Raw genomic sequence first — 72,089 nt, forward strand, 5'->3', positions numbered from 1 at the left:
TCTCTCTCTGCTCTCCTGCACACATGAGCTCAGTATCACAACACTCGCTTGTTGGTGGGAAACAGAAAAGAGGCTCACTGTTGGGTCGCAGTCAGTGCGATGTGACTGCAGTCTGCTTGGAGGTGAGTCAGGCTTGGGGTTCATGTGGGGCACAGCTCACCACGATATAAGCAGTCATGAAAATGCAACTCAGTGGCAACATGGTTTGACTCGTGTGGCCGAAAATTTAAGTACAAAAGCACAGTGTCATGTAAAGCAGCACAGTCAGCTTCTCCATGGTGCTGCGGCACTCAGGCTTACAAGCAAATATGAAGATAAATTCACTTTTTAATCCCCAAAATTTAAAAAACAAAGTTTGAGCTCTCATCTGGTCAGCACGTCCAGAAGTGTTGCTACAGAGGGGCTGAGAGGCAGGAGTAAAAGTAAATCCGCTTTTTCATCTCAAAAGTTTCAAAACCAAATGTGCTCGTCAGGCTCCATGATTTCTTTCTATTGTTGCTGGAGAAGGTTGAAGCAAGAGTAAAGATAAATCCTCATTTTAATCCCAGAAGTTTGAAATATACACTCTGAGCTCCTCTCCTGCCAGTAAGTGTCTGTTTCTTCCAGAAGCACCAGTCTGCTGCAGACTCTCCTCTGAAGAGCTCACCGGCTCTGAGCAGCTGTCTGTCGGCTCTGTGTCTCAGCTCCTCTCAGCACTCAGCAAAGCTCCGCGACACACCTGAATGAACACAACTAAAGGTGAACTCAAAAGTAACCCAGTGAGCTGACAAACTCCTGGGTTGAGCATGTTGCTCGTTAGACTCTTTTCTCTTTATTATAAAGCCATTTTATAGTGACTTTTCCTGCAGTAGTTTCCATCATTGATTTAGGTTCTCATTGAAGAAACATGCAAGCACAGCTGCACTAGTAGGAGGAGTCCCCCAGGTCTGAGAAGACCTGTGATTGGTTTAAGTCTACTGTCACGGGCCAGAGTCTCTAAATGCAGAAAACAGAGCCACAGAGGAGGAGCAGGAATGTAGCTCTCTCTCAGAACATCAGATTTACAATATGCTGAAAGGTTTTTAATAAATTATTTCTCAATTATACCAAAACAATGTTGCCCACCGGAGCTCTAAGTCTCATTTTACAGTAAGGTTGTTCACTTCCAGTTTGTAGCCACTAGAGGGCAGCAGCAACCTGATTACACTAAATAATGACAGTGGACGTCAGAGATTTTTCCAGGTTTTCTAAATTTAAGATAATAATCAGATAATTCATCATATAGGCCTATAGACACAGTGAATTAATATTCTAAAATATCTCATATTGAGGTTTGAATATTTTTGATGCTGTTTATATTTAAGATGTAGCTATACAGTAGTTTATTGTGTGGTGGGCGAAAAGAGTATCTGAGTCGAAGGAGTGAAATCTCATATTCATACCAACAGAAAACTCTCTCAATTTGACAGCAGGAAGAAAATTTGTAAATTAGTACAAAAAGTAAAGAAAAAGAGAGATACTAGAGAGGATCATTAAGATCAGCTTGTGTGTGTGTGTGTGTGTGTGTGTGTGTGTGTATGTGTGTGTGTGTGTGTGTGTGTGTGTGTGTGCAGTCTGACAAGCGCGAGGGACCGGAGCGCACCGGAGGCAGAGACGCACTGAGGACGAATCAAGCTAGAGCACGATCAATACACGACTTCCTTCCACATATTTCAAAATAAAACTAACAAGTTCTACTTGATGCAACTTGATTTGTTTGCGATAGCAAATGATATTTCTGTGACTTACATAATTCATATTCTCATGAGTCACTTATGTAATAAATTTATTATGTAATGAAACGTATAATGCCAATGCACCAAAATGAAATGGAATCATCAGGTAAAATTGTAAATAAATGGAGAGTTATGATCATGAAGACATGGCAAACTTCCACCTATAAAATAATATACTGTAAATAATATAATATACCCTGAAAAATATATTCACAACAAAATATATTAACACTTTTGCCCTATAACATAGAGGTTTTATACCATACCGTACACATTATAATGATAATGACTTGTATTTATATAGCACCCTTTATATATAACATGAAACTTAAAGTGCTTTATATTGTGCCAACAGCATGAAATTAAAAAAAGACACAAAAAGAAATATAAAAGCTAAATAAATTTATAAAAATAAAGCGAAAAATAAAATCTACATGGCAGCCCACCATTGCCTTATTCCAAAATATGTACCCTGCTTTTATTTTAAAAGCACAGGTGTTGCTTTCCTGCTATATCTGTGCGGGAGTGACGGATCTCAGTAAGTAGTAGCAGGGCACTGTGTTCTGTAGTATATAGACTACAGCATGGCGACGGTGCCGACCTGGTTTTAAGCAGCGACGTACAGGAATGACACACAGAGAAATAAAATATTTTATTTTGTGAAGAGAGTCTGAGGCTTGAAGAACACTCTGGAGGAATCTGACATGATACAAAGATGCAGAAGGTAACTATTTTTTTTTTTTTCTGCAAATGAGTATGAATAATTAAGTTTATAATCAGTTATGTCTGTCTGCATGGTGCTGTCATCATTAATCATAATGCCATTGATTCATTTACTGTGTAATAAAGATATAACAGAGAAGAAAGGAAAAGAGACTGGAGAAAGAAATACAAAATCTGACAGTTTTTTTTTTCTTTTTGATAATCAGATCTTGAAACAACAAAATGTGGCAGTAGCACAAAAGCAGCATAAAGTCTTTGGGAACTCAGACATATTATTCACAATCATTTCATATTTTCCAATTTGTTAAAAATATTTCCTTTCTCCAAAGGTCAGTTACATTTCAGTATCAAGCAATTTCTCTCATGAACAGTTTTCTTGGTTAACTACAGGCTGCTGAGCTTCATCATTCACTCAAATTCCAGTACCTCACCTGCACATCAGTGCCTCTGTCATTCAGTAATGGTCACTGTGCAGTCAAGCACTTTTAGGACATTTTTTTCCCAGCTTTTCTGGTGACTTTGAGTTTACACCTTTAACAAGATTTCGTCAGATGCTGGATATGTGTTCTCACTGTGTCCCCCTGAGCAAAGACTGGAGCAGAATTCAACTCAGACAGGAACTAGAGGAGCCTTTTAATCACAGTCAGGCTTTTTTTTTTTCTTTGGTAATGCCATGGAGGACTGGACTACAGACTTAGGGAGGTGCATATTAAGCAGACGTCCCCTCAAATTTTATTTATTTATTTTTTTTTGAGTATTTAAAACTTGCATTCTGGACATTTTACATGCACCAAATTGGGCCTTTTATGCAACAATTTATACTAGAAATGTCTTCAGTTATTTCAAGGAAAATACACTTTTCAAGCACCAGGTGACAGTGTAATAGAATATAATGCAGTAAGGCTCTTAGGCAAGTGGTTCGGAGAGGTCTTGTGCTGTTTGATATTCGGTGCAGTTGTGCGTGCATGTGTGCATACGCACTTTGTTGTGAGTAGTTTCACATAACTACTTTCTCTCTGCAGTAGCATCCATCAGAACTACTTTATTCTCTACTACAAAGAAGGTAGTACATGAAACTGCTAATAACAAGATCTGTGGATTATCTTGAGTAACTGGGTCATGATTTTTGGAAGGAGATACTGGTTTTGAATTTTTCAAATGTAATATTTGGTGCTTGAGTGCCATTTAGTCCCTTTATATTTAGTGTAGTAGGGTATTGTTAGGGTATTGTAGTATTCAGGTCAAGCATATAAGGAAGAGGAGAAAGATTTTGTTAAATTTATTTTAGATTTTGTTAATAAAGTCAAAATGTCAAGCTGGTATTTTAACTTTACAACATTTTGACTTTTTTTTCTCAGAATGAAAATTCCCTCTGCTGATTTTTTGCTTTATGTTAAGTTTCATCCAAAATCTGCTGACGTAACCTGTTGAATCTTTAGTTCAGAGTTAATCCAGAATGAGGTTGATTTGTTGTGTAGTCTTACACACAAACAGTGTTGGGCAGGTTACTCAGGAAATATGATTAGTTACGTTTTACTCATTAGTCCTTTAAAAATTAATAATATTACTTTATTTATTACTTGGTTTCAAAAGTAATTTCATAGCATTGTGTTACATTACTTGTTACATTACTACTGTATATTACACCCCAAAGTTAAACTGCTGATCCAGTGAACTGCTAAGCTTTTGTTGGTGGAAAACAAAAAGCAACCTCACCAAATGCAGCCTTCAGATTAGATTCCATCACCACAGATTCTCTCTTAGGGAGCTAAACAAAGCCAAAATAATGGCAATACTTCCACCTGTAGAAAGTATACCTCTCTCCCTCTCCCTCTCCCTCATCCTCCATCCTTCTTTTAGTTTCATTTTAGTTCCTTTTGGAACCCTTATGTCTAAGAGTGTAGGATTTGCGACCCACAACCTCTTTAAGAGCTCATTCCGAGATAACAAAAACACAGTTCTTATTATCAGGTGGTGATGAAAACATACGGATGAATATTACATTAAACTTCATCCATATTCTGCTAATAAATCCCAGTAAATCTTACATGCTGGTCCTTTAATGAGATAATGAATGAGGATTTTCTTATTAGTGAGCTGTTTTTATTACCTTTGATTGATATCAGTTCTCATACAGAAAGCAACTAAGCATAAATGTGAAACTATTCCTTTAAGACAAAAAGCCATCAATGTGTATGTTTTTGTGAGATCTTAAACAGATCATGTTGAAAAGGTTGTTTGCGTGTGTGAATATAAAGTGCAGTAGAAGAGGAAGTCCTCCTTCTGTGATCCTGAAGCAGCTCACTCAGCCAGGCGTGATGGATGGTCAGAAATGTGTTCTGCTGAGTTGTGGCTGTGCATGTGTGTGTGTGTGTGTGTGTGTGTGTGTGTGTGTGTGTGTGTGTAATGGAATGTGGATGCAGTCTGATTGATGGCAGAATAGTGAAACTAAATTACTTTTCATTTCATGTCCACCTCAATTTATTAGAGGCAGCCCTCAGGAGGGGAGGTCCAGCCTGTGTGTGTTTGACCGGCCAGGCTGGGAGTGTAAAGAGCAACAGATGCCTTGTAGTGCTTTCACAGTCCTGCACACTGCTTAATTAGGTCTGAGCAGAATGTGAAACCTTGAAACAAACCTCTGGAATCTTTAGATTGAAAAACTGCTTCATGCTGTCCTCTAATATCCTCAAATCTTATAACAGTTACAGTTTAAAAAATGCCTTTAATCAGAAATTCTGCTGCTGTTCAGGCTTTTAGGAGCATGATTGTAACTTAAATGCACCAGGAGGCATCACGAGTGCATTATGAGAGGTGTTAAGTCAGAATATTATGTTAAAAAATGATCTTAATGCACTCACTGTGTGTGTTTACGCCTTGAGTACAGTATTAAGGTATTAAGGTTTATTTGTTTCACTGCATGTTCACGAGCACCAGGATGGCTCATTTGTTAATGGCTCTCCTACTGAATTAATGAAGCGTCACCAGGTATGGTTTCAACTCTGGCTCTCGTTCTGAGGTCTGTGGGAAGATGAGGAGGCTTCTGGAGGTCCTCAGAAAATATTTTTTCTGTTAACATTATTTAAAGGTGAGCAGTAATTGATCTGTTGATTAATGTTCAGAGCAAGACTTCTTTCTCTATATTCTTTTACTACTGGCCACATTGCCATTTTTTCTGGAAAAATATATTTCCTTGATCTGATCTAAATAGTCTTTAAGACTTAACAGGTTTAAAAAAAAAAGGAGGGGGGAGTTGTAGGTGTTTTTTTTTTAAGAGTTTGTTGTTGTAATACTCATTTTTCGCCACAAGAGGCTGAAGCGTACCACTACTCTACGCTCTAAACAGAACTAAAAGCATTCCTATTTTCTTTCAGGTGAGTTTGAACTTCTCCATGCACACAAGGTACATATATACTCTCATGCCTATTTTTGGCACAGATTAAAAGGCATTTCCAAAAAGGAATATTATAACAGCAAATAATCAAACAAATGATCTGAACAGTTTCCCTGCCTTACCTGTTTTCAGGGTTGTAAATTAAGTTAAAAAAAATTATCTGGGCAAAACTTTGTTGCCATCCATTTCACAGATGAAGATGAATAAATGAATAAATGACTAAAGGTCCAGTGTGAAGATTTAGAAGGATTTATTGTCAGAATGTGGCAGAAATGGAAGATAGCGTAACAGACAAACCAAAATCTTTAATGTTTTTCATCATATTCCTACATGCTTTTAAGGGGAAGGTGAGACGAAAAGTTTGCAATGTGCCAGGTCACCATTAGATGCCATAAAATCCCGCACACTGGCCTTAAGGAAACTAGAAAGACTACCCTGGCAAAATCTTTTGTCACCTGCTCTTAAGTCATAAACACAAGAGAAAAAAACAGTGTAGACTCTGATCAACGACCAGAGAGTCAACGTCAAATCAATGACTAAAAATAAAGATGGAGGACACATCTCCACTTTCTCAAACTGTACTCTAAAATGTCCCTGATACAAGCTTGGCAATCTTGCACTGGTGACGTCATTTGGAGTCAGAGTCTGCGCAGCAGTGACCAGTGTTGGAGTCGTGGTGTTGAGTTCCCACACAGCAGCCTGACTCAGTACATCTGAATGATACATACGGGTACTTTGCCAAAACATCAGGCTGCACCCTCTTTTGGGGCTAGAAAACCAGGATCCCATAGACAACAATGCAATTTTTACTCTCTCATTATATGATACCGTGACTTTTCCTCCAGAAGGGGGCGTTATGTTGTCGACTCAGACTGGACAATGTGTTGCCACTGGTATGTTGCAAGCAGAGCTCATCTGTCAATCATGCCACAAAACACCATTTTTATATAATGAAATTAAAATAAAACTGATCAGAAAAACATCAGCTTGACAAGAACTACTTGAAATGACAGAAAACATCTTTGGGAAAAAAATATTTGACATGTACTTTGCTGCTTTAGTTTGGTTCATGTACTATCTATTAACATTGGAATGCAGGATTTATGACTTGTACTGCAGCCTTCCACCGGGGGGCGACCACGATGCTTGGCGTCATTTTTGGGGAGCTGTGAGGTCCATTTCCTGGGTGTCGTTGGCTCAGATATATGCGAGTCAGGGTATCGCCAAATTTAATAGTGAGATTTACATGCATATAACATAACATTTACATCACAGCATGATCAGTGAGAGAGCTACCTGCTGACCTTTCCTTCAGCACTCTATCTTGCCAAACTTTGCATTTACACATCAAGAATTTACATTTTTCAGATTACCACAAAATGTATTAACACTAGAACTCTTTGACTTAAAAACTCTATTATCTCTTGTGATAAATACCAGACTAAGAGATTAATGCATTTATTCTGTTAGGTTATATGTTTACAAATGAAATAACACCAAAATGTAAGTTTTGCCAGATTTATTTATATATTTATCAATATGGCATGTAGTAAACCATAATTGCATATATTAACAGCAGTATTTTTCTGTAGGATAATAACCATCAGTGATCTGATTCAAATTTTAGATTCATCTAGAATTACTCAGAGTGAGAAAGAGTTAAATATGTTTTATAAGATTTTGATAATAATAATAACAACTTTCCACCTTGAACGTCACAAAAATTAATGATAGCCTGTGGGAAAAGGCTGGAAATCAGTATAAAAATAAGTTGGAAACATAAGTGAGGGAACTTGTAGGTGTGTAATAATTCACTCATGCTTCTGATGCTTCGGGCTTTAACGTATATGATGCAAGTGCATTGATTCAGATGGCTTGTATTGGTAAAAAATTGAAAATGAATTTGAAAAAAAAAAAGATGCAGCACTAGCATATCGACCACCTTCAAATTTTAATAACATGCAAATGTGAAATAAGTTTGGCTTTTATAAGAAACATGAGAAAGAGAGCCTGACCCACAGAGATGTCATGTCACTGTGAGAGCAGGTGACACGGAGCATCACTGTTCCTCCACACTCCACTTCCTCTACACGGTCAGATTCAATCCAAACCACAACATTCTTCATATGAAACAGAGCAGCAGATCATCTTACTGCAAAAATCCATTCTAAACAGTTTGTTGACAGATTCTCATTTACACATTAGACTCATAATAAGATGTTAACACCACTGTAATGTTCTCTTCTCTCCTTCTCTCTGGCTCTCCCATCACTGGATTTACTAAAATTATCAGGACTTTTTCTTGCAACTAATTGTACCCTACAAATATATAATTAATAGCATCAAAATGTAAAGGCCAACACATTGTACCATATCATATTGTATCATGACAGGGTTGAATCATGTTTTACAGAATTGTAAGCTATTTCAAAATTTCTATGATGCATCGTGTCGTTAAACATGTTTCGAGATACGAATCGAACCAGTCAGTGAGATGCACATCCCTAATACTTTGTTTAAAAAATTGAGAGCTTTAACACAAAATTAAGTGAATTACAAGTGCTGAGATAAAAAGGGTTACAACCGTCCCTGGCCTCCCTATTTTATTTTTAATGGAGTAATTGATTAATTCATTGTATTTTAGCATCAGAAAGTTGGAAATTGAGACCACTTGCAAAGTTTTATCGACAGAGACAGTGATAGTTGCTAAGCAACCAAGATGCATCTCCAACTGTGCAAAAAGAAAGCAGTGGCAATTTTCTGTGTGGTCAATATGACCACCTGTGGCTGAAATAGGTCAAAATCATCTCCTTTCCTTTGCCTTTTGAGTCATTTATAAAAAAAACCATTTTAAATGAATATACTGTGTTATTGTGTTATGTCTTATTGCACATATAAATTTGAAAACAGTCAAACTGATTGCTTTGGCTGTTCTAGTGTTACCACCCTCAGGACACCGTGTCAACTTTATACCCAACATATCTAATAACCTGAAAACAAAGAGCTTACTGCTGATCTTTCACTTCAGCAATTACAGCACTACATTTGCAAGCAGCTACACCTTAGTGCCATTTGAACCACCAGCTTGCATTGTTCTTTCATCCCCCCCCACCCTCCCCACCCCCTTTGTTTTAACCACCACATGTTATCTGATTGCAGGAGCAGTTTTCTGTCTTAGCAGCATTTGTCAAGATGCCAGAACCGCAGATACCAGAGGGAGTCACTCAGAGAAATGCATGTTCAAATGAATGTGTGTTTGACACTGACATATGAGAGTATGAAAGGTTATTGTCAGTTCAATTCCCAGTTTGTCCAATTAATTGAACTCATTTTCTATTTCCAGGTGACTCAATGGGGGCCTGAGAGGTGTTTGGAAATGCTGGGATAATAATATTCAATGTGCTTTTCTTTCCATTCATTCATCAAGAAGCAGTCACAGCTGTTTCTGTGTCTGTAGTGAGAACTCAGTCAAACCTGTGAGATGTTAAAGCTTCACAACAGTCAATATCATATGCTACCTTTAACTGGACTGGCTTTAAATGAGAGTAAATGCTCTAAATGAAGAAGAAAAAACATGGCGGCCTTTCAGAGTCGTGCCCCTCATCACTTAGCTTTAATCAAATGAAAATAACTTGTGATTAACAAACACTTGGGGAATAAAAAGGCCAGCCGTTAGCAGATATGACCGACAACGTGAGCACCAGAATCGACACCCCGACCAACATCTCCCTGAGCCCCAGCATCCCCGTCTCGTGGGAGTACATGACGGTGTCTGTGTTCCTGGTCCTGCTGGTGTGCGCCGTGGGCATCGTGGGCAACATCATGGTGGTCCTCGTGGTCCTCACCACGCGCCACATGAGGACGCCCACCAACTGTTACCTGGTCAGCCTAGCCATAGCCGACCTGACGGTGCTGGTGGCGGCAGGGCTGCCCAACGTGGCGGAGAGTGTGAGAGGCATGTGGATATTTGGCCACGCCGGCTGCCTGGGCATTACCTACTTTCAGTACCTGGGCATCAACGTGTCATCCTGCTCCATCACTGCCTTCACTGTGGAGAGGTGAGGACTGACAAACATCTACAACTCGTCTGCTTTGGCTGGCCTGTGTTCTTTTTAGTTAATTTCACTTTGACTGGAGAGTGCTTTGACTTTACCTTCTGATCTATGTGTGAACAAGGAAACAATGTGAGGGAGTCAGGGATGCCATCTGATCCAAGCCAATGGTCTCAGCTTATGTTGATTTACAAGGACCACTGCCAACACATGTTAGTTGATGTTCAATGACTTTACCAGTGTTTTGAATGCTTATTTGTGCAGTGCAGTAATTTGAGACATTTAGAATTGGAACAAAAGTAACAGCAACTGTTAACTTTACATAACACAAGGCTTGAATGCAAGCAAGATGTCAGACATCGTGTTGTGTGTCTCATTCAGATGGTGGAGCCACAAGTCACTATATTAAGTATATAAATGGTCAGAGGTGTCTGAATTCATGGTGCTTTGTGCTTATTAATCAATTAATCAAAGCGCTTGGTGCACTTGGCTGATAACACATAAGACCAACAAAACACACACTACCCCACATGTGAATTAAGTGGTAAGAATGATATAGCAATTTATTTGTGGTCCTTTCAAATAAAAATTAAATTTATTAGTTTAAGGTAATTTTACAATTTGCATTGTTTTTGCAGCTGCAACTTGACTGGTTGGTGGAGGTATACAATTACATGGCAGTAACTCTACTTTTTATTATTATTTTTAACTTGCAGCTTTGTCTGGTTTTGGAAAAGATCATGGTTTATCTCTGCCATGTGGAAACAAATGCCAGTTTGCATTGATGGGTACACAAACCCGGGTGCTAATAGTGTCTGCCGAAATAAAAACTCTTGTTCAACCATAGCACTATCATTTATTATCATTACATCTACAGCTACATGTGCTGCCGTTCCCAGCTTCATTTTAACTTTAGTTTAGCCAGAAAGGAGGAGCCATCACCCATTGTCACTGCTGTAGTCCAGATAAAACAGGGAAAAATTAAAATTCAGTCATTATCGACTTACCTTCCTGCTGTTTGAAGGTCAGGTTTAGCACACAAAACACTGCTGGAGGTTCACAGGAATGTTGCAGAATCTCCCAAATAATTGAGCTGAATGGTGCCCAGTTTCTCAACTCGTCTGGTGTATTCAAGTCTCCTAAAGCCCTGATCCATGCACTGTCACACCACACACACCCATTTCAGATGGTGTACATGTGCACACGTGCATGTGGCTCCTAGCTATGGATATGCAGTGAAGAGCTCAGCTACTTGTAGCGTGTTGGGCCTTTAGGAGACCAGCACTATGGAGACATGTTTTTTATGTTGTTTTTTTATGTTTGTAACTGTCTCAGTGGGTTGTACTTACCAACACATTGCTGTCAGTTAAAATATGAACAGCCATCGTTAGTTTGACCTTCTGTTTGAACCCCTCATTTCCTCTTCCTGTGCAGGTACATAGCTATCTGCCATCCAATGAAGGCTCAGACTGTGTGCACAGTGTCCCGGGCAAAGCGGATCATTGCCGGGGTCTGGATCTTCACCTGTGTCTACTGCATGCTGTGGTTTTTCCTGGTTGACATTCAGGTAAGAGAACCGTATTCTGCATGACATTTTGTGTGTGACTGATTTAACTGGCTGGGGGCCTGTGCACAGTAACCTGCAATTACTGAGTCAAAAAGAAGGCATAGATAAGTGTTTGTGTACTGTAGTCATAATCGTCTTCTCTGAAAGAGTGAAAACACATAGAAGGAAAGTGACGGCTACAAATAATAATAATAATAATAATGCATTTTATTTATAGGCGCCTTTCTTGACACTCAAGGTCACCTTACATCATCAACATAAAAGCAGACACAATATTAAAAAGACAATAAAATACAAAATACAGTTTAAAATTAGACAATGCAAATGTGATCAGAGGGAGTAAGCCAGTTTAAACAGATGGGTTTTGAGTTTGGATTTGAAATGTGGTAGTGAGTCTGTGTTATGGAGGTCAGGTGGGAGTGAGTTCCAGAGCTGGGGAGCAGAGCGGCTGAATGCTCTGCTCCCCATGGTAACAAGACGGGCGGGGGGGACGATGAGATGGATGGAAGAAGATGATCTGAGGGTGCGGGCAGGTGTAGCAATGTGGAGGAGGTCAGAGAGATATGGAGGGGCAAGGTTGTGGACAGCTTTGAAGGTAAGGAGGAGTATTTTATAGTTGATGCGATGTGTGATGGGGAGCCAATGTAGCTGTTGTAGAATAGGTGTGATGTGATGGATTAAAGGGGTGCGTGCAATGATACGGGCGGCTGAGTTTTGGACCAGTTGTAGTTTATGGAGGGTTTTATGCGGAAGGCCAAAGAGAAGAGAGTTACAATAATCTAAACGGGAGGTGACCAAACTGTGAACAAGAACAGCAGTTTAGTGAGGGGTAAGAGAAGGACGAAGCCGGTTGATGTTACGAAGATGGAAGTAGGCAGACCGAGTGATGTTATTGACATGGGAGGCGAAGGAGAGGGTGCTGTCGAGGATGACACCCAGACTCTTAACCTGAGGGGAGGGAGAGATGGAGGAGTTATAGAGGGGAATAGAAAAATTATGGAGTTTATTTAGCATAGTTTTTGTGCCTATTAAGAGAAGTTCTGTTTTATTGCAATTTAATTTAAGGAAGTTTGAGGTGAACCAGGATTGTATTTCAAGAAGGCAATTGGTGAGGGACGAGGGTGGGAATGTGGAGTTAGGTTTGGCTGAAAGGTAGAGCTGGGTGTCATCCGCGTAGCAATGAAAGTGAATATGATGTTTGCGGAAAATGTGACCAAGGGGGAGAAGGTAAATAATGAACAGCAGGGGCCCCAGGACAGAGCCCTGGGGGACACCTGAGGTGACGGGGACTGAATGGGAGGTGAATGATTTTAACTGGATGAACTGAGTGCGGCCTGAAAGATATGAATGAAACCAGTTAAGAGGTGTGTTTGTGATGCCAAGAGAGGAAAGTCTGTTCAGGAGGATGGTGTGTGAAACTGTGTCGAAGGCTGCGGTCAGATCAAGCAGAAGGAGAATGGATAGTGAACCGGAGTCAGCAGCAAGGAGGAGGTCATTAGTGACTTTAAGGAGTGCTGTTTCAGTGCTATGGAAGGGACGGAAACCAGATTGGAATTGTTCATATAAATTATTGCAGGAAAGATGGGTGTGGAGTTGAGCAGAAACTGTTTTTTCAAGAATTTTGGAAATGAATGGAAGATTTGAGATTGGGCGGAAGTTATTGAGGTTATTGGGATCTGAACCAAGTTTCTTGAGTATTGGGGTTACAGCAAAATGTGTTTCGTGCTCCATTTCTACATGCTTAAATTGCCATGTGAATGCATTTGTAGGCCACAATCAAAATAAAGACAATAGTACTCACAGGGGCTGACAAACCTCTTTTGTTCAAATTCTGCTTCAAATGCAGGAGAATGTGAGAAGCTTTTTAAGAGCTTGCTGTCTTTCGTCAGAGTAGTATTATTATGTGAAGATGTGAAAGATTATTATGTGGATCTCAGGCCTGGTGAGCCACTAACCTGTGTTATTACAGCGTCTGTCTCTGTGATAACTGCGTGACACTCAGGTCAGCCAGGACGGACATGTGCAGTGTGGCTACAGAGTCAAGCGGGAGCTGTACCTGCCCATCTACCTCATCGACTTCGCCATTTTCTATGTTATCCCGCTGCTCCTCGCCATTGTGCTGTATGGTCTCATTGCACGGATCCTCTACCTCAGGTACTGAAAAAGGTCTTTCAGACTGTCTATTCATTCAGGGACTTTTTTATTCGATTTCCTAATACAATAAAACAAGACATCATTTTCGTCATTTTTTTTTCTCTTTTTTTCTTATTTGAAGTTTAATTTTCAGTTTATTTATCCAATGAATGGCTCCATCAACAAAACAATAATTCAATTTCTAGATCAATCTATTGATCAATTATCAATTAATACATGTTTAAATGATTAAATTCTTATTTGGTAATTAATTGATTAATTGATTAATGATTAATCATTAGCTTCCTGTACATTCTGGCTCAGAAAACAGTGAAAAACGTTGATAAGTGTTTCCCAAAATCCAAGATGATGTCCTCAAATGTCTTGTTTTGTCCACAAAACAGCAAAGAAAGGAGCAAAGAAAGCAGGAAATATTCACATTTAAGAAGCTGAAATCAGAAAATTCTGATGTTTGTTTTATTAAGAAATGTCTCAAAACGATCAATCGATTATCAAAATAAACACAGATTAATTTAATAGCTGAGTAATAATAGATTAATTGTTGCAGTTGTAAGTATTTTATGTTTGTTGTTTATTAGTTTGTCCAGTTTCTTCCTTGTTCCTTGTTGTGTGTAATTGATTGATTTATTGATTGATTGATTTAAAGATAAAAATAGTGAAATTTACACCCAGTGAAACTTTTTTCATTAAAGTCCATGATAGTTCATTGAACTGCGTGTGCACTGTGCATGGTAGGATATTGTTATTGAATATATAAATCATTAATCAAAATTGTAATCCTACTAATAATCCCCAATAGTCACATGTAATCTGTTACTCCCCAAGCCAGCTCCTAACATGTTAATTTACTCAAGAAACCAAGTCAGCCAGCCTGTCATTCTCCTGTGGGAAGAATGCTCTAACATGCTGTGTGTACCTGCAGCCCTCTGCCCAACCATCCTGACACCAGCGCCACCACACTGCGTCGCAGCTGCCGGGAAGCCTCTGAAGCTGGGAAGGGGGGTCGCCAGGGCCGGCCAAAGAGCGCGCTCTCCTCCAGGAAACAGGTCTGCGCCTCATCCCACACTTACCCCCTTTCCCATTAACCCCTTCTGCACTCTCCTTTCTTCTTGTTACATCTTGTCTTATCTCTCAAGTAATTGCTGTACGATAGCTTTAGTCACATTTGACCCCGGCCTCATCTCTGCCTGTGTGTGTGTGTGTGTGTGTGTGTGTGTGTGTGGTCTCCTGGGAATATAGAGGCCATGATTCCCTCTTAACAGCGTGCTGATGATGTCCCTGCCATCCGCTGCCTCAGAGAAGTGCCCTCTTGTCGGCTCTCTGTCCTGGCTGTTACGAGGCCCTGAAGGCAATCGTGGCGGTAATGGCTTTGTTTCCTCAGGCTGAGCAGTGAGAGAGCGTTCTCTCTGAGAAAGGCCTCTCTCTCCCAGATTGCATGCTGTTGCTCTACAGCGCTGCTTTGTCTTTGTGAATACATTCTCTCAGGCTTTTTGCTCTTGAAAGCATCTACCTTCAAAAACTTTTATCCACTGAGGAGGGTTATGATGAAGTTATTTTTAGTACAAAAGGGACTACTTTTGTGAGATTTTTGTTCGCTACAGAAGCAACACAAGCTACAGTTTTCCCCTAACATTTCTGTTTAAAAAAAGTCACACCCAAATCACAAAAACACCCATACTTTGAGGGTTTTGATTTTTACTCTTCAGTTGTGCTGTGACAGTTTATCTTAAAAGATCAAACTTTTGTTTGTTAAACCTTCTAATGGGCCAACCTCTTAGTGATTAAATTGACAAAATTTTACATTTTTTTCACTTCACAACATAATCATAGTGAGCAGAAAGTGTCTCAGAGTTCTCTTAATGTTGATCAAAATACACATTTTTAAACCATAATTCTTATTTAGCTTTGATTTAGAAGGACTATAGAGGTGTTGACATGTTCTGTTCTGTTAGAGACACATAGCAATATTATTTAATGAATTTGTCAAAAAACAGAAAGATTACCAGTGTTTGAGCAGTAGTCCCTCCTTTTGTCAACCAGGAAGTGAGACAGGGGTCCTTAGGGTGTAGCTAATCCCCTTTCTGCCTGATTAAATCATGTTTTTAGAAAAATCTGACAGAGGTGATGTAAATCTGAGACACAACCTAAAATGGCCAGTGTTTTCATAAAATAATCGATTGAGACAAGACACAGTTTGATACCAATGTTTTCACTACGTTGTTAGTTTAAGATTTTGAAGAATTTAAAACACTTTTAATTAATCAATTTAATTTGTAATTGTTAGAAGTTGTAAATTCTTGGACAAGGGTTTTTTCTGACAGAGCAAAATATTCAAAAAATTACAGAAATTTCACACACATATATATATATATATATATATATATATATATATATATATATATATATATATATATATATATATATATATATATATAAAGCCTTAAAGAAAACATTTTCCAAGAAAAGTTGGCATTAGAATGTTAATTCTCCCTTAATTCTCATCAGAAAGTTTTGATTCATCTTTCAACTGTGGTTTGGTCAAAATAATTCCTTGATTTTATGGCGTAGAGGAGCGTGGAGTGTGCAGGACAGATGATGGTGGACAGCAGCTGCAGCCTCAGGAGAGAAGCTCCACAGGTCCACTGATTTTTGTAACTGAGCTATAGGAGGATGCACACTTTTAGTTTCTCTGACTGTGTTAAAACCTGATATTTTCACCTCACAGATGATGAAGAAAGGCATTGAAACATGAGTCTAACTGGTAAAACATACTGCTCATATAGAAATTTAGTGTGATCCACTGCACTGTAGAAAATTGACAAATTGTTGAATATTCGTATAGGACGGCCAAACCTGATTCATCTGTGTAAAGTTTTAGTTGGAGACAGCTTTATTAAATTCAACTTCTGACATTCTTCAACAGATGGTTATATTTCTGCCCTGTGCAATTTTAAGAACAGACAGATCACCATGTTTCTTTCTTGCAGAAATGCAGTGTGGACTTTGGAAAGGTCAAATCTACAGATAGAAAAGGCCAAATTTTACTTCAAGGGGCAATAACAAATGTACAAAGTAGCCCCACAATCACAGTGGCATTATCTGTGGTATAAATAGTGCCCTCTCCTGCTTCTAAGTGTCCACATGGTTGGTGGTGATGGTGGTGTCAACTGGGGACCCTGGCTGTTGGTCTGATGAAAGAGGAGGAGGAAGAACCTTTACTTCCATGCAGTGTATGCAAACACAAACCTCAGGCTGCAAAACATTCCTTCTGAAATGTATGGCTTCCTTCAGGCTTTTCTCTGTGGTAAATCTGGAATAGGCTGATAAAGTGTGTAATCTGGTGTGGTCTTTGCTCACAAGACAGGCTGCACCTTTACCCGGTTCATATGCTGTGTTTGAGTGTATGCATTACCAGAACTCCTTCTCCTTGTAAAACAGCACCACTGACAAGACAGTTTCCAATTATAGAGGCGAGACACTCATTTAAGGGAGTGACTTCTGATGTTACCTGTGCTTTGACATAGTACAGAAACTTGTTTCCTGGCATCAACCTGATATCCAACCATTTCTTAATTTCCACTCCGAGCTGGGAGAGTTCACTGACATGTTGTCACTCAACCAGTCTTAGCTGTGACTACAAACCATGAAGCATGTCCGACCTTTAGGCAAAAAAGGGTGTGTAAGTTGCCTGATAGAGAGGGCAGGTTCAAGGGTCTGGATCCAGGCGGATGAGCAGCAGAATCTGTGCACAGAAGACTTCTGTGAATCTGTTTTGCCTTTACAGCTTACTGTTTCATTTCAAATCTTTGGAAAATGAATAAGTAATGTTGGTCTAATGTTTTATGAACAGGTCCTTGTTTTGTTTATTCTTGCGCATTAGCATGAGGACACAGATGCACAAGCATGTGTGCGACATGATAGATATTCCTGCCAATGGTTTCACACTATTCCACTGATCTACAGGTGGTGGTAATGCATCAGGAAACACTAAAATAAACCAACAAAGACACTGAAGAAGAAGGAGGAGGGCTCCCTCTTCTGCCCGTGGTGCAAATCAAAGCAAAGCTGTCATTGCTATTTTCTGACCGACCCAGTTGTCTTTTTCTCACCCAACATCTATTGACACATTGCTATCTTGTGACAGCGAAAAGTAATTGTGCTACTGACTGACAAAAACCTGGTCTGAAGTCAATGGTGCAATATTCTCCTGTTATTCAGACAGTAAGATGAGGCTGTATAGTCTGGTTCACAACACACATACATTCTGATTCTAGGGCACTGCAGTTAATCCACAAATCATAAATATTAACATTCTGATGAACAGTGGATTAGTTACAAGTGGGTGAAACTGAGTGACAAGAGACAATGTGCGCATTTACGCATGAGGCCCAGCAGCTGTAACTTCACTGATTGTTCAAATCAGGCAGGATCAGCCAGGATCTAATGTTAATTAATTTGTTGTGTTTTTCTACACCAGTGATTCTCAATTTGTGGCCCTACCCTGCAAGTTAACATAAAACATTTATGACAATTTTCTTTAAAGTACAATAAATTAGTGTAATTCAATAGTAAAAAAATGTTAAGAATTAATACTCACAATGTAGATTATACCTTGTCACTGGCACAATTAAGGTATATCCACACCGGGGATTATAACTATAACTGAGTGTCTCATTTGTTGATCAAAGTTGTGATTAAAGGTTTGGGTGGACAGCACATGATTTTCAGATTTCAATTTAGGCTGTGGCATTCTTAAGTTTGGGAACGGCTGTTCTACACATTAAGTTCATACAGTAAAATTGTTTGGAGTAACGCAGTGTATACTGGCTTCCATCAGAGCAGTCTAAAAGAATGATTTTCCAGTTTCCACTGCAGAGCTTCATCTATCCTTACTACAGTCTTTAGTTTCCTGCATAAATATCAACAGTATTTGGATCAGTGACATTACTGCACTCATGGAAAAGTTTAAAATGATTGAAAACAGCCTCTCTTATCATTAAATCATAATTTAAATAATGTTGAGCACAGCTGTTATTGTGTTGTCTTGATGTATGAGTGTTTTCTTTAATGTTTTATTTTAATGATTATACGACGCACTCGGTAATTAACAAAGTAATATTTCCTTGTATGCAGTAACGTCACAGCTGTCATGTTGATGCACCATGTGCATAATAGTGCACACAGCGTTTCTCTTAATGCGGAGAGCCACCTGCAACCCATCCGTTATTACACATAAGGTTAATTTTTCTGACCAGGCCCATCCAACCTGTGGATTAACTGCAGTGTCTACAAGTGGGTCATTTCAGCATCCCTGTTTCCTTCAACTTGCTGAATCCAAAATGTTTGCTTTAAAAAGCAGTGCACCAGAGGCAAGAGCACCTGTCTTTGAAAGGGAATATAAAATTCATTAAGAGACTAAATACAATTCATTTGTGCCTTGCGCCTTCCTTTAATGAACAGCCACTGGATGTGGACGCCCCTTAAATACACTTGAGACTGTAATAAATAGAGTCCAGAAAGTTTTGCAAGTTAAAAACATTTTTAAGAAATCCACTTTGTAAATGTTTTACAGAGCATGAAATGCATTTACCAAGTTTGTTAGACCTCAGGGATACACTCAATACATTTTTGGCAAGAAACGCTGAATGCAGTGTTGTGGAAAAATTCTGTCCACTATGGGTTCTTAAGGAAAGTAAACCAATATATCAGTGAATACAAATTTCTTTCATTGTGTAGGCTACACAACAGAGAGGAGTCATATAGCAGAATGAGCAGTTTCTGAGATGCCTCTGCCTGACACAGGAATTCTCATCTCTCTTCATACTGAGTTAAAAAAAACAGGTCTCACACACAAACCTTCACATAATTTGGACACAATCTTGCCCTTTGTAACTGGTTCTAACCAGTTACTCCACCCACACACACACACACACACACACACACACACACACACACACACACACACAGGCGGTGCTATCTATCCAGCTCAAGGTGAAAAATGTATTTGTTCAGTGTATCTGTATGTGTTCTCTCAGATCAGACCATTTCCTTCATATGACAAGCGCTCAGTAACACTCTTTTTAGCTGGTAAGACACAATTTATTCTCTACAACACCCAAACACAAACTTTGTTTACACAACTTTGTTAGAACGTATAATTAATCAAGGCAACATAACCTGTCAATGTCTTTTCTATGGCAACTTGACATTAACCAGGGAAAACATAACCTGTCAATGTATTTCTATAGAAACTTGACATGAGCCATGGCAACATAACCTGTCAATGTCTTTCTTATGAGAACTTGAACTTGAACTTGCATTAACTAATGCAGCATAACATGTTGGTGTCTTTGTTATGACAACTTGACATTAACCAAGTGTCATGAACCACCTTAAAGTCCAGACAAAGCAAGGGAGACCACACAGGTAACTCTGGTTGAATTAAAAATCGATTTATTTAACCAATAGTTAACTATATTCAAAAATAATGTGAGGGGTGTAAATCAGTATTATCAGTGGTGTAGTGAGTGCTTGGGTGAGGTGAATGTGTAATGTAGCTGAGTGTGAGGGGGAAAAATAAATCAATTGTAACACAGCAACTGAATCCTGTTAGTCAGGAGGCGAGAGACCGGAACTGACACGTCCAGCCCTCTATACAGACTAACAAGGAGGCTCAATCTGGAAGACTTAAATCAGGTGTGGCTCATCGCCCAGTCATACCTCTGCCAGTCTGCCTGCGTCCTGCAGAGGAACAGAGATAAAGCAGGACAAGCCATGGGAACTACAACCAGGGAGGGCGGGGTTGTCACATGCTCTCACATAAGAGCAGAGTCTCATCAGGTACTCCCCTAAAATATACTAAAATTTACACTAGCATTTACAAACTACTCAATCACATGCACAAATCACTTTTACTTGACAGGAACACTATCAGAAGTATATGACTGGTCATGATTTTGCCAGGAAGCTTGATACCTTCTACCAGTTCTTTTTAGTACTCTTCCTCACCCCCTCTGTGACCGTGTTACCTGAAGGAGATATTTGAGAGAGAGCAGGACAGAACAAGGAGAGACTGTAAAAAGCACAAATACTGCAACATGAACAGTTGGCATGATTGGAGCTAAAAGGCGTTGAAAAAGACATCAGCCAGTACATTTTCCACTCCTTTTATATGCTGAATATCTAGCTGGTAAAGCTGCAGAAATAATGCTATTTTCATTAAGCGCCGATTGGGATTTTGCAATAACAAGGCACGTACCGCCAGGCAACATAATGTGTCAGCGTCTTTCTTTTGACAACTTGACATTAACCAGGGCAGCATAACCTGTCAATCAAACTCAAAGAAACTATTTGGTTTTTGTCATCATAACAAAGACATCTCAGTCTTGCATTAAGAATGATATAATTGACTGAGGGACTGAGGGATACTCCTTCACATTCATTGCACACCCCTTCAAGTCAAGTGTTACCAACCATTCTAACTTCCTGTCTGTAAAATTTAAATAGTACCACACACAAGAGCCTCAGCTTCTCAGAAGAAAACACCTGTCTGAGAATCCTATGATGTATCCCCTCAGCTCAGGGTTTCTTTGGCTGCACTGTAAAAAGTAAGAGTATGTAGTACGCTTTCCTTCTTCTGGTGCATTTCTGACAAAGAGCCTCAAGAAGTGTTTGCTGGCCCCAGCGGTTAACATTTGTAAGTGCCCAAATTAACCATGACTGAAATATTAAGGACAATTACTTTAAAGCAGCATTAATTAATTTAAGTTTGAGTGATCATTAGCCTTATTAAGCTGACTATGTTGAAGATTGAAGTGCGCACAGTTGAATCCGTCTGCTGCGCTCATCAGCTTCTGAACGCAAACGGAATGTGGAATCAGCTCAGTATCATGAAATTAAAAATGCCAAATGACTTGATTTAATGAATTTTGTTAGCTTAAAATATGAAGAATTGTAAAGTATCACTTCCATGAGGCTGTTCAGTCACAGTGACAGATCACAGACTGAACTTGGCATTTCATCCTCACATGCAGCTGCAGTGAAGGTCCAGCTGCACGCAGCTGCACAGTTTATATCATGTTCATTATAATGTTGACTAATGTTGAAATTATGTTCTTCTGCCTCAGTAATAATTATTAATACCACCAGAAATTAGATGGTGGTCATGTGGTGAAAATGTGTCATTTTCTGGAAAACATTACCCCACCCCCCCCCCCCCCCCCCCCCCCCCCACCTCATCACACCTTAACATTATATAAGACGATATTCTTTGTCCCTCCAATGTTCAACTAAGGTCGGCACCAACGGACTAGACTCTTAGAAAGAAGGGTTCCAAAAGTGTTCTTCCTGATGGACTGTGGCTCTGCCGAGAACAGTTTGCTTCTGAAGAACCACTTTTGGAAGAAAGGTTTTGTCAAAGGTTCTTTGCAAGACTAAGATTTCCATTAAGAACCCTTTTCATTCAAAGAGCCTTTTTTAGAAGAAAGAGTTCTTCAAGGATCGTTGAAATCCTTGAAGAACTCTTTCATCAAGTGTTTGTCAAGGGTTCTTTGTACCATAATATAAAATAGTTCTCAATAGAATCCCCTGGACTGATTCTAGATCAAACCCTTGGAACATAAAAAGGTTCTCGGTAGAACCCCTGCATCTATTCTAAATAAAACCTTTGGAATATTTTTTATATCCTTATATTACCTTGACTCTTCGATTCTTGGTAGAACCTCCTGAATGTGTTCTAGATAAAACCCCTGGAACATAAAAAGGCTCTTGGCACAACTCCCTGGTTGGATTCTTGTTAGCACCCTTAGAAAGAAAAAAAGGTTCTGGATAGAACCTCCACAGAAGGTTCTAGGTGGAACCATTGCACCATAAAAGGGTTCTCTGTAGAACTTCTTACAGGGGGTTCTAGATGAAACCTTTCATAGATGGTTCTAGGTATAAACCTTTATGTTTATGAACTAAAACTGGTTCATCTATGGGGACAAGCTGAAGTACACTTTATGGTTTTAGTTAGCACATTTATTCCTAAGGGTGTATGTCAGGTTGTTAGAGAATGTGCAACATGTTGCCATAGAAATAAAACTTTGATGGACGGGAAAAATACATTTATTGTTTGGTAAGATTTTGTAAGTATAATTAATTGATTAATTTATTGTTGATTTTACCAATGATCGGTTAAGGAAAGAGCAAACAATTTTGCGACCCTATAGTCCAGAGTGTTTCAGCATCCTGTGGAACCTTTAGTAAAAAGTTGTTTCTGTGTCATTGTGTGCATGTTTCTACATGAACACGAGCCTCGGAGAGACTGAACTCTCATGCGACAGCAGAGAGAAGATCCTAATCTCATGTGTTCAAGGGGCTCCATCGAGGAGCAGAAGATTTGCATAATGTGATTTGGGATTTACATTGAAGTGTGCTTAATACCGCAGATGATTTTACTCTCTCAGTTCTTCAATAGGCACTTCATGCTCTTTCATTCATCGTTTGATAGGCCAACTCAATCTGATAGGAGTTTGATAAACTTGTGTATGTCAAAGAATGGCACTTTCATGACTGCAGATTAATACAGTGTGGTGTAAGATTGCTGTACAGTTTTAATCTCTGAGAGTTTCTTCATGTCTGTGATCTCCTCAAGTGCATGTAGAGGAAGACGGAAGTGGAAGCTTGGTCGTTGTTGCCCCGGGCGAATTGATAGCATCAGAGGCTAAAGTAAATTCTTTGGCTCAGTGGGCCGAAATGTCGGGCTGTGACTGGATTCAGTCCAGGAGGATGCTGTTGTTAGAAAAAACATCGGATGTGTTTGTAATGCCCGAGTCAAGTATCATGCTGCCATATAATTACAGTCATAATATGCATATTCAAAATGTCACCCTGATGCTTACTGACTCATTATCGCAGCACGGAGATAATTAGAAAGCTCTCCTCCCTGCCTCCTTCGTGTTCAATTAAATGCTTTGTTGTGCAGAGTTTTTTCCTTTTTTTTATCTACCTGCTGAGGTGGCTGTCACTGGCTCACCGCTGAACGCACGGACACAGACTCTTATCTCAAATAGCATTTTGCTGACAGGAGGCGTGTGCATGATACCTGGTATCAAGCTGCCACACTTTGTTTTGCAATTTTTTTTTCTGCTGTGGTGTGGAAAACGCGGGCAGCTGAGCGAAAGGCAGCCACGCTTCAGCAGGATTGTTATGACACAGCGAGGGTGGGTTGAGAGCTTTAAAATGGCCGTAGATGGATGGCGGTGGGGTGGGGTTTGCAGGGGGAAGGTGTGCGGCATTATTGGCGGCTGATAAGACTAATCACTTGAGTCTTACAGGCTGACTGGCTCTATTCCCCACCTCTGTATCACAGGGGTTCAGAAATGTCTGAGGCGTTACCATGGTCACCAGCCAGGGATGGGGTGCGGAGGGGCGGCGGGTCAAGGCATGCTGAGGGTGTTGTATGCACATAGAAATACACACACACACACACCTCTGTGATTCACTGCAGCTCTTTGCCATTTGCGGGTGAATGTCCTTACTGTCCATTTAGTTCTGTTGGTTGGCTGGTGTTGCCTGTGTGTTGTGTCCTAATATTTTTAAATGTGTGTGTTTGTGTTACTGAATCGGTGTGAAAAATATAAGACAACTTTGATGATAAGATGACTAATGATCCAAGGAGAAATTATTCATCATCCATGAAGCCTTTCTCTTGTAATAATGTTTTCTAAAAAGCAGGATATAAATCACACATTTGCCCACAAACTCACACTCTCCTGTCTGTCAGCTGCAAATAGTGGAGCAACGGATCACAGAATTCACAGTTCAGACCGTATCATAGATTTGAGTCATGGATGGAATCATTTTTCAGATCAGAAAAAAAGAAAAAAGAGTTGGGATTAGAGTTGAATTATTTTAAAAATGCCTTTGGCTTTGATTGCTCTGTGTCTGTTGTTATCACTATAATAATGCAATATAATAATAATAGTAATGATAATAATATTAAAATATATATATATACACTGTATAATTATATATAATGACACTAATAATAATACTTTACAGTATACTGTACGTTATATGAATACTATACTCTACTGTATTATACACTCCTGTACTATGTATATACTATAGCACATATAATATATAATTATACACTGTACAGTATAATGCACTACTATACTCTGCAGTCTGGCTCACTGTCCCACCCACAGCACTGATTGGTTAGAGGTCATGAGAAATAGCCAATACAACACAGGCACACCTTATCACAGACAGACACAGAGCTGCACCAGTGAGCAGAGAGGAGTGCAGATGTTATAACAGCAGATATTGTCAAAGTTTCAATAAATACCACAATCTTATGATTTGTTTCTATGACAACAGCATAGTTACACCAGTGAAAATGCCTGAAGTCATGGTCAGGAATTCACTCGAGGGGATGTGGTGGCTTTTTAATCAGTTGCTCTTCACAGAGACGGGCTGCAGAGTAAAACACAGTGTACATCTGTCCTGACTTTTCACTGCAACTGTGCACTGAGATTTCGGATATTATTACTTAAATGTAGTCCATGGATCACAAGAGTGCCGAACCATGGGGGGCGATCTGTAAGACACGGGACACAGGACAAGTACAATCTGTTGCACCCCTAGCTACAAAGCTTAAAAGTCCCTCAGGAATATGCTGTTACTTGTGAGAGGGAATTATGGAGTTTTGCAGGTATTGTGCAGGACAAAGAATTGTCCTGTTGGAATATATTTATTGTTTTTGAGGTCCTCATCATAAGTGATACCTGCAAATCCTGGCATTGACAGATGATATGGTCCCTGGTCTGTTTATGCAGCAAAGATAGAAGATGTAGGTTATACTTAGTTAATAAACACTTTTAGGGCAGACTTGCCAGCCTTGTGACATTAAAAGGACAGTGTGTGCAATTTAGAGGATCTATTGGCAGGGCGTCTTGGGTGGCCCAGGATGCAGCGACGGTGCTGCTCCAAATAGTGTTGAGGAGGAACTTCCTTGGTGGAACATTTTCAGGTTGGGAGGTGAACTGTGGCATTACAATGATTACATCATTGCAAAAGAAAAGATAACATCTATTAGCTTGTTTGTCTTTGTAGTTTTGGCATCCCAGGTGCCAATTTCACATTTTCACGTGTAGATTGCAACTCAGAGGTTGTACTTGTTTCCTGGGGACAACTAACGTCATACTATGGTAAGGTAAAGAAGCCAGGGGCTGGTATTTTCCTCAGCTAATCTTTGCCGACCAGCACAAGCCTAGAATCTCGTTCAGCACCATCAACCAGCTTGTAAACTTTACTGCCCCCTCTACTGATGTTTCTTCTCCAGCTGTCTGTAACAAAATTCTCACCCACTCCATAGAAAAAATTGATTGTATCAGGGCAAACATCAGTCTTCCCACTTCTGCAATCAACCTCTCTTGTCTCTCCTTGGATGTGTTAACCTTGTTTGCCTGTTTCACGTTATTCATTTATAATTATCAAATTAATGCTGAATATTTTCTGAATGAGTGAGTGTCCCTTTATGAGTCATAGGAAATCATTAATAATCTTGTCGACATCAAAGATGTTGATAACGGTTAAATTAAGCAAAATGTTAATGTAGTCTGGCAGGCAGTGAAACGGGCACATGGGCTTAACTTTACATTGACAGACAACTGACAGTTATAAACAGCTGATCAACTTAGAGTTGAGGACTCGTCATCACTTGTTATTGTCAGTTCATGATGTTGCACACATCATGCCATTCCTGCAGTGTTTCTGCAGCCAGCTGCATCTGGCTGTTGTGGTGATATTGCAGTAGGTGCTTCACCATCTGTTTCCTGTTTCTCTCCTGAGTGACCTCCACTAGTTTTCCTGTGCTTTCATTTCCTCCCCTTATGTACCCTTGCCTCTTCTTGTCTCTCATTCTTCAAATGACTCATTAAGCTAAGAGGCCTCGGTTAACCCCCTCTTAACATGCAGAGACACACACAAAACAAATTAATTATTGCTGTCACACACTCACACACATCCAAGAACTCTCTCTCTCTCTCTAACACGCACACACACGCACAGACACACACGGTCTGTCTTTGGTAACTGCTGTTGTGTTGATGATGATGATTCAAATAATCATGAAGCAATCACAGCTAATCAGAGAAATTATAACGATGCATCAGCACATATTGCGCTGGGCCTTTGAGCTTTGGCATAAATGTTTAGCTACTTGTGCACTGGTGCATGGTGTGTTAACTGTGGTGGATGAGGACAGCGTACTACTGACTGTCTCGCTCATTGTGAATGGCTGCAGTTTTCACAGTAAACCATAATACATTATCATGAACACATGAGGCTACCACTTTTGTTTGGCAGTACATTTATATTGTACATTGTACTTTGTCAGAAATGTAGTCCACTGTATTGCTCTTTTTGAAAATTGTAAGAATGTTTACAAGAGGCTCTAATAGATTGATGGAACATTACTTATATTCTTGAAAGCCGGGCTCATACTACAGAAGTTTCAGTTTGTTTTACCTCACATTCAGAGGAGAAATCAGCAGTAAACTCTAGCCCTTGAGGCTAACATTAGCTAGCATACTGCTGTTCACAGATATTCAACCTCATACACCTCCAGCTCTCACTAAAGAATAGACAACCTGTGTTGACCATGTTGCCAAAAACATTTTCTCATCAAGACTGTTTAATCCAGTGTTTCCAAGACTTTTTTCCTGGGGACCCAGTTTTGTGAAATGACAAACCACCACAGCCCAAGCCTTATCAATAAATTCTGGTAAGAGTTTGTGCATAAATGAGCATTCCTGGCCATTTTTTTGACCACCATTCTTGTATTACCCTATATTATCTTGATGCTTTATTTAAAACATATACAGGTTAAAACTATATAAATTATGAATAAATTAATTTAGGCTGAGTTTATAGGTCTTTTCATTGGTTTATTTCTTCTTATCAGGAAAACAACACATTTTAGCCTATTTCATAAATGAGACAAAATAAGTGTATTTAGGTAGAATTAACAGGCTGTTATAGTTTCCTCCCATCAGTAAAACAATATACACATTTTAAATCTTTTGTAATAATAAAATCTCCTGTGACCCACCTGTGGGTCTCGACCCAGTGTTTGGGACTGACTGGTTTAATCCATCTCCTTTGTTTTTTCTCACTGCAAAGTATTTCTCCAGCAACTTGTTGCACCACATCAGTCTACACTTACATCTTCTTCTCATGTGAGATTATGCTCCCAGCGGCACAATAATCTTTAATAACATCCTCTAGTTTGTGATGTGCTATTATTTTCAAATGTTGCAGTGTGTGTGTCTTTGAGATTAGAGAGGAAAACATATGTGGAGTTTCTCTTTATGTATGTGATGCACCCAGATTTTAAAATCATATGTCAGAGCCCAGCTTAACTCCTTATTCTGTAAAACCAAAACCAAAAATATCAGGGAGTGTGAGCAACATCAGGTAGTAACATACTCATAATGACACAAAACTCTTGGTCTGTATTCTCTCTGGTGGGAGATCCTATCCATAAAAGATATTGCAGTAAAGTTGACGTTTATAGGCAATGATAGGTAAAACCAGTATTTGCAACATCTTTACATGTAAACTACAGAAAATGTGAAAGGGTCACCCATAGTGCCTAATTATCAGTTCTGCAGCTTTGTCATGGTGACAGCTGCTCTCCCCTCCTCTGCCTGCACACCTGCCCATTATTAATGAGTCTCAGTATAAACCAGGCAGTTTGTACGCTCTTACACTTTGCCAGATTGTGTATTTGCCTTTTGCGTTCCAGCCTTCTGTTCTGCCTGCATGTCACAGTGACATAGTGTGATTCCTGGCCTGCCTTTTTACCACTGATTGTATTTTCTTGGTCCCACTGACTTCACATTGCCAAATGCAAACCTTCTTTTTACAATTAAAGACTAATTCAACCCAACTGTTCTGTCTACTACTAGTGTGCTTCTGTTAATCTAGTAGAAGATCCTTGCTCAGGGTGAGGCTCTTGGTATGACCATGTTGGTTGATCGCTCCACCACTTTGGTCCAGACATATTTCAGTATCTACTGGATGGATTGGCATGAAACTTTATGACAGTCATGGTTGAACTGTAGGTAATAGTAGTACTTATTTGTTTAATGGGTAGAATATTTGATATACACTCCAGATATTATGGATATTTTTCTTCCAAATATTGGTTAAGAAAGATCCCTGCTCCTCACCAAGTTGCTCCCATCATCCACCACTCCCAACTTAAGTCCATCAGGTCTATATGGACTCAGAACTAGAGAAAACTAGTCACTCAGTAGAATGTAGATCTCCACCATGTGATCTGAAAAGCATATATAATAATATTTTTAATCACCAATATTGTCAATAATAGTTAAAAAATGCAGCCTACAAATGTTGAGGTTTGATGAGGTGAGAGAGTAATATTTTTCTGAAAATGACACATTTTCTTTCCCGAGAACAGAGGCTCACAATCCCGATGAATGTGGGTTCCAAACCTAACCACTTTAGTGTTTTATCTGGTGGTATTAATGATTATTGAAGCAGAAGAATGTCATTTCAACATTATATCAACATTATAATGAACATTATGTAAAGTTCAGCCTGTGATCTGTCACTGTGTGACTGAACAGCCTCACGGAAGTGATATTTTACAGTTCATAATGTTTTAAACTAATGGAATTTGTTAAAACAAGTCATTTGGTGGGCAGCACGGTGGTGCAGTGGTTAGCACTGCTGCCTCACAGCAAGAGGGTCTTGAGTTTGAATCCTCCAGCTGGGTGGAGCAGGGCCTTTCTGTGCAGAGTTTGCATGTTCTTCTCATGTCTGCGTGGGTTCTCTCCGGGTTCTCCGGCTTCCTCCCACAGTCCAAAGACATGCATGCTAGGTTAATTGGTGACTCTGAATTGCCTGTAGGTGTGAATGTGAGTGTGAGTGGTTTTCTGTCTATGAGTGTCAGCCCTGTGATGAACTGGCGACTTGTCCAGGGTGAACCCCGTCTCTCGCCCAATGTTAGCTGGGATAGACTCCAGCCCCTTGCGACCCTTTGGGAATAAGCGGTTATAGAAAATGGATGGATGGAAGTCATTTGGTGTTTTCAAAGTCATTATATTGAGCTAAGCTGATTACACATTCTGTTGGCGTTCAGAGGCTGCTGAGTGCAGCAGACGGCTCGCACTGTGTGTGCTTCAATATTCATTATAGTCAGCCTAATCAAGTTCACTCAAAGTTAAAAAGGAAAAACTGTAAAAAGGTGTGAGGGTTCAGATAGATTCTTCAGGAGATTTGGTTTCTTTCTTCAACGAGGGCTACTTTTTGCCACAGTCCAGTGCTGAAGGTAAATCCATCACATGCTGCACTGTTTCACTGCTTCACCTGTAATTTTACATGAGATTCCAAATGTGGCAGCAAACCTCAGTCCATCACATTGTATCCCTCCAGTGCACCCGTCTACAGACCAATCATTGTCAAACATAGGGAGACACAGCCCACATCAGTGATGATGACAGGACTTTTGGACTTTTAGGCATGAAAACACCCTTAGAGGCTTTATTCACACAAAAATTCCTATTCATTCATAGTTGCTTTGATTGAGTTTTAATGAAATGCGTCTCTGTTTCCTCCCTACAGGTGACAAAGATGTTGGCCGTAGTGGTGATCCTATTTGCTCTACTCTGGATGCCGTACCGGACTTTAGTTTTGATCAACTCGTTTGTGTCGACACCCTATCAGAACGACTGGTTCCTCCTATTTTGTCGGACATGCGTGTACGCCAACAGTGCTATAAACCCTGTCATATACAACGCCATGTCTCAGAAGTTTCGATCTGCATTTCGTGGGCTTTACCGCTGCCAGCGTCCAGATGCACACCAGAGGACGCTGTCGATGATCCAGACCGGCTTCAGCACCGTCCGTGACTCCCGGACCTCCCAGGCCAATAGCAACGGAACCCATGAAATAACAAGGAGAGCCATCCTGAGCACAGCCACCGATCTGACTACGAAGCAGAATGGAAGCGGTCATCAGGAGACAGCAACGGTCAATGGCACAAAAGTAGAGCATCCCACTGACACCATGCCAGACACTTTCAGCTTTGGTGTAGGTCCAACTGTTGATGAGAAGTTGGATTCCTCAACTAATACCACAGATAATCTAGCAGACAGACATACAACAAACGATCAGCAGGAAAACATGTAAATATTCCCATCATCACCATATTGTAGATCTATGAATGAGCCATTACCACTGAGAAAAAAAATACTACCCAGTTGAGTTTCCATCCAACAGCTGTAGATTTCTCATGCACAGGATCCGCTTTAGGTAATGACAAAAGGGAGAAGAAAACTTTGACCTGCATTTATTAATTGATAATTAATAGATTTTGCCTTGACTGCTGAGATCACATGTAAAGAGAAAAAAAGAGATCAATGGCAGAATTCATACTGTGGCATAGAAATTTTTTTCTTTGGCCACAAAAGCTTTTCAAAATTGCATGTCAGAATGCTCATATATTAATCAGAGTTTGCAGAGGAGACGCAATCTATGTTTTATTGAAATCTATTATTATTATTCTATATTTCTAACCTGCAAGAATGCACAAGGAACTGGTTCACATAATGAACCAAGACCATAATGAATTCCTAGAATCTGCTTGTCCTTGTGATGTAGTAAAGCTCAGTTATTATGAATTCAAGGACAAATAAAGAATTCTTTGCTTTATAAATGACTGCATATGATGCAATTTAAATACATTGTCCTATCCAACGTAGCTGGTCAAATATAGACTTGTCACAAGTTACTAAGTATGTTAAATCTAAATCCCTTGAGAGGGACATACCATGAGATTTCGGAGACACAGTCTTTTGAAAGATGATTTTTAACAAGCACAAGGGTTAGGATTAGTTAGTGCAAGCAATGCAAGCAGCCATGAGATTTATAAAGTACAGATCTTTTGAATCAAATGTGTCAATAAAAGTATATCCAGCAGGCAATCTGCCATCCTCCTTCTACATTCACTAGCAGCTGACGGAGTGCGGGGCAGAGGGGTTGTTTAGTTTAATATGTTAGTTTAGTCGTCATCTGACTGAGGTTTGTGACCCAGACCATGGCTCTGAAATATCAGCAGTCTGAGGCCTAAGCCAAACATACACGGGTATTTTTAAAAATTGTGTTTTAAAACCAAAACTGTCTCCATCCAGAAAAGCGTTCTGGCACCGCTTCAGAAATTGTTAACATGCCATCACATGAAAATTCACTGACATGAAACAAGAAGCAGGTTGTAATGATGAGGCAGAGAAACATGATCACAGTATCCTCCTGGATAATGCTGGTTTTATTGCAACATTTCTAACAGCATTCTACTGTTATTACTGCTAAATCACACATGGAGAATGGACACAAACAGCAGGCTAAACAAAGCTGTCATATACCAGCAAACATTGATGCATCAAAATGAATCCATCTGTGTTTTGATGTGGTCTGGATGCAGGGAGACGGTGCAGCGGTGATCCACAGGGCTGTTGTTGCCACTTCCACATGCAGACATAGTCTTTTGCTGAGACTGATCAGGCCGATCGTTCAAAAGTTTTCTCACCATTTGTCGTCTTCCATAAAACAGCGCCCCGTGTAAACAAACAGAGCAACCACGGAGATAACAGCGCACACTGATATCAAAAAAAGCAGACAGCGGCACGCACTCGGACAACCCCAAAGTAACTCATTACAAATACTTAAATTACTGTAATTAAGTATTTTTTTGGGGGTACTAGCACTTTTATGAGTAAATTTTCAAGACTGTACTTTTACACATATTTAAGTATGCATTACACTATGTAATATAATTAATTTTTTTTAATATCATAGTTGAGTACTGAGTCTCAATTTGAATTAATATAGAAATCTTTCATCTGTATTTTAGTAGCCAATCGGTGATCTGATCACAAACGGGCCAATGAAAAGTAGGACATATGGACAAAAAACAAAACAAAATGCTGCAGCAGCACAAATTTGGAGTAAGGATGTTGATGAATCATTAATCAATTCAGCACCATTAGGAAACTGAACCAATTCAAAATGCATACATTGATATTTAATCAATAGACACAACAGTTATTACACCTCATTTGACATTTGTTTGTCTGGCTGAGCTATTTGTTGAATAAGGAAAATTAAAGTTGAGAAAAAAAAGACAAAAAAATATTAAAACTGAGGGAAAAAAATGTTTAGCATCTCATAAATTATTAATGATTAATCAGTTGTTCGCATTTTCAACTGTTGGTTCAGGAAAATGCACAAAATTTACAACCCTAGTTTGAAGAGGTGACTGTGACATCAACGGTTAAAAGTAACTAATACTTTGTACTTTTACTTCAGTATACTTCTAACACCAATATGTTTACTTGTAATTGAGTATTATTTTAGCGATGTAACAGTACCTGTACTTGAGTACAGATTTTCAGTACTCTTTCCACCTCTGAAACAGCAGTAATCAAACTCATCATTTGACCATTCATTCACATTCCTCTATAGTCTTCTGAGCAGTTGAAGGCTTGTCTGATTGAACTCACCTCGTGCTGAAAGACACAAAGAGGTTGTTGGATGTTAACACAAGGCAGCCTTAATGAGTGTGGAAAACATGCAGAAACTGACTGGTGTCTTGCTGTTTGTCTGCTCCTTCTTAAGAATAAGCCTGTGATGTGTAAACTGGAGGTTGATATTTTTAGAAGAAGAAGAAGAAACACATTCTGCTCATGAAATGGACAGATTTCTTTATTTTAAAAGATAAAAAAATATCTGAGCTGTTTCCCCCAGAAATGCATGCAGTATTCAGTCAGACTACTAAAGCATTAAATGCAGTATTTAGAAGTATTTTTTTTTAACAAAGTTTAACATAAACAGCACATCTAACATATGCAACAAAAAACTGATCTGAACTCTAAACTGTACTCACCCTGCTTCTCCTCACTGACAAAGACAACACAAGGAGTATTAAGATAAATATAGCTTAGGCAAGAATGTATTTTTCTGATGTGCATTAATGTGAGCTCCTCTTCAGCTGATCTTAGTTGGTGGAGCACGAATAAAGACCTCAAGACACTGAGATTTACATATACAGTAACTATAAGGTTCTAAAGTAGAGATGCATATTGAGAAATTTCACCAATATTCAAACCAATTCATTGATTTATGGGGATGGGCAGCGTTACTTTTAAAAGTAACTCTCATTACATTAGAAGATTTCTGCAATTAAAAGGTAACTTGTTGTGTTACAATGTTATCTGCTGAGAAAAGTATTTTCTCAGCAGATTAGAGGGTAATACTTAAAATTACAGTTTACAGCGTACTGCGTAATTACTCCAGAGTTATAGTGTAATTTTTTTTTTTATAAACGCTGTATTAACACAGTACCTAACAATACATATATGTAGGTAATTTGTAACAAGATGGAATAAGGTGGTAACAATGTGAGATTTTAAAATGAAATTGTACTAAATAAAATATGATCAGTAACACTTTAGATTACAGCTGGCATGTCCTATAGCTACTGTGTGACTATAAGTAACAAGAAAACACACATCAGTATAGTTTAGAATACAGCCTGCTTGTTCTGTAGCAATTGTGTAATTATATGTAATTATTGTGTAACGATACCTAGTTAATGTGTAACTATATATTTACTTGTTTACTTACAGAACATGTGGGCTGTATTCTAAAACACTGTTACACCATTTAAAACATGACATAGGCCCTAAATTAAATAAAATAAATATAGCTATAAGCACGGGGTATGGCCAGTCTCACAAAAAGACGTTTGTTAGGAAACCAGATGTAGCATGAATGATGAATGTTAAGCACAGCATTATACAGCTTGTCACTATGACTGGTAAAAATGACCCCTCAGCTGTTTGAGGTAGAAAATGTTTCTTTTTTTTTTTCTTTTTATTCCACATGCTCTAAAATTTATTTGATGATAAATAAGCCCATTTTTGGAAAAGTCATAAACTGACCGATGTAGGGATAAAAATGACCCCATGGCGGTCCTAATGTTAAAAACCAAAATTGATCAGCAGAACCGGAATCAGAATTGTTGCAATCCAAATGTCACCACTCCTATGCGATATCCCCAACACTGTTGATTTATGGCGTTGTGGCTTACTGTCATGAATTACATGTTAAATAAATGACTGCTGTTGCAGCTCTGCATGCGTTTTTTAAAATCCAGCTCACGTGCAGTCTTGCTCAGCATGTTTTCTTAGCTTAACGTATCGCTGACACTAAGCTGGGCATGAGGGATGCTGGGAGCAGCCAGCTTCCTTTTTAAATGTTAAATAATGAAAAAGGGTGATTTAGGGGCTGTTTGAGAACTTGTTATTAGAGCAGCTCTCTTTGCCTTTAGTCATTGTACTAAGCCAGGCTTAACTTGTCTTGGACATGTCTATGTACTGGACACGGGTGAAATTGTTATCAATCTTCTTGCAGACGCTGGGAAAGATAGCTATTTTCTAAAATGTTAAGTGTTACTGTGAAGTGTTCTTGTGTGTTTCTGTATATTTATTATTAGCTGTAATGACTTCTTTTAACACAGAGGCAGTTTGCCTTTGTAAGAGAACAAGTTTTAAAACACAACTATTCAAAAAACACAGTTATTTTTACTTGTACCAGTATTTTGTGAAGGAATACACCAGGTTTCAGGGAATTTGTATGGAAGAAAACAATGGTCATACAGTTTTGAATCTTATAATCGACTGAATATGTAATTGTGAAATTAAATCACTACTAGTACAGAAATATTTTTTATGTAAAGACCGTCTATAGAGAGATGAAGTCAGGACCCCTTCAGTGAACTTTGGAAAAAGTATGAATAGTAGTCTACGGCAAGAGGCAAATAATTTTTTGATCCCATTTGAATTGTGCCATAAATCACGCATATGATGTTTGTCAATTTAAATGTGAATTTTACAAGTCAAGAATGTTGCAGTTTGTTGAAGATTGTTGAAGGGAAGATGTGTAGATGTCACATAAGTGATGACATGATTCTCTCCCATTAGCCGCTGAAGCTACGATGACTTTGTGTTTTTGCATCTAGATGTAGTCACACAACAGCGGGCCTTTTTTTCTCTTCCTGGCTGATAAAAGGACCAGGAGTCATCACATAAAACCCTTCAGGTAAGATAAGATTAGTGTTGGCGACATATATTGTGTGAGACAAGAGCGGTGTCGCACAAACTAAACAACAACAACCCCATGATAAACTTTATTGACTTGTAAAATTGATTTAAATTAAAAACAACATATGTATAATTTGTGGCACAGTTCAAACAGAATCAAAAAATAATTTCTTTCTCGCCATAGACTACCGTTCATATTTTCTCTGCAGTTGGGTCACACAGGAAGGGGCGTGGCTTCACCTCTCTGTTGTAACAGTCACTTTCAAGTTGTGCAATTTCAAGAATTGTATTTCCAGTATATCAGCCAAATTACCATATAGTGATTGCATTTCAAAGTGAGGTATTCAGTTACTCATGGATTCAAAATTTATGGTAATTATTCGCTTCCATAAACCTCTCCCACAAGTCGGCTTACCCTTTAATTGATGAGAACACCAGTCATCATGTGTCCCAACAGGTTCTTGGCTCTGTCATGCTAATACCATAGCACCTTAGCATACACATGTACATTGTATCCACTGTGTTGAGTGATATTAGCTTCCTGGCATTACCTTTAATGTACGAAAGTGAGTGTAAACAACTTTTCCCATAAAACTCAGTCAGTGTGAGAATTTATTAGCTGGAGGATTATTTATTGATTTATTTGTGTATTTATTTAATTTATAATTGGCAGTGGCATTTTTGAGCTTTTTCAAAATGTGCTGTGTGTATGTAGCAGTGCTGGTATTTAATGAAAATACTTGTAAATAGCCTAAAACATTTGCAGCTTTTAAGCTGCATTAAATGATTCCTGGGCCACTTAGAGGAAGCGTAAAAAAAAAAAAAAAACTTTAAACGCAGCAATGACATTACTGTGTTTACTTAGCTGCTAAATGCTTTATGTTTAGCAGTTGCTAACGTTTTTCTGTCAGCTGTTTGGTGCTGCAGTTTATCAGAGCTATCTGGCCTTCTGTGACTGTAAAAGAGTTTATCAGTATAATTCAAATATGTCACATAGAATTTAGGGTAAATACAGAGTTCTTTGTGGGTTCATCACTACTTGCAGCCTCTTGTCCCATTACACAGTATCATTTGATCCATTACTATAGAGAGAAAAAGATGTGTGCAGCTTTAAAGTTTACATTAGAAAGATCTGTATTATCAGATTGAAGTGAAGATAGGTCCGGTGTGTAAGATTTATGGGAATTTATTAGAACAAATAGAATATTAATATTCCTAAGTATGTTTTCTTTGATGTATTATCACCCGAGAATAAGAATCATTTTATATGTCCTTCATTTGGAAGGGAAGATTGAGACGAGGTGTTTTCAATCTGCAGGCTCACCACTAGGTGCCACTAAATCCTACACACTGGTCCTATAAAGTTACAAACTTAACTTGCTTCAGCTCCCATCATCCCCATACTACTTTTCCTTTAAGCCCAACCATTGTCTTTTGCTACGTGCTATAGACTGGGACTGCAAGAGGGTGGAAGGTAAGATGAACAGCATGAGGTAAAGGCAAAAAGCTAAAACCTTGTTTTGTGGACAGAGCTGCAGCTGCAGTACAAATGTTCAGAGCTCCACGTCATGTCTTTCACTCATGATGATCTTTATAATGGTGGAGCCAGTCATTTGGTGAGGAATAATTATTAGTTCAAAAACTTTCTAACCTTAATGTGTACTTTGGCAGTTTAATTGATGTATTTTTTAAATATTTATTTCACTCTGTTGATATATGTCTGAATGTGTGGGCATGTGCATGCATTGCTTACAGGGAGTTATTGATCAGAGTGCATACAAACAGTGGAATGAGATATAGTGATGCAGGGATGATGTATTTTTGGAGGCAAACCCAGAAGTTAGGATCACTCTGGTTCCCTCCACAATAAGCCAATGAGACTTTTCCACTGAGCTTTAGATTAGCTCTGTGTCAAACAACAGTTTATAATACTGACATGTTTTGTTCATCAAGATAATCTTCACAAAAGAAAAACACTTGTGGTTTTTGAAGCATGAATGCAATCATCAGAAGTGAAAAGCTAATGTTAGGCTGTAAATGAACTACACCTCAGTCACATGACTTCAACCTCTGTTTAATGACAACCTCTGTAGTCGCATTTAACCACTTGTTAGCAACCGCCTTCTTTAAGACATGCAAAAGCTTCAAAATTCACAAGTGGGGCATTTACTAGTGTATGTTGTAGCACAAAACATGAAAATCTCCTCAGCTTGTGTTAAGCACAGATCTTATGTTATCAAACCAAAAACCCATGGACTGAACTGGAGGTGCAAGAATGCTCCAGGTTTTACGACTCATTCCTGCAGCACTGACACAGCCAAGTCAAGTTTTCCTCATGGTTTCTTAAGTTTCTGACAGCAACAAGAGGAACAACAGTGGAATGAGAATACTTCATTATTTGTGAAATGTTAACCAACTTATTTCTGTACTGTACACTTGAAAATGACTTAGATTGGATGTTGTGGTGCAGATTGGCTGACAGTATCATGGTAGAGCTCCCTTAGACATGCTATTGTGTGTGCGAGTGTATGTGTCTAATTCTGTCATTATTTAGCCCTGGAGAGCTGCTGGTTTGTTGTGTTTTAAATGTGCTATACTCAGATTTTTCAACTGTATTGATTTTAAAAGTGGTTCTATATGTATTGTTGCAGCAAGATGATGTTTTACTGTTTTAAGAAATGTGCAATGTGCTCTGCTCTGTGGTTTCCTACTGTGCATGTGCAGTACATTTCAGTATTTTAAGAAAAATCAATAAAAACCATTTGTTGAAGCACCTCTCAGTCGCAACTCTTTTGAACTGCTTTTCTAGTGGTGGACTGTTTTGAGTATTACCATAACTCCTGGTGCTACTACTGCTCTACATTTTGAATGGTGGGTTTCTGAAACACTGTTATAGTGTTATTCACAATATGTGAAGTTGTAGCCCAATATATTATTGAAAGACTGGACAGTTCCATTGAGAAACACAAACTGCTGACTGACAGTCCATATGGATTTAGAAGACAGACGGACAGATCAACATCACTGGCTCTGATTGAATTAACTGAAGAAATTACAAATTGTAGAGACAAAATTGAGATCAAATTGGAAAGGTATGGTATCAGGGGGGTTGGATTGAATTGGGTGAGATGTTATTTAAGAAGCATATGTAGTGTAGGGTTCGGCAATATGTTACAGTTTTCCAGCTGACCATCGTCCACATCCATCCGCGATTGGCGCTATCTTCATCCCTTCTCCCACCTCCTCCCATCTGCTCGAGTCTCAGCTGGGAGATGTGCACATGCGGCGAATTCACCGTGTTACATACACTGTGTGTGTTTGCTACACCTGATTAACAAAATAAACTCACAAAGTGTCAGGACATTCAATATTCTCACAACTGTTTTCCTTTTTAAACAGAGAAATACTGAGAAACAAAACTTGTGAATATAAGTTTCTCTCTTTTTACTGAACTAAGACAAGCTCAATTTTAGCCAATTAAGCTTGTCTTAGTTCGGACTTAGCTCCTCATGAAACAAGCTTCATTCAAACTTGACAGAAAAGAATGTAAAACTCACGTAAACTGTCTTTGTTAGTCTGTCCATTCTTCCAACAGAATTAAATCCTTAATTCCCCACGTGAAAAGAGTGTAAAGAGTCTGACTCTGCAGGCTGTTTTCCTCTCACTCCTCACCCAACTCAGAGCACTCACAGTCTGGCTGAGCAGGTGTGTCCTGCACCGCTGGATAACAGCAGGTTGTGGAGCAGTGGCGGTCACTCTGCAGACCGTTACATTAGCAAAATTAAACGACAAATGCCCCAAAAATCAGCTAAAAAAACACAATGGAAATAGGTTCAGCCCGTTGTTGATGGATGACACATTTGTCCAGTCACCCAACCCTAATCTACAGTACCAAAAACACTGACATTTGTTTTATTTGCAGATGATAGAAATATTTTTTTTGCTCTGGGGAGAATTTGCAACAGGTTTTAGAGGGGGGCATGACAGAAATTACTACATTAAAAAAGTGGTTTGACATAAACAAAATGTCACTGAAACTGAGCAAAACAAAGATTATGATACTTGGAAACTTTAAACTAAACTTTCAAGTTAAACTGATGGTAGACAATGTCCATAAGAAAGAGTATATGAAACTGAATTTCTGTGTGTGATTTTAGACCATGACATCTGCTGGAAACCAGATGTAAGTCATGTGCAAGCAAAGCTGGAAAAAACTGACAAACCAATGAGGACAAATTGGCAACTAAGGAGGTAAAGACACAGGATTAAATACACTAGGGAGAGGGAGGATGAGAAGACACAGGTGAGGGCAGTCAAGAACAGATGGAAATAATTAGCGATCGAAAAAGAGCAGAAAAACTGACAAAGACGAAGTAAAACACAACAAAGACACACAACAGAAGACATACCAAAATAAAACAGGAAGTGACTATGAAAATCCCAAACCATGACACTTTAGAAGCTCTTTTAAGGGCTGAGGTGCTTTGTGAATAACTTTTATCGTGGCCAGAATCTATTCTTAACTTCAAGAGGAAATTCTAAGAAAATGGCACAGTTGGCAATATGAACTCTAGAATCCAAGCCCTTTGGCACCATCAGCTGGCCCATGTTCCTCCTCGGCTACTGGATCAATGTCTGCTACACTGAACAATGACATCACTCCAGTGGCATCACGGTCCCACAGAGACTGCTGGAAAGTGTAGTTCCAGTCTCCACCGGGGTTCAACTCTTGCCCTCCTGCTGCTGCAATTATTACCAATCTAAGAAATCAAATCTCAGCAAGTAATGATGACGATCTAGTTCTTATTATATTAGTTGAATTTAACATGGTTTTTGGTGTATTCAGGTGCTAAAGTTTATCCATCCTGTCGAGTTGTCCTGGACAGCTATCTAACCGTCATTTATGATCTAGCCATGACTTACAGAGGAACACTATTATTATTATTATATTATTGTTCTCTGCAAAAGCTGCCACATGAATCCAGAGGTTCAGTCAGAGACTGGATTGGCCTGTTGTTGACCTCTCATAAGCTGGCATTTCTTGGGGCATCAAGTTACGTGACTCTGCCTCTCACTCCCTGAACCTGTACCCAATACCTGTCAACCACCTGAGTCATTCTCAAGCCCCCACCCAAAGATAGGTGACAATGCTTATGACTCTCATGTTACAATTTTAATGAAAATGTGCTTCTGTAATTGTAAATACACTCATGCACATGCTTGCAGCCACTATGGACACACGCATCCAAAATCAGTATGCCTGAGACGAACCAGTCAGGTATCGTACTCTCTTGTGATGCCTTTACATCCTTCATAATGGCATGTATTTGGTGTTGACTGCCTTTTGTGCCTCATCTGTGCCTCAGATGACTTTCTGCTATTGGATTATCCAGGTTCAAAACCAGATCCACCACTCTCAAACATACTTTTGAAAACTGCATATTCCTCTGTCATAAAAAAAAAAAAACGCCAGGCTTGTATAAGGCTATAGAATTTCTAGGCATCACCTTAGACAGCAAGCTGATGCAAGCCTCCCTGCCTCTCAATAAATCGCATCAGAGAGGTCATGAGAAAAGGGCAGAAGGCAGTCATGACTTCAAAAGGCGAATTGCTTTCTTTGCTTTGGGATCTTAATTGTGATGTGTGTTATTCCCCTGAGACTCTCCTTTATATCCAGGCTTCATGACCCCTGCAAATCCATAAAGAAACTACACGTTATGGTGAGCTTGGATGCAGTCTCCAAAGTGATATCTGAGATTTCAAGCCAGCCAACAAGAGGCTATTTTTCTCTCTGAGGAGGGAAAGCCCATTTCCCCGAGCTTGGTTTTCTTCTTCTGCCGAACCCTTGGGCTCCCAGTGCTTATTTTCTCTGCAAAGGAGCAGCAACAACTGCAGCATCAATAGCTCCTGTTTCAATGCTCAAGATTATGGGCTGATGGTTATCATCTGCCTTTGAATGTTATGTCTGGTCCAAGGCTCAAATCATCTCTGAGAGCTTGGTAATGAAAGACTATGAGCGTCCAGTGATCTTTTGCCTTATACATTAAATATAATGGCAGACTGCTTGGACTTACTAAATTCACTAGCCATTCTACCTCAAACTAGCAAATCTGTGCAGATTCAATTGGCTTTCTTGTATTTCATTTTAGTCTAACTGGCTTTCCTATCAAGTTGCTCAGCTGGGTCCTCCTGCTGCCACTTCCGTGTAAGTGGAAGGTCAGGGGGTTTTCCCTGGTGTGGTTGTTTTTGGGGTCTTTGCTGCTGCTGTCCCAGCCTTACGCCTTGACTCCACTGTGCAGTGGTGTGTCAAACACCACTACAACCTGAAAACAACCTGAAACATAGACAGTTTAGCAACTTGTTGAGATATGTTTGAGTCACAAGAGCCAGAGGACGGTGACAGGATGGTATTTTTTTGTCTTCTGTGGTGAGTTATTGGAACTGAAGTGAGCTGAAGTGAACTGCTGGGCTGACTGGGGGCCTACGACTGGTTCATGCTACACACCTGAGCAGGGCTTGTGCGTGGCGTTACCTGTTGGTTTTCATTTCGGTGCCCGTATTAACCAGTTATTAACCAACATCTACACAGTCTGCTTGAGCTGTGTGACTCACATACATGCCAGGCACTGCTCTCGCCAGAGACTATTTTTGGCACGTGATGCGGTTCTTGGCAAAAATACACAATAAAAATGATCTGTTGACAGTCATATCAGCAATGGGACACCTCACTACAGGTGCATTGTCTACATCTGTGCAGTATGTCACAGGCATGAAAAAAGTCCAGTGCAGGGCAGTGTTTCTCTCTCTCTCTCTCTCTCTCTCTCTCTCTCTCTCTCTCTCTTTTCTCTTCTCCCTCTATCCCTCCCTCTGTGAATGAGGGGGAAGTCCCTAGTTGTGCTCAGAAAACAGCTATTTTCTTCTCTGGAAACTCTGCTGCAAACTCTATATAGAAAGACAGAACCTCAGCACAAACACAGCCTGTGTGGACACCACAGTGTGTGTGAGCCGCAGCAGTTCAGCAACAGTGCTGTCACACACTGCTCAAGGGTGCAGTGTGAACAAGCCATTATATAGTGTTGGGAGACCATGGCTGGTTATCAACAACTATTTTATAACATTTATAATGTGCTTAGAAGTAAAACTCCCTTTTTTCCTTCACGCTGACTTTAAATCTTTATAAAGTATAATCTGAAAATCTAAATGACAGTTAAAAGTCAAACTGAATCGAGAATTTGGAGAATCCTGACACCCCTGTTGCTGAGTAACACTTTGCGTTGCTGAGATGGTTTATGTCTGTTTGGATGTTAAGCATTTTGTTCTGAAGTTGCCATCTCACTTGCACAGACTTGTCAGACTTCTTGCTGTGTACTGTAGGGCCACCGTATTCCTGTTGGTTTATTTCACATTTGGCCACAGTCCTTCATTGTCACTGAAGTTGTCATTTCATGTTTGCAGTCTGGTTCATTTCTGTCTCAATAATCATCCTCGTACTCATTCAGCCAGCTAACTTGGATGCATCTACAAACACGGTGCATTGATTTAATTCATACACTTACAGGGTAAACATAGTCTTCTCTTAGTGTTCTTTTGTAAGAGCAGCACACCACATTGACTCTGAATAGAACTGCAGTATAATAGTTGTGTTACTAATAGTGTGACAGATGTAAAATTATTCTGCATGTTAATTATTAAAACCGTGTTGGCTCATTACAGTGTGTTTTAAGTATTCATGTTAATGGCAAACTGTTTATTTTAGTCTTTTCTAACATTTCTAGGGGAAGTAATGGAATTTACAATTTAAATTTGGCAACTTGAATTAGCATTGAGGACAAATTTGCATGAGAAAATGTAGCCAGGTGAAGAGGGCCCTTCAGTGCCCGTGCTATGGTTTCAATATAAGCTTTGGGACTGACAGATGCTCTGCTCTATGCTTCAGAACTACAGATGACATTCAGACAATCTGTAGCTGAAGCAGTAGCAATCTAAGTAGGCACATGAAAAGAGTTATCCAACTTCTGCTCTAATTAGCCCACTTCTTAGTCTTTTGTGTGGAAATGTGACCTCACTGGGTGTCTTGTTTACAGACCACTGAAGGTCATGGGGACAGGGGGGACTCATGCAGGCCAGCTGAACCACAGAGAACAGATCTTGAAATTCCTTGGTCACTGCTTACCAAGGAAGTTGCAGGCAAGCTCTTTGCGCTTTAATGAGGAGTCTCACTCTGCATACAGCCACACACTATGCTGTGCAGGGCACTCCACATTAAAAGGGAGGGTATAAATAAAAACAGCTACACTGTTGTTAACTGTAAATCTTCTTGCTTATTCAGCCTTTTGGCCATTTTAAATGAAGTATGTATATATAGCCCTTTTCCATACACAGATCTGGCCTGGCTCTACTCGGCCAGTCAGCCCAGCACAGCAGAGGGTTTGCATTTTCATTACAACAAGGCTACCTACTTGAGGGAGTGTCTTTCAACTGAAAGCAAGCTTGAGGAGGCTTGATCAAGTGGCTGTAAAGCAGTGGATAAACCGTACATATATGTCTCTGGGAAAAACACAGTTTCCTTAGTTTCTTCACAATAAAAGTCCAGTGTTTCATTATTTAAACATCTTTACTGTAAAGCAGCAGAAACAGGAAGTTTTGGTTTCGCTTTGGCCCATCTTGGGTGCGACTTGGTGCGATAAAAGTGGTAATGGAAATGCAGATTAGTACGGCACAGTTTGACTCAGTGAAAAGCGCCGCCCCTTCCAGTGCGCCCTGTGGACCCTCAGAAAAAATACGACTGGTAGTCTGTGGTGTTTGAAATATGCCATAAATTACATGCATGCCATAATTTGCGCAATTTGTGGCAAATTTGTCATAGTTAACTTTTGATGAAACTGCTCAGTGAGCTACATCTCTCGCCTCACACAGTGTACCAGTCTTGTTGCCCCTTATAACATTAAATTACCTTGTGGTTTATCCAGCAATGCCTTATCCTTATATCAGTTGTGAAGAGAAAGAACAAGTAACACAAATTAACATTAGCTTTTAGAGGGAAAAAGTCATGCAGTCACTCATTTCTTCTTTATTACATACAGGGGTGCTGCCAGTGATTTTGGGCTCAATGAAAAGATATCACTTCAAACCCCACCACCACAAGGACATACCAAAATGTGCTATTGTTGTAACCAGAAGCCAGTTGACCCATTCAAAGCTTTACATAACTCAACCTTTGCCGGCTTGTAACTCTTGCAGTCCATTATTTACTGACAGTGAGCTGAGAAAATATAACACTGTAGACATGATGACGACACATTCAAGTTGTCGAATTGCTTGTCTTGGTCACAAGTATCCATCCATCCATCCATTGTCTTCTGCTTATCCAGGGCCGGGTTGCGGGGGCAGCAGTCTGAGCAGGGACACCCAGACTTCCCTCTCCCTGGACACTTCCTCCAGGTGTTCTGGAGGGACCCCAAGGCGTTCCCAGGCCAGCCGAGTGACATAGTCACTCCAGTGTGTCCTGGGTCTTCCCCGGGGCCTCCTCCTAGTGGGGCATGCCTGGAACACCTCCCCAGGGAGGCGCCCAGGAGGCATCCAATATAGAGGCATCCATGCCTCAGATGGTCACAAGTAATGGAATCATAACAAACACACGTGTTTAATTGGTATGGTTTGAACCCAATTGCGGCACACAGTACAACAAGGACAGTCGGTGATGACCTTTATTTTCACAGAAGGGAGACACTGTAAACAGCAGGCAGGCAATATGGCAGTTCAGTTCATAAACAAAGTCTCTGACTTGCTGTGACAGGGAACTGGCCCGGAGGCTTGGGACAAATGAGCCAAACCAGGGAGCAGGTGAGTTCAGGGGGTACGAGACAGACTCGTACCCCCTGAACTCACCTGGAGCAGATGAGAGCATCATCGAGCAGGCTGGGAGTAGAGATCCTGGTACGTACGCAGTTTGAATGAACAAACCAGCAGGAAGCAGACAGAAGGAGAGTCAGAGGCAGGAAAAGAGTCGGGGAAACAGAGAAGCAGAAGAATCGTCCATGAGGCACTCACCAGCCGTCACATATATATGTACATGTGTATATATATATATATATATATATATATATATATATATGTACATGTGTGTATATATATATATATATATATATATATATATATATATATATATATATATATATATGTATGTATTAGGGGTGGGACTTTAACGCGTTAATTACAATTAATTAAATAAAAAAAAAAGTTTGCACTCCAGACAACACAGAACGTTTGTCAGTGCACAAATTCCTGGTCCACCGATCACACTGACCCCTAATTTACACCAGGTGCGGTTGCGCTGCAGCACTCAGGGAGATACGCTGCCATTCTAGTCAATGCTGTAATTTATACCAGAAGCACCGCAGCGCATCTCAGCAGCGTTCAAGAAGCGGCTCAGCGCTCTGTGCCACAGAGAATATGCAGCAAGCCTATTTTTGAGAGATGGCACGTCAGTTGCCACAGAGCAGGTCGAACAGGTAGGAAGTCAGGCACGGAAAACAGGGGAGAATCTGGTTGATTTTCAAAATAAAAGACCCCGTGTAGACTCACGATCATAAAAACTGACAGAAAATAAACAATTTAACTGTTTATCCATGGTAGAAGCACAAAGAGCAAGGAAAGAGGACTAACAAAATCAGAGCAAGTAATCATAATCAGATGGGCAAAACGCTGTACTTTGCAAATTAAAATTAAATAATTTTTAAAGTTCTATGAAAGCTTGAATATAGCCACCATTATGATTTATAGTGCCATTCTCAGACTGATGCAAAATGAACAATATTTTGTTGCTTAAATGTATGTACTGTATGTGTCTATCATTTGATTCAGTCATATACCAAAATCCATTTAAATTGAAAAATGTTGTGAATTGTGGCAAATATTGTTATGCCATTAAAATGCGATTAATTGAGATTAATTAATCACAAAGCCTCTAATTAATTAGATAATTTTTTTTAATCAAGTCCCATCCCTTAGATATATATATATAAAGTGACTTGAACTTTGAAAAAGTAAAATTGCATAAAATACTAGTTCTGACACAATGTTGTTTTAAAACAAAGAAGAACTTCAGAAGCTTGGAGTTTAGTTCCACTCCTGCACTTCTGTCTATATTTTATGGTATAAGGTATTTTACTGCTTCCTGACAGCTCCAGCTGTTCCAGCTGATGTAAATTGACATATCATGCTAGACCAAAATTGACAGTTGCCTCAGTGTTGCACTCTTGCTGGGGGGTTATTACTTTTACAGCCAGCATTAAAAAACAAACAAACAAAAACTTGTTTTTTAACCTAGTCCCTCACAGTCAGACAACTGCACTACTTATACTGTACTGTAGTGTGCATCTGGTGTCCAACAACAACCAACAATAAATAACCTTATTATTAGGAATAAACCTGCCTCCTGTGTGAGTTGTCCGGGGTTTAATATGGTAGGCCTATGTTACTTTGTTTCAATGACATAATGTTGGTACTTGGCACTACAAAGTTTGAGGAACATTGCTCTATGACATTTGTGTGTTACATGACATGCCATTTCTGCATAAGGCTGCACACACTAAACTGGATGAAATGAAATGTTACAAGCAAAAAAGGAGTTCTACACTTCATTCGCTGTTTGGTGAGACCGAGCTGGAGGAGCAGACTCACTGACATCACCATCCTTACACCTCACTGTTGGCAGAGCAGGTGGTCCTTGTTTGTCTCATGCTGATGACTGATTAGAGGTCATACATTAGCCCTCAACCACATCATCATCCCTAATAAAATATTCTGGTTTGGCTCTGATGCATCTAACATGCCTATTGAGCTCCATCGCCACCCTGCGAAGAACTCAGTGTTAAAAATGACTTCTTGGATTCATTTCCTTTGACAAATCTCTCTCTCTCCCTCCTCTCACTGACCTCGTCTGGCTCGGTGGTGATGGCTGTTTCTCTCAGGAGTTTCACTCCCCTGGAAAGAGATAGGGCATTGAAAGCACCGTTTCATCACCGCGGAAAAGCACAGAGAGAGACAAAGATATAAATAAAATGCTGCCTTGTGACGGGCTAGATTGTGATAAGAAATAGATGAATTCTGTGTTTGTGTGGTGAGTGTGTGTGTATTTGGTTGTTAGCCCCACTCTAAGGAACTCATCTGTTGCTATCTGCCCATCTTCTTGTCACGGCCAAAAATCTCGCCTCTCCAGACTGCAATCAGCACTGTGACTGAGATGCTACATCCTCAGAGAGAGGGGGACTATTGGATATGTGTACTCACTAAATCCCACTCAGGGAAATTGAAATGGCTTCAGGTGCATGTTCACATTCATGCATTTGCAAGTTCATGAGTTCCGGCTATTTGTGTCTGTTGGAAATATAATCAACATGTTTATAAAAAGTAAAATAAAATAAAATATATTCTTTGAGGATTTATGTATACATAGGTGTATGTGTGTGTGTGTGTGTGTGTAATTTATGAAATTTAGTTTGCTTTAATTTAATTTAGTTTGCTTTGTCTCAGACAAGAATTTAAAACTTCAAACAATCTAAACATGCATTCAAAATCGAAAACTAACAATATCTACTGATAACATAGGTGTAAAAATGTCCTATTCTAATATTTTTTTATGAGAATGTTGACTCTTTAAGGTTGTGTTGCAGATTTTCCATCAACTTTGTCAGATTTGTGCAAAAAAGTAAGCATTAGCTTTACCCTAAGGACCCCTGTCTCACTCCCTGGTTTAAAAAGACAGGAATACTGCTCAAACACTGGTAAACTTTCTTATTTTGCGACAAATTCATTAAATCATGTTGCTATGATGGAGTTGACATCTATGTTTAATAAAACCTTTAATCACTAGGAGGTTGGCCTGTTACAAGGTTTAAAATGCAGAAGAATAGCATAATTGAAGATTAAAAATCAACTCCACCTCAAAGTACAGATTTATCCCAGTTCTTAAGAGTGAGCGACACACAAGCAGTTCTTTTCATGTATGAAAGTACATTTACTCAAATATTGTACTCAAGTACAGTTTTTAAAGTACTAATGCATCCCCCTGTCTGTCCTCTAGTAGCAGAGAGAGTGTAGGACAGAGGGGCTGTTCAGTTGAATGTTGTTAGTCTGTGTGAGAAGTCAGAATCTGTGGTCCTGACCATGACTCTGAAACATCAGCAGTCCAACTGTACTGTGTTGATGAATCCATGGAGCTGTCTGTGGTGCTGAAGCAGCACAGGGATTTATAATTGTGCCCTTTTCTCTGTTATATATGATATAGCCTATAGAGTAATGTCACCCTTATGATCAAAGTGACAGGTAGTAACGTGTAGTCACAGTAGAGCAAGAGGATCATGGAGAGGAGATGATCATTTCTGTAATATTTTTATGATCATACAGTAGCATCTGTGCTGCTGAAAATATATCCTGAGACAGACCCAAGGTTTAGGGGTGAGTGTTGGGGAAATCCACCATGTTAATATTAATAAATCACCAACTGGCTGCAGCTAGTCTGATTGCAAGACATTTCAATTAATTGAAACATCATATTTCATCTTCATGTTTAATTTCCTCAGAAAAAACAAAGAAGCATTTTGGAAAATCTCAAAAGTTTCCAGGAAGCCTGAATGAAGACATCAGTTTTATAATGGTGCTTAGAAGTTCTAAAATAGTTTCAAATCACATGCATTGTTGTTGTTTTTATAATAAATGTCTCATTGTGTCACCTGTGTCCACTATTAGGCAATCTTTAGCTTTCTACCTCGCCGGCTGATATGTGTATATCTGCTGGTTTATATATATTTATATTATCTTTTCATGGGACAACACTGAAGAAATGACACTTTGATACAATGTAAAGTAGTCAGTGTACAGCTTGTATAACGGTGTTAAATTTACTGTTCCCTAAAAATAACTCAACACACAGCCATTAATGTCTAAACCGCTGACAACAAAAGTGAGTACACCCCTAGGTGAAAATGTACAAATTGGGCCCAAAGTGTCAATATTTTGTGTGGCCACCATTATTTCCAGCACTGCCTTAACCCTCTTGGGCTTGGAGTTCACCAGAGCTTCACAGGTTGTTACTGGAATCCTCTTCCACATGATGACATCACGGAGCTGGTGGATGTTAGAGACCTTGCGCTCCTCCACTTTCCATTTGAAGATGCCCCACAGATGCTCAATAGGGTTTAGGTCTGGAGACATGCTTACCAGTCCATCACCTTTACCCTCAGCTTCTTTAGCAAGGCAGTGGTCGTCTTGGAGGTGTGCTTGGGGTCGTTATCATGTTGGAATACTGCCCTGCGGCCCAGTTTCCGAAGGGAGGAGATCATGCTCTGCTTCAGTATGTCACAGTACATGTTGGCATTCATGGTTCCCTCAATGAACTGTAGCTCCCCAGTGCCGGCAGCACTCATGCAGCCCCAGACCATGACACTCCCTCCCACTGCATGACTGTAGGTAAGACACACTTGTCTTTGTACTCCTCACCTGGTTGCCACCACACACGCTTGACACCATCTGAACCAAATAAGTTTATCTTGGTCTCATCAGACCACAGGACATGGTTCCAATAATCCATGTCCTTAGTCTGCTTGTCTTTAGCAAACTGTTTGCGGGCTTTCATGTGCATCATCTTTAGAAGAGGCTTCCTTCTGGGACAACAGCCATGCAGACCAATATGATGCAGTGTGCGGTGTATGGTCTGAGCACTGACAGGCTGACCCCCCACCCCTTCAACCTCTGCAGCAATGCTGGCAGCCTCTGGATATGACGCTGGGCACGTGCACTCAACTTCTTTGGTCGACCATGGTGAGGCCTGTTCTGAGTGGAACCTGTCCGGTTAAACCGCTGTATGGTCTTGTCCACCGTGCTGCAGCTCAGTTTCAGAGTGTCAGCAATCTTCTTATAGCCAAGGCCATCTTTATGCAGAGCAACAGTTCTTTTTTTCAGATCCTCAGTTACAGTGACCAGTATGAGAGAGTGAGAGAGCGATAACACCAAATTTAACACACCTGCTCCCCATTCACACCTGAGACCTTGTAACACTAACGAGTCACATGACACTGGGGAGGGAAAATGGCTAATTGGGCCCAATTTGGACATTTTCATCTAGGGGTGTACTCACTTTTGTTGTCAGCGGTTTAGACATTAATGGTTGTGTGTTGAGTTATTTTGAGGGGACAGTAAATTTACACTGTTATACAAGCTGTACACTGACTACTTTACATTGTATAAAAGTGTCATTTCTTCAGTGTTGTCTCATGAAAAAATATAATTAAATATTTGCAGAAATGTGAAGGGTGTACTCACTTTTGTGATATACTGTATATATATATATATATATATATATATATATATATATATATATATATATATATATATATATATATATATATATATATATATATGTATATATACATATATATATGTAAATTTTTTTTTTTACTTTTATTTTCTTTCATACTTACGTTGTTAATCATTGACTCTTTGATTGAAACACTTCGAAAAGCACAGTTTTGCAGTGATTCATAAATAAATTATGTCAATGATAATAATGTAATAATACAATTAATAATAATAATACAGCAAACTTTTGTAGAATTATATTGATTATTTTTGTATAATAAATGTGTCAAAAAAACAAAACAATTATGGAAATTTTTTTATTCATAATATAAAGTGTATTAGAGCTGAACACACAGATAGTACACACATCAGTATGTAAGGACACATGAATCATGTGGAACTCTATAGCTGAAAGCTTTTTAATGCTTATCAGAGATCAGACATGTGAGGAGGACTGATTAACACTTGGTATTTTCTTAGATGTCTCTCCAATATTACAGGTGGCAGCATGACTTATGCATAATTTATATGCAATATATATATATATATATGGTACATGAGTATGAATATTGCATACCATGTGTGGAGGGCTACATTGCTCTCGCCCTTGAAGATCATTAACATTCTACTGCATATTTTCAAAGTGTTCTTAGGGAATCCATTCGGCTCACAATGTATAGCCCCTCAGTAATGTGTGCTCTATTGTCAGTGGACAGTGATATTAAAGGACCAGTGTGTAGGATTTAGTGGCATCTAGCTTTCAGATTGAAAACACCATGACCTTGGGTTGGTGTGTGTTCTGTGAGTGATCAACTTAGAATAATTTTGTAAATGACAGCAGGTGCAAACACTGTGGAGACAGCAGTATTTAAATGAGGGTTTAGTGTATTTTACAGGTTTCCACCGTTGGGAGTTTGGAAGGAAAGCAGAATGACTGCAAGTGCAAAACGAAATTCAACCCCATGGAGGTGTTAGTGGAAAAGGCAAATAAATATACTGTTGAGCTACAGCAAAAAAAAATCTGAATATTACAAAAAGAAACGCCATATATGTGAGAAAGTCAAGAATAACATAGAATTAAGAGAAGATGGCATGATATAAGGTGAAGAACAAAAGAAAAATTGTCTTACAATAAAAAGCTTTAAGTATCTTGAGCAAATAAATAAATAAATAATAAAAATTACAAAAAAAAAGTCATCCATTGTGCAGGAGGCACATCTGAGCCATCGCCATGCACACCAGGCAGCTGGTCAGTGCTGTGTCTGGTCTGATAATGGCCAAAAATGCCCTGGCACGTAGAATCGAAGACGGACTACAGGCACGTCGCTCTCTTTGGAGCGCAATCTGTGAAAAACCCCAGTTAAAAATGTTAATGTTTGTGAGAAGAAGGAAATAGAAAGTAATAATAAAGGTCCATGTTAATTTTCTTCAGGCTGCAGTGGCTGTGAATGTTCAGTTTCATTTGGCTGCAAATAGGCTGCAATAAATTTATGTTTAATCATATTTTTCTGTATTAAGGATTACTGAATGAAAATAAAAACAAATGCATCCCATAAACAGGTCATGAGAATTGACCTTAAATCAGAGTGTCTCCTCCTCGCCACAATAACAGCAGCCATCTGTGTGCAATGCAAGCCCGATTAACACCTTACTTTCAAACGTATTAAGTACAGACGCCATGACAGAAAATTATTTTCAGGCCTGGCAGTGCATGTGCTAAATTAACCTATTTCTATCTCCTCTAAGTATTTTACACCTTAGGCTGGAATTACCCCAGACTGCATATTCATTAAGGAACACGTATTAAATGGACAATGCATGCTGTCTTGAGCATCTGAAAGACGCAGTCCTCAGTGTGCACCGTTAGCAAATACGTTTTCACATTTGTTTGCAGGTAATATTAAGTTTCTACACGTTTTTTAAAAACACAAACCTTTTGTAAATCAGGCCTTAAGTGTGAAACATACATATAAACACTGTCAGGGTGAACCTGATGGTTGAATAAGGGATTGGCCTGCCAGTTACACAACCTGTCAGGTGTTTTGATAAGGTCATGGTGAAATGACAGTGACTGCCTGCAGGTAGTGGTGATTTGCAAAACTGTAATAATAACAAGTCTCTGCTGGTGGCAGCTGCAGAATGCTTAAAGAACCATACTGGTGGTTGTGCACAATCAGCCCACTTATGTTACTGACAATTCATGCATGCTGATGTATTTTTTAATGTCTTTTCCCTACTTTCTGAGGGCCTCAGTTCATTTTACTACACTATCAAAATCAACACGCATCATAATTAAACATATGTCTGTACTTGCTTTTATTAAAAGTTACCTACTTTTAGAGTTTTAACAGTGTTAAATTGTGGAGTTTCAGAGTTTCAGCTGCCACACAGAACAATATTTTTAAACTCTGATGTTTGGAGACTCAACAGGGAACATAAATAACTGTACTCTTGCACATACTCCCCCTCACCTCTGCTCTGATGGCTCCATATGCCAGCCTGGCACACCAGGATGCTCTGTGTTCTATGCTGCTCACGGTGCAATTGCTGAACAAAACCTGCGGCTCCACGGTGTGTCAGTTCCATTAGACATTCTCCATCAGGGAGTATTTCTCACCGTGTGACCCACCTGTCACTCACTCCCACTGCGAAGGTCTTTGGAGTCACAGCCAGCAGGAGGAAGGTTTCATCTTGCTTTTCTGAACATTTTCAGTCTCCTGTCGCCTTCGCAAATCTGAGATGAAAGAGACAACATCAATGTATAGCTGGCTTTGTGAACTATCACCTTGCACATGAGCTATACGTCTGCCATCTGAGTTTTTATCAAATAAATCTAAAAACATATATACACGTATATTAGGCTTGGGCGGCATTATGGTATACCAGGGCATTAAAAAATCCAGACAGTATGATTTTCAATACCATCATAAATACAGACACTCCTCTTTCTATTAAACTGACAGGGAGATGCTGATTTTTGTGTGTGCAGCACACACCACAAGGGGTCAGTCTCTGCGTGGCAGTGCAGCTGAGCACGGACAAACTGGTACAAAAGGGTTAGGGTTAGGGTTAGGGTTAGGGTTAAAAAATATATAAATACTTCTGCTTAAGATTATTATGGATTCAGTCCTCATGATAAAGATAAGCTAACAAACACTGCAGACCAGTGCGCTGTTGTCGGTCTGGTGGTAAATGAACAGAGATAGCGCTGTAAATGTACAGTCTGGGTTTGAGTTTGTCAGTGAATGTAAGATGCAAATTCTCAAGTGTCCTGACATGTTTGAGCCACCAGAGCCAGAGGACGGTGACAGGATGATATTTTTTGTTCTTTTGTGTCAGGCTGTTGGAACTGAAGTGAGCTGAAGTGAACTGTTGGGCTGATCTGGGCTGAGAGAGTCGCTGAAGGTACATTTGTAACTGACCGTTAGGGAGGGAGAGGTGGTGTCGCTCATGGGTCGGTTTGTGGGGTTTATATAGTTTTGGGGGCCCATGGCTCCGCCCATGAACACAGAAATCACAAACAACAGTTTAACGGTCTAACTCCACAGTCCAGTACTACATAGTTCTCAGTGTCTCCACCTTTTTCAGCAACTATGTTGGCACATTTTAGCGGGCAATACAAATGTAAATAAACACAGCATGGTTTGACTTGGCAAGGCCAAAAGTTACAATGGAGAAGTCATAAAGCACACTCTTTCTGTTCCTTACTCTTTTGCTCAGTAAAGAAAGGCAGTAAAGAAAATGTGACCCTCCAATGTCTTTAAATAGTGAGTATCTCTCTCACTACAGCCCCATAAACACCACTTCCACATATGAAGAGATCCAAAGCTTAATTGTATGGTTGTTTGTCTGTGAATTGAATTGCTGTTTGGGAGAGGATTTAAGCATTTAGAGGGTAGATTAGATTTAGGTGAAGTTTCTAGTTATTTTAGGACTACAACTTGATCACCTGCATTCTGAAAGATCTTTTGTCTGGCTATGTTCATACACTGCTCCTCCCCTGGACCCTGACTCAGTCAGGTCAGGTAGTCAACGCCATGATGGTAATGAGTGGTTTCTTTGACATTTTGTCTTTGACAGTGATATAACAGCCAGTGGACTGACGGCAAATAAAAGCTGTCACAAAACCTGGGGGGATAACAAGGCACTCACAGTGCTCTGTGAACTGAACAAAAGGAAAGCCAGCCCAACACTTTGTAAATAAGTAGAGAGGAAAAATCCCCTGTCTTCTCCTTCTTTATTTGTGACTCTGTATTGTCAGTGAATTGACAGTGACGGCCACAGTCCTTGGTTTGATAAGATTAGGGGAAACTTTGTTGATCCTCCAGGGAAAACTGGGCTGCTGCAGCAACAGACAATGGACAAAGCCAAGAGAAATAGAAACATGGCTAAAAATAGTTTACTCCAGGACAAAAACAGAACAATATTTCTCACATTATATATAGTAGACAAACCAAATTACTGATGTGTTTTTAGTCTGTTAGAATAAAGAAAGCATGTATATACTTGTGTTGTGGAGTTATCAGTAATTACAATTAATTCCTTTGGACCATAAATATCTGTGCCAAATTTGGTGCCACTCCATCTGGTGGATGTTGAGATATTTAAATGGGGAAGTAAAAAAAAAAAAAAAAACACAAAAAACTTTGATTTGTTAGTACTCTACAGAAATGTCATGTCTCAAGTGGAATGCGTAGTTATGACATAGCAAGTCATGTACACAATGTGTGTGGTGTTCAAGTGCTCGGTCCCAGCAACATGGACACCAAAACTGTCTTGAAGCAGAGGCAGTCGTTAAATTTTGGGCCATCCTTGAAATCTAATTGGCCAACCTAAGTGCCACCCCATTATCCTCAAGTTTAATTGGTTATATGTCCACTGAGAGGTGGGACCTTTTTTGACCAACTGTACAATAAAAACAAACGGTACAATATTATATCTTTATGCTTTCATTCTGATGTGCAGGGCTATTTCAATCAGGAGAGACTTCGTTCTGAGTGTACGAAACACAGTATATTTAATTCACATATGCACAACATGGAAGAGAAATGTGTAAAGTCCCCATCATGATGACATCATGTATAAGGGGGTGGTGAAGTTGTGATTAATGTTGGAAACCCCCTCTAAGCACTGGTGGTGGTGGTGAATGGATGGCTGAAGATCAGGATGTGATGAGGTGAGGACTTTTGAGGAGCTCAACATGAGCTCTGAACATGAAGAACTGGAGGTGAATGAGGTGGAGGAGGGTCACATTTGTTCCGCACTGAAATGACAGCTGAGACAAGAGCAGATTTTAATGTTTGACAAAATCACCATGATTGGCTGATGGAGATAGCAGCTAGATCCGGCTGGTTACCTGAAAAAGAAACGCTCATAATGCATGCCATCCCTGCATGAGTCAGTGCCCCACTTGGGTTCCCTGTGTCAGAAAACTCTGGAGACACACCTGTCTAGAAGCAAACAAGGCTAACAATTAACAAGCGGTACATGACGTAAAGCAGGAAATGCAGAGGCATAATGAAAACATGAGACTACTGGGAATATCAACATTTTCCCCCGACATTTTATTTGGTCCTCAGATAAAATTCTAACTGATTCTCAATGTTTCTTTCAAAGTCTTAAAGCCATCACAGCACCACCAGGCACAAAGCCTTCTCCTACTCCTCCATCCACATGCAGCGCTTCTTTGAAACATACAGTACAATATATGAATTCTCAGCAGGGGACAGGCTGGGGGCTATTATGGTGGACCAAGTGATCACAGTAGGGGTATTTTCCATCGTCTTAAAACACCCTTTCACCAGGATCAAACCCGAAGAAAGAGACAAATCATGTCTCCTCTCGCTCTCTTTCACCCTCTTTCTCTGTTCCCATCAGAAATTGTGATGGCAGTGATAATAGGAGGTCGTTCTCAGAAAAGTCTCTGCTTTCTCAGCTTACACAAATCTCCAGACAAAGCGAACCCTGTGATCCCCTCCTGTAGATTACCAAGCAAGCAGTCAGCCAACTACGGAGCAGATGAGAGCTGCCCAATCTCAACATCAGGAGGGCAGCAATCTTACCATCAGGAGAGCAGCGGTAACAGAGGAAGAAGGGAAAAAAAAGGGGAGGATTGAGAAGTGTCCCTGATTTCTGCTCCCCCTGTGCTATCACTGAGGTCCAGACGTGGCTTAGGGGATAAAGCCATAGAGGAGCTGAGATAAATATTGACGCTACTAATATCACTGTTAGATTGCCCTACTGCTGCTTACTTAGAGCAAAACTATGTAACTGTTAAACACACAAAAAGTACATTTTTTTTCTCTCATTAAAAGGAAGCATTAGACCTCTAAGCAGTGAAAATAGATGTACCAGATGTTGAGATTTAACTAGTTGGAGGACCCAAATGCAGACAACTGGAGAAGTTCTAGTTCAAAAAGGTTTAATTAAATAAAACAACAAAACGAAGAAACAAAGGCTTACACTGAAAAGCAGGGAGGTCAAAATCCAGAGTCCAGGGAAAACAGAATCCACAAAAGGCAACTCAAAAACCGTCCAGGGGAAAAAACACAGAGGGGAAACAAATGGGAGACACACAGAACGCAGACTGACATACATGGAAAACAAGCACAAACTGACAAAGACACAGAGAAACACAGGGACTAAGTAGGGAGAACTAACGAGACACAGGTGGGCAAATAGGTGAAACGCATGACAATTACAAAGGTGGGAAACAGACAAAGACAAGAAGTAAAAACAGGAGACATGAGGGAGGACCAAAAACTACCAAAATAAAACAGGAAAATAACCAAAATCCCAAACCATGACACCAGATCCAGATGATTTGTCTAAAGTGGCTGGGTTCGACCAGTTGTCGTATCACCAAAGACACACTCAACAGCAATGGGTGGTGGTAGTGCCACACTTCCTTGTTTGCCATAAAATATAAAATAACAAGCAAGAAGGTGACCACAACAATATTATCAGAAGAAATGCAACAGCCAGCATCCACCAATGGTGAGCATTTTAAGTAACACCACTTCCTGTGTGAACTCAAGCAGATAGAGTAGAAAATTGTTCAGTTATGTTACAAGCAATGTTGCAGTGAAGTCACTTCTGATTTCTTCCTCTGCAAATGATTGTCTTGTCAGGGATCTGACATATGTAATGTAATTCTCTTGCAGGTTGACTAGATTCATTTTGGGTTTTTATATCATTCTGTAGCTTTCAAGCAGGGTTCCTCATGTATGCAATTCTGAACATTCAAATTTTGGTTGGAATACATAGATTTTTGGGTCAAAATGCTATTTTTCCAAAGCTACTCTAAAAACCTTTTCCTATGTGAAGTGATGTGATGTAGGTTTCTGCATGATGACAATGCTACGTAAAGGAGCAGCATGTGAAATATAGCTGCCTTTCAAAGTTTATCACCAGAGTAACAGCTAAATGCTGCTCACTATACTCCCTGCTGTAACTGTCTTTAGCCGTAGCGAGCCTCCTAACTGCTGATAGCTCAGTTAGCTGTGTAGCTAGCTGGCCCTAATATAACTGAAGTCTGGCCAGAACTGCAGCTCGGAGCATCGTGGAACACTCCGCTGAGCTGATATACAACAGCTCCCATCAGGACTCTCATTCCACAGATGATGAAGATGGCTGGCCCGGACAGGAGATGGGTGAAGCGAAGAAAAGCGACAGGGAGGCCAGGCATCAGTGAGCCACAATATTTTCACATCTAACGGTGGATTAAGGATTTATTTCAACCAATCCAGACTTGGTGATTGATGAACAATTGATAGACTACCATAAAGCTTTTAGTTTATTTTGTTTTTTCAGACTATAAAAGCTAAGAATTTGTAGTTGTAATGTCGCTGTTTGTGTACGTCTCTCAGCTGAGCCTAGAGAGGATTGGACTCCTTTTGTATGTGGGGAGAGGAGGGGAGAGCATCAGCATTGCAACCTACGTCAGTGCTTTCTGTAATCTTTTGTGATTTTTTTTGTATAATTCATTAAAAATCAAAAATGTGTTCCAGGGAGAACAAAACTGCACTCTGTTCTTAATGTTCTAAGTAACCTTGCACAGAGCATTAATAAATGTCAATAACAAAATACAAAAAAATTATGAATCATAAAACTTTGAGCTGGTTCACTGAGACACACATGTATGTCATTGATGTGGGGAACTGCTGATTTGAACTCGCAGGAATGTTACATTTGTAGATTGACCAAATGCAGAACACTGATGAGACAAAACTCAGGGATGGTGAATATTGAAGGATGTTTACTGGAGGTGGAGGTGGAAGGACTCAACGGGCTGAAGCAGAGACCAGAGGGCAGTGAAGAATGGCTGGGTTAATGGAGCTGCAGATAGCCGAGAAATAGCAGGTTGAACACAGGCAGGGAGATGAGCGTGGTTCTGAAAAAACACCATAACACAAAGGCAACACTAGGAAAAAAAGATAACTGAAAGAAAACTTGAGGCCTGAGCTCTTACACATTGCAGGATGAATGAACCGGTGTACCGGATTAACTGGTGGTTGAATTAACTGGTGATATTCCCATGCGTTAGACAGATGTGCTGCTAGTGTGGCTTCTAAGTTTTATGGAATATAAGCTTCAAATGCTCTCTGGAAACACTGGTGCCATTCTGTATCCAGTATTGTTTAGATCCACCCAAATTAAATCATTAACACTGGCAACAGATCAGCTCTGGTACAAAAACATTAGCGGATCAACTGGAGTCTGAATTAACTTGTGACACTCCTCTCGTTAGGCTGTGGCTGCGATGGCGATCTCAGGACTCGACTTTCTTGATTCGGAAGTTAGAAAAATGCAACACAAAAACATTCATGTAGGTTACTGTGATATATATTACTTCTTTTTAAATAGCATTTCTACATTGTTGTTTTCCTACATTCACAGTGGTGACTGTGTAGGTGACTATGTCGATGCCTGTTCAAAACACTGCAAATATCAGTAGCGGTAAGGAGTTTACAGCTTCTCCTGTTGTTAGTCTAATATGTGTATAAAATATCTTGCAGTCTGAGGTAAGCTGTTTTACACCAAGCGCACACATAGTGTGCACATACCTGTTAGCGTTAGCTGTGTTAAAGTGTGACAGTGTGCCATCCAGGTTAACTTGTGATATAACATCGATGATGTTTTATATTAAAGGTCACAGATACTGGTGTCTGTCATCACTACAGTATACTAGTCAGTATACTAGTACACTAGACAACTCCCCTTTTCATCCAGATTGTAGAGGTGTACTCATGTTAATTAATGAGAGGCTGAGAGTTTGCATCTTTCTCTGTGAGATTCAGATGTTTGTTGTGTCAGTTTGTCTCTGGCAGTGTGTTTTACACACTGGTTCCAAAGGAGAACAGCTAAAGTTTAAACCCACATGCTGCCATACATATTAACGAAGTGGAGTTGTTGCTATATCATACATCCTACGCTGAATGAGTGATGTTAACGTGTGAAAGTGTTTGACATTATTAAAGGCGGTCCACATCTGCACTCTGTGATACCATACTGTGTTGGGTGTGTTGTTTAGAGAGTTCCTGCAGCGCATGTTTTAAATATAATGTCGTTTTCGCTATCATGATTGTTGTCTTTACTTTCCATCGAGCACCAATTAACATTGTTTAACAATGTTAACCAATTAACATTGGCACTGGATGTGTGGAAACCAAGCTGGAGAACTGACGAGGTGCAGGTGAGCTGACTGGGAGTGGTGATGAGAAGACTGCTGCCAGGTGAGGATGGAACAGAGCCAGGAGGAGCCAGGAGACTGGAGAGGGAAGACCACGCCCACAAGACAAAGACAGACAGAACAAACAGGAGACATGGAGAAGTGGGCAAACAGAGGAAAACACTGGGAGATAAGAGCAAGCACTGCCATGGCCACAACAAGGAAGCCACAACGATCACACACACAATGATCTAATTCGCAGAAAATATGTGCTGACTGGACAAAATTGCAAATTTCTCAGATATTTAATAATATTTACCAATAAGCAATCTGCAACATACTATAGCATAAGAAAACTTTAGGAAGCCATTTGCACAGTTGCAGCCACAAATGTATATAATTTAAAATGCTGCAAGACTCAATCACATCATTTTCCACAGTCACTATTAGCAGAGCATCTTACATGTGTTGCTCACTTTTACACATGCAGAGTTGATGTTGCAAATGGGGATGTTCACATTTTGAACAAAAACATAACATTTATCATCTTATTTATCTTTAACTTTATCTTCAGCTTCAGGGTGCAACACCAGGCCAATGAATGTGCTGTTTACACTGGTTTAACTACAGCAAGTATTTGTTTTACTCTGAGGGACTCTGGGGCCTAATCAGTAAATTGTTTGTTTTTTCTTCAATTTTGTCATCACTTTCAATCAGTGGAAACATTTTGTGAACTTTGCCTGCAGCGTGACAACCTCATTTACTGTTAACTACAGTGACAACAGCCATGAGAGCAGTGTGGCTCTAAGGATGGCGATGTGGTCTGTCCACCACCGTGGTTCAGGGTGAAATATCTCAACTTCTGGATCATTAAATTCTGTACAGACATGGTGCCCAGAGAACACATCCTATTGACCTTGGTGATCCCTTGACTTTTACCTGTAGTGGTAACTTAATCAGTGAAATATTTCACAGCATCTGCCGGACAGATTGGCACAAAATTTGGCACAGACATGCATGGTGCTGAAAAGATTTATTACAATAACAATTATCCCCTGACCACCTAAAGATCAATTTCAGTATGTCAACCACTTTGGTTTAAAACTAAAATCCTGCAAAACTGATATTCCCAGCAGCCTCAGCTGTGTTTTACATTTAGTGCTAAAAGACGTCACAGCAGTGTGACACAGAAGTGTAAACACAGGTTTTACCTGATACCAATTAAGGTTCCATTCCATTCAGGTCAAACAGATTCATAGTGCTGCTATCATGCATGCTGGCTTACTATAAAGGCTCCAAAGGATAGGTTTGGATTTTACAAGTCTATCTTAAAGGGACAGTTCACCCCCAAATCAAGAACTTATTTTTCCTTTTACCTGTAGTGCTGTTTATCTATCTAGATAGTTTTAGTGTGAGTTGCAAAGTTTTGGAGATATCAGCTGTAGAGATGTCTGCCTTCTCTCCAATATAACTAGATGCCAAGACTTAGATGGCCAAAAAATACTTCGGAAAAACCTGACAACAGTGTCTGAGATTTTATTTGGGTCACCAAATATATAAGACTATGAAACATATTCAGCAAATTTGAGATCTGCAGTACACTTTTTTATAAAGCATTTACAATGTATGTATGTAAAAATGAGAGCAAGTTAATTCTGCCTAAATGCACTGATTTTGTCTATTTTATGAAGGAGGTTAAAATGTTCTGTCTTTTCCCCATTGAGAGGAAATAAAAACAATATGATGACCTGTTAACTCGGCCTAAACTAATTTATTTCGCATGCATAAAATATTAAACATATGTATGTTTTCAACAACATGCATTAAGATGAAGTCCAAGATGATGTCCTCAAATGTCTTGTTTTGTCCACAGCCCAAAGATACCAAGTTTACTGTCAGAGGAGTAACGAAACCAGAAAATATTCACATTTTAGCTGAAATCTTTGACTTTTTTTGACTTTGAATTCTGACTTCTTTAAAAAAAAAAATAAAAATAAAAATCACTTCAAATCAACTTGTTGCAGCTCTAGTCAAAATAATATATGATGATGTAAAGGTGGTCAGGAATGTTAATTTATGCACACTGTAACTCTTTCCACAATTAATTAATAAGGTCTAATGTGATTTTGGTCGCAATGGTTTGTCATTTTCAAAATAAAAATTGGGAAACACTGCCCACAGTTTAATCTACCAGAACTAGTTTCTGTCTACTAGAAACTAGAAATTGCTCACAAGTTATGTGGATTATCTTGAGTAACTGGGTCATGATTTTTGGAAAGAGACATTGCTTTTGAGTTTTTCAAATGTATTTTTTTGGTGCTTTTTGACATTTAGTTCCATTATTTTTGAGAGAAGGCAGGCATTTCAATATCCAATATCTCCAAAACTCTGCAACTCACACCAAAAAACAACACTGCAGGCCAGAGGGAAATATGTTTTGGATTTTGGAGGTGAACTGTCTCTTTAATGGAGGACACATGCCATATGGTACTTGTACAGAGCTGTCACTAATCATTCCTCCTACCTTAAAGACGATTGTATAGTAGAGAAGTTCCTGATCGGTGCACTGCACTTCCTTCCCCACATTCGTCTTCCTGTCCTGCATGGTGTCAAAACAACACTGTCCTTTATCTAACTGTGGTTAACAGACTGTGATCCCCTGCAGTGCCGCTGTGTGTGTGTGTGTGTGTGTGTTTGTGGTGTGTGTGACTGTGAACGCAGTGAGGCAAAAAAAAGAATTGGGGAAATTAGAGGGAAAATAGAAGCAGGACACAGTGTGTGGGAGAATGCGAGAGAAATGTGCGAACAGCAGGTAGAGGCAGAGCTGCAGAGAGGTTGGAAAAGAAAGAAAATGACTGACTGACAGTGATCTAAATGCCACGCTTAGTTTGGCATTTACAGTCTCCACAGGGCTGAAGTGACACAGCTACTTAATGCTGTCTTGACTCCAGTCTACAGGCAGTAACAATTCTGTTGGCTATTGTTTGTTTTCAGTCGGGGACAGTCTCATCATAGGTTGACCCATTTATTGCACCAAATGGAAATACAGCTATGTCTGGCTCTGCTCTCAAGATGCTCCTTGCAGCATGCTAAGCCAGCATGGAGAGCAAAGAAAAAATGATAATGATTTAATATTTTTTGTTCTAATTATAAAAAATAAATTGCCACAGACCCCCTGCAATTATGCCAACTGCCATGTCATTGAATGCAACACTGCTCACCTTCTTCAGGTGGGAGCAGGGCAAGTTCATTTGCAAAATGTGGATGGGGAGATGTGGCTGCTGAGCCTGAATCTGTATCTGTGGACCTGAAACCAGGAGCAGAAGGAACAACTGGATTGCACTGATTAAATGTTGACCAAAAGAGGACTGAAATAATAAATAAACACTGTGAGAATATGTAGAAACTTATGTTAGGGTAGTAATCTACTTCACTGCAGCCAAAACTGATTCATTTCCACCACTCACAGATTAAACCCACCTTTCTTTTTGAAGAATTGGATGACATACTGTCACCCCTTATTCTCTCTCTCCTCTCTTTCTGTTTTTGGAAGCCAAATTTATCTTTAATATGAGACACGATGCTCCTCCAACAGCACTTTAAACCAAACCAAATCAGACAGACTACACCAGACCAACCCAAACCAAACTAGACAGACCAGACTAAATCAAACCAAGCAAAACCAGACAGACCAGACCATTCCAACCCAACCCAAACATAACCAAAGCAAACCAGTCCAAACCAGACAGACCAGACTAAATCAGACCAAACAAAACCAGACAGACCAGACCAAACAAAACAAAGAAAGAAACTAATAGTTTTATGAGCAAATTGTAAATTAAATACTCTATATGATAGTTTAATAATTTGGTATTGAAAAAAGCCTAATAGTCTAATACAGTGTCCCTGGCCATCCAGACTCCAGCAACAGATTCAGTCCTGTGGTTAGCAGGCTACCTTGCTGATGAACTGTTTCCTGCTGTAATATGCATTTGGTACAGACAAGAGTTCATGATGTGGATGAAGGGATGATGGCGGTCAAAGTGGGGCCATGGGGTCAGAAGCACAGCACACCCACGCCACAAGTACTCCTGCGTACTTGAGCCTCTTTTGTTCCCATCTCATCTCAACCCAACTGCAGTGTGTGTATTGACATGGAAACGGCTGTCCTCTCAGTATTCAGCTGAGAGGACATGGTTAGATTGTTGGTCATGGTAATGACAATAAAGGGGGGAACAAAAAGATGCTTGAGGTCTCCTCTCTGCCTTCATGTCCGGCACTGAAGTGGAATCTGTTTATGCTGAGATTATGGCTCTCAGAACACTACAGAACACTTACACAAGACATGTACTGCCATTTGATGAAGAACAAAGATGCACATCTATTCATTGATTCACAAAGATGCACATCTATTCATTGATTCATGAAATAAATATATAATGCACTTGTAAATATCACATTAAAGGTACAATATGTGCTGCAATATGATAATGCAGTTAAAGGAACAGTGTATTTAGTGGGTTTTATTGGCTGAATGTGGCAATAATGGAATATAATCTTGTCAGTGTGTAAGTATGTAATGACAAACAGTTATAGTGATAGTTAATCATTAATTGATTAATCATTGTTAAGAACTGAGCAAATTAAAAATGTAATCATGGATATTTAATCACCCCTCCTTGAACCACCACCTTATCGTGGTGGAGGGGTTTGAGAACCTGAATGATCTTAGGAGCTATGTTGTTGGGGGCTTGTTGCCCCTGGTAGGGTCTCCCAAGGCAAACAGGTCCTAGGTGACGGGTCAGACTAAGAGCAGTTCCAACGCCCCCAATGAATAGTTCAAGACCAGGGATATCTATGTCACCCAGATTGCCGTTACTGGGGCCCCACCCTGGAGCCAGGCCTGGGGTCGGGGCTCGCAGGTGTGCGCCTGGTGGCTGGGTCTTTACCCACGGGACCCGGTCGGGCTCAGCCCAAATGAGCGACGTGGGCCCACCTTCCCGTAGGCCCATCTCCCGCGGGAGGGTTCAGAAGGGGCCAATGCCAGGACATGGAATTTCAATGTGGGGACATGGAATGTCACCTCGCTGGGGGGGAAGGAGCCTGAGCTATTGCAAGAGGATCACGCACAGTCGGGGCTCTGGAACCCAACTCTTTGAGAGAGGCTGGACTCTTTTCTACTCTGGAGTTGCCCATGGTGAGAGGCGGCAGGGTGGTGTGGGCTTGCTTATAGCCCCCCAGCTCAGCCGCCATGTGTTGGAGTTTTCCCCGGTGAAGGAGAAAGTCGTTGCCCTGCGCCTTCGGGTCGGGGATAGGTGCCTTGTTTCGGCCTATGGGCCAAACGGCAGTGCAGAGTACCCGGTTTTCCTGGAGACCTTGGGAGGGGTGCTGGAAAGTGCTCCAACTGAGGACTCGTCATTCTGCTGGGGAACGCCCACGTGGGTGGCAACAGTGTTACCTGGAGGAACGGCCCCCCCGATCTGAACCCGAGTGGTGTTCTGTTATTGGACTTCTGTGCTAGTCACAGTTTGTCCATAACAAACACCATTTTCAAGCATAAGGGTGTCCATCAGTGCACATGGCACTAGGTCAGAGGTTGATGATCGACTTTGTAGTCGTGTCAACTGACCTTCGGCTGTGTGTCTTGGACACTTCCTGGAAGCTGGACAGACTTGGCAGGCCCAAACATATTGTGAGGGTCTGTTGGGAACGTCTGGTGGAACCCTCTGTCAAAGGGGTCTTCAACTCTCACCTCCAGGAGAGCTTTGACCAGATCCCAAGGGAGGCCGGAGACATTGAGTCCGAATGTTCCATGTATTCCATTGTTGATGCGGCCGTTCGCAGCTGTGGCTGTCAGGTCTCCGGTGCCTGCTGCAGCAGCAATCCCCGAACCCGGTGGTGGATGCCAGAGGTAAGGGATGCTGTCAGGCTGAAGAAGGAGTTTTATCGAGCTTGGTTGGCTCGTGGGACTCCTGAGGCACCCAACAGGTACCGGCAGGCCAAGCGTGCTGCGGCCCGGGTGGTTGCGGAAGTAAAAACTCGGGTATGGGAAAAGTTCGGGAAGGCCATGGAGGAGGACTACCGGTCAGCATCGAGGAGATTCTGGCAAACCGTCCGGTGCCTCAGAAGGGGGAAGCAGTACCCTGCCAACACTGTTTACAGTGGTGGTGGGGAGCTGTTGACTTCGACTGAGGATATTGTCGGACAGTGGAAGGAATACTTCGAGGATCTCCTCAATCCCACTGACACGCCTTCTGTTGAGGAAGCAGAGGCTGGGGACCCAGAGGTTGACTCACTCATCACCCAAGCTGAAGTCACTGAGGTAGTTCGGAAGCTCCTCAGTGGCAAGGCACCGGGGGTGGATGATATCTGCCCTGAGTACCTCAAGTCTCTGGATGTTGTAGGGCTGTCTTGGTTGACACGCCTCTGCAACGTCGCGTGCAGCTGGGGAAAGTGCCTCTGGACTGGCAGACCGGGATGGTGGTCCCTCTTTTCAAGAAGGGGGGCCAGAGGGTGTGCTCCAACTATAGGGGGATCACACTCCTCAGCCTCCCTGGTAAAGTCTATTCCAGGGTATTGGAGAGGAATTCGGCCGATAGTCGAACCTCGGATCCAGGAGGAACAATGTGGTTTTCGTCCTGGTCGTGGAACACTGGACCAGCTCTATACCCTGTGCAGGGAGCTTGAGGGTTCATGGGAGTTTGCCCAACCAGTCCACATGTGTTTTGTGGACTTGGAGAAGGCATTTGACTGTGTCCCTCGTGGCATTCTGTGAGAGGTGCTTCGGGAGTATGGAGTTCGGGACTCTTTACTAAGGGCCGTACGGTCTCTGTATGACCGGAGCAGGAGCTTGGTTCGCATTGCCAGCAATAAGTCAGACCTGTTCCAAGTGCATTTTGGACTCCGGCAGGGCTGCCCTTTGTCACCGGTTCTGTTCATTATTTTTATGGACAGAATTTCTAGGTGCAGCCAGGGGCCGGAGGGAGTCTGGTTTGGTGGCCACAGGATCTCATCTCTGCTTTTTGCGGATGATGTTGTCCTGTTGGCTCCTTTGAACCAGGACCTTCAGCATGTACTGGGGCAGTTTGCAGCCGAGTGCGAAGTGGCTGGGATGAGAATCAGCCCCTCCAAGTCCGAGGCCATGGTTCTTGACCGGAAAAAGGTGGCTTGCTCCCTCCAGGTCGGAGAAGACTCCCTGCCTCAAGTGGAGGAGTTCATGTATCTTGGGGTCTTGTTCACAAGTGAGTGGAGGATTGACAGATGGATTGGTGCGGCAGCAGCAGTATTGCGGTCTTTGCACTGGTCTGTCATGGGAAAGAAGTAGCTGAGCCACGAGGCAAAGCTCTCGATTTTCCAGTCAATCTACATTCCTACGCTCACCTATGGTCATGAACTTTGGGTCATGACTGAAAGAACAAGATCTTGGATACAAGCGGCTGGAATGAGTTTCCTCTGCAGGGTGGCAGGGCGCTCCCTTAGAGATAGAGTGAGGAGCTCGGAGTAGAGCCGCTGCTCCTCCACGTCGAGAGGAGCCAGCTGAGGTGGCTCAGGCATCTATATCAGATGCCTCCTGGGCGCCTCCCTGGGGAGGTGTTCCGGGCATGCCCCACTGGGAGGAGGCCCCAGGGAAGACTCATGACACGCTGGAGTGACTATGTCACCTGGCTGGCCTGGGAATGCCTTGGGATCCTCCTGGAAGACCTGGAGGAAGTGTCCGGTGAGAGGGAAGTCTGGGTGTCCCTGCTCGGACTGCAGCCTCCACGACCCAGCCCCGGATAAGCGGAGGACAATGGATGGATGGATATTTAATCAATAGTGTAGAAATGGCAGTAAATGCACCTCAGTAGACATTTGTTTTGTCTGATGGAGCTGATTGTTGAACAAGGAAACTTTGAATGAGAAAAAAACAAACAAACAAACAAACAAACAAGCAAAAAAAAAGAAAATGAGAAAAAAAAATATCCATGATTAATTAATTACTAACATTTTCTATTACTGTTAGGGAAAATGCACAAAATGTGCACTGAGCAGAACAGAGACAGGCCTGTTACAGTCGTAGTCTGAGGTGTCTGTAATGTCATTTTGAGATATCATTTTCAATTTTTTTAACTTAGTCCAGTAATATTTGTTGTTAACTTGCATAAGTAGCATATCACAAGTTACATTTGAGTCAAAAAAGGCTACAAGAACTATACTTCCACTCTCTTTTTGGGATGTTTGATTTGAAAGAGAACATATTTTAAATTGTTTGATTTTGCCTCATTTTTCTCAGATTCTGTGTATTGAGTGTTTTGTTATTTTGGGTGCTTTAACTGTGCTCTCTCTCTCATGCCTCTCACGGCATGAAGAGCTGTTTTCTTTCAGCCTCTGCTGTGCTCTATAATTAAGAAAGTAGCTTAAAAGCAGAGACATGAGGGCAACCATTTACTGCACACCGCTGTCAGAAACTGAGTACAATTAGATGTTAATTATCCTGATCAGACACTGTCGGTAATCAATAAACACATTATTAAACCAGTAATCAAACCAATAGCTCACAGCAGTCAGCATCAGACAACATTATAATAGTCTACTTTAGCAGTTAGTGTTTCTGTGACAAAACATTAAAAAGTAAAACTTATTTTGAATGAAACCAAAGCTCTCTATGCTCTCCAGGGAAATATTTCACCAAGATCCCTTTAAGAAATATGATATATTAACAATTTCTTGTGTCCACTGTAGAAACACAGGAGAAAATGTCAAATGTCAACAGTTTTCTTGCCAATTCTATCCCTTTAATCCATAAAGATAAACTGTATTTCTGTACAAACTGTACATTTTGCAATACTATTTCAGTGGGAGAAGACCGTGGGAATGAGTGGTGAGCCTGTTCAGAAATTAAGATATGTCACTAAAATAAGTGCTGCTTGGTTGATCAGATACACGCTGAATTACACACAGACTCACAGTCATAATACTATTAATCCACTGTCTGTCGTGTGGGTGTGACAGTGTTTGAGGAGGTTTTTTGGCTTCAACTCTCTGGTTTCCTGCTTCCTGTTTGGTGCTGATGAGAGCACACCTACCTGGTACCTTCTTATGATATTAAACATTTCAGCATATCAACTATCAAGACAAGGAAAACTGACTTAAAACAGCTCGGACTGAGTTTTATGCAACAGCAGTGCAACAGTTGAAAACCAACCCAGACTGCAGTAAAGTAGTTCTCCAGCAGTTCACAGACTGTAAGAAACTAGGTGACTTTTCAATTTTCAGTGAATATACTACATATGCAAAGGCCAGAGATAAGGATTTAAAAGTTCGGTGGTTGAAAATAGCAAAGTCTGATCAAGAAGTGGGGAAGCAGAAGTTGTATATTTGCCCCTGGTGCAGCAGCTGCTCTGCTTGCTCCTTGGCTCAGGTGGCACATATGAGTGGCTGTCTTGGGTATTTTCCCTCGTACCAATTCATTTTAAAAGAGCAATGGCCACTTGGTCACACAGCTACTCAGTCACAGACAATGGCGGTGTAGGCAGATAAAAAGTTCTCTTCTTAAATTCTGAAAAATTTCAGGAAAGGAGTGCAGATGCTGGACTGTAAATCAACAGGACAATAATTATATCGTCACAGATCAGGGTTAGATTTCTTATCACTTCACACACATTTCCTAGATATTGTTGTGTATTATTATAGTTTTATGAGTATCCTGTTTGACACTCTCAAGTTGCTGAGGCATATTCCCCTCAAGCTGACAGAAGAGTGACCAGAAGACCTTGTAGAAGTGCAAACTGTTTCAGGCTGTCTGATGGTAGTGAATTGCTTTAGGACCAGTTCATTTTATTCACTTCACTTCAAGGCCATTCTGGAGAGCAGTCAGTCAGCATGGGTCTGCTTTACAAGGAGGGTAAAAATCAACTGTCCTCACTCTTTGAATTGTGTTGGCTGCTGAATCCACTGAAAGCTCTCAGGCAAGTCTATGAGTGAATTAGTAGGACTAGCTGATACCTATTTATTCACTTAGTCAAACTGATACAGCACATGTTCCAGTATCCGTTTGAACCTCACAAGAAAACCTACAGCATTTATGATATGGTGAAATATCTAATAACAACTTACAGTATATTTATGAGTAATACTTTAGATTACAGCCTGCAGCCTTGTGCGTAATTAATCAGGAGTTATGTAAGTATAAAGAAAGCTCAACCTTGACATGTTGGAGAGAATGTGATGAACAGATAGCAAACCACAGTCACATATTTTGGTCATCTAAAGCGATAAATGGCTTCTGGGAAAATTCTATTACATCAAATATCTTTGGTATTTCTTTATATAAAAATCCACTGGTCTTATTAATTAAGAAATTACCAGAAGAGATTGACAAGAAAGATTCTCACGTGTGTTTAATAATTAGCAATGATTAAACAAATTACAAGGAACTGGTTAAAAGATAATTAGCAAATGTCAAACGGAAGGATCATGTGAATGAGATATATAAAATAGAAAAAATAAGTGTGAAAATTAGAAGTCAAGTGCATATCTTTGAAGACAGATGGGAAAAAGGTTGAGATATATAATGGATGATGTTTCCAGTGACCTTCGACCAGATGACAGCTGAAATAATGAGCTATTCACAGTATAGAGGTGGTTTGTTCTGCTCTTCTTTATCATTAACATACATGAATATGTGTGTCCATATTTGAGTACACAAACACTGATGCATGCATGCACGTACAAATAGGTATGTGGGTATTGTGTAGGTATTGTGTGTGTGTGTGTATTCATGTGTACTTATGGTAGCTGGTTGTTGTATAATGTATCCTCCAACTTAAATCTAAATCTACTGTTTTGTTGAATTATATCCTATGAAATAATGGTTAAGTAAGAAGCTACTTTTAAAATTTTTAATTTTTATTTTCATCACTTCCAGTGTTTTGTTGTGTTGCTGTTGTTTTCTTGTGTTTTTGTTTTACTTACTTTTTTCCCTTTCTTTACCCTTTCTTTTTCATTCTTGATATGTGTTAAATAATCTTCAAAAAATAGAAATGAAAAAATAATTTTAAAAAAGTATCACTGTACCGGCACAGTAACTACCAATACTTAGGTGTAGGTACTGAGTAACAAGATGGAATAAGGGAGTAACAATTCAAGATTTTACAAAAAAAAACTGTAGTTATTTTTAACTACTGTGTACCTGTTCTATTATAACAGGGTAAACATTATCTACTGTAACACCATAACTCTGGAGTAATGACACAGTACGTTACATG

The 72,089-nt window shown here is 40.1% G+C and overlaps 1 protein-coding gene across 1 annotated transcript; it reads left to right on the forward strand.

The window, feature by feature from the left end:
• The first annotated feature begins 9,549 nt into the window (after positions 1-9,549).
• On the forward strand, positions 9,550-30,846 carry trhr2 (thyrotropin releasing hormone receptor 2). The gene is made up of 5 exons (XM_084734423.1): positions 9,550-9,926; positions 11,355-11,487; positions 13,490-13,641; positions 14,564-14,687; positions 30,280-30,846. Exons 1-5 carry the CDS (start codon positions 9,550-9,552, stop codon positions 30,844-30,846), a joined length of 1,353 nt encoding a protein of 450 aa, XP_084590549.1.
• The last annotated feature ends 41,243 nt before the right edge of the window (positions 30,847-72,089 follow it).

This window comes from Lutjanus erythropterus, chromosome 13, assembly GCF_056507025.1.
Source record: "Lutjanus erythropterus isolate fLutEry1 chromosome 13, fLutEry1.hap2, whole genome shotgun sequence".
Lineage (NCBI taxonomy): Eukaryota > Metazoa > Chordata > Actinopteri > Lutjaniformes > Lutjanidae > Lutjanus > Lutjanus erythropterus.

Bases quoted from the DNA above. Each gene is read 5' to 3' on its own strand.
- trhr2 (XM_084734423.1), top strand. From the start codon at position 9,550: ATGACCGACAACGTGAGCACCAGAATCGACACCCCGACCAACATCTCC. The intron at 9,927-11,354 runs GTGAGGACTGAC...CTTCCTGTGCAG, and splicing joins ACTGCCTTCACTGTGGAGAG to GTACATAGCTATCTGCCATC. The intron at 14,688-30,279 runs GTCTGCGCCTCA...TCCTCCCTACAG, and splicing joins CGCTCTCCTCCAGGAAACAG to GTGACAAAGATGTTGGCCGT.